This window comes from Eleutherodactylus coqui, chromosome 1 (genome assembly GCF_035609145.1).
Source record: "Eleutherodactylus coqui strain aEleCoq1 chromosome 1, aEleCoq1.hap1, whole genome shotgun sequence".
Lineage (NCBI taxonomy): Eukaryota > Metazoa > Chordata > Amphibia > Anura > Eleutherodactylidae > Eleutherodactylus > Eleutherodactylus coqui.
In genome coordinates, this window is record NC_089837.1 from 139899796 (window position 1) to 139964534 (window position 64739).

Sequence of the window (64739 nt, forward strand, 5' to 3'; positions counted from 1 at the left end):
GCACCCAGCTACGCTTTACTGCTGGCTTCGCCATTTGCTTTCCTTAATTGGGAAAAAAATACCTGCTCTCCAAGAGTTATAATAACTCTGCTACCCTCACGTTCTGTGACACATAAGCAGGGACACAGCACAGTTATTAAACTTCTCATGTTCATTGAATATACGCAGTGCTGCCTTTTGGTGGAAAAAAACTGAAAACAAATCTATTTGTCAAGCCTCTGTCCGTCCTAAGGGCGGTGGACACGTGTGAGCTGCGTGAACAACATTGCTAAATCAGACGCACCCAGCTACGCTTTACTGCTGGCTTCGCCATTTGCTTTCCTTAATTGGGAAAAAAATACCTGCTCTCCAAGAGTTATAATAACTCTGCTACCCTCACGTTCTGTGACACATAAGCAGGGACACAGCACAGTTATTAAACTTCTCATGTTCATTGAATATACGCAGTGCTGCCTTTTGGTGGAAAAAAACTGAAAACAAATCTATTTGTCCAGCCTCTGTCCGTCCTAAGGGCGGTGGACACGTGTGAGCTGCGTGAACAACATTGCTAAATCAGACGCACCCAGCTACGCTTTACTGCTGGCTTCGCCATTTGCTTTCCTTAATTGGGAAAAAAATACCTGCTCTCCAAGAGTTATAATAACTCTGCTACCCTCGCGTTCTGTGACACATAAGCAGGGACACAGCACAGTTATTAAACTTCTCATGTTCATTGAATATACGCAGTGCTGCCTTTTGGTGGAAAAAAACTGAAAACAAATCTATTTGTCCAGCCTCTGTCCGTCCTAAGGGCGGTGGACACGTGTGAGCTGCGTGAACAACATTGCTAAATCAGACGCACCCAGCTACGCTTTACTGCTGGCTTCGCCATTTGCTTTCCTTAATTGGGAAAAAAATACCTGCTCTCCAAGTGTTATAATAACTCTGCTACCTTCACGTTCTGTGACACATTAGCAGGGACACAGCACAGTTATTAAACTTAGATAATTCATTCACTAGAGGCAGTGGGGCCTTTCGTTTTCCAAAAAGGGCAAAAATTATATTTGGCCTGCAGTCTTGCGCCAATTTATTTCCTGCCTGTGAAATCAAATCACTGGTAATACAGCATGCTGAGGGGTAGGGGTAGGCCTAGAGGACGTGGACGCGGCCGAGGACGCGGAGGGCCAAGTCAGGGTGTGGGCACAGCCCGAGCTCCTGATCCCGGTGTGTCGCAGCCGACTGCTGCGCGATTAGGAGCGAGGCACGTTTCTGGCGTCCCCACATTCATCGCCCAATTAATGGGTCCACGCGGGAGACGGTTATTAGAAAATGAGCAGTGTGAGCAGGTCCTGTCCTGGATGGCAGAAAGTGCTTCGAGCAACCTATCGTCTACCCGCAGTTCTGCGCCGTCCACTGCTGCCAATCCGAATCCTCTGTCTGCTGCTCCTCCTTCCTCCCAGCCTCCTCACTCCACTACAATAAACACCTGCTCAGGAGCGAGAACACTCCCAGGAACTGTTCTCGGGCCCCTGCTTAGATTGGGCAGCAGCGGTTCCTCTCCCACCAGAGGAGTTTATCGTCACTGATGCCCAACCATTCGAAAGTTCCCGGGGTCCGGGGGAAGAGGCTGGGGACTTCCGCCAACTGTCTCAACAACTTTCTGTGGGTGAGGAGGACGATGACGATCAGACACAGTTGTCTTGCAGTGAGGTAGTAGTAAGGGCAGTAAGTCCGAGGGAGCAGCGCACAGAGGATTCGGAGGAAGAGCAGCAGGACGATGAGGTGACTGACCCCACCTGGTGTGCAACGCTTACTCAGGAGGACAGGTCTTCAGAGGGGGAGTCAAGGGCATCAGCAGGGCAGGTTGCAAGAGGCAGTGCGGTGGCCAGGGGTAGAGGCAGGGCCAGACCGAATAATCCACCAAGTGTTTCCCAAAGCGCCCCCTCGCGCCATGCCACCCTGCAGAGGCCGAGGTGCTCTAAGGTCTGGCAGTTTTTCACAGAGACGCCTGACGACCGACGAACAGTGGTGTGCAACCTTTGTTGCGCAAAGCTCAGCCGGGGAGCCAACACCCACAGCCTCACCACCACCACCATGCGCAGACATATGATGGCCAAGCACCCCACAAGGTGGGACGAAGGCCGTTCACCGCCTCCGGTTTGCACCCCTGCCTCTCCCCCTGTGCCCCAACCTGCCACTGAGATGCAACCCCCCTCTCAGGACACAGGCACTACCGCCTCATGGCCTGCACCCACACCCTCATCTCCGCTGTCTTCGGCCCCATCCAGCAGTGTAGTTCAGCGCACCGTTCAGCCGTCGCTTGCGCAAGTGTTCGAGCGCAAGCGCAAGTACGCCGCCACGCACCCGCACGCTCAAACGTTAACCGTCCGCATAGCAAAATTCATCAGCCTTGAGATGCTGCCGTATAGGGTTGTGGAAACTGAGTCCTTCAAAAGTATCATGGAGGCGGCGGCCCCGCGCTACTCAGTTCCCAGTCGTCACTACTTTTCCCGATGTGCCGTCCCAGCCCTGCACGACCACGTCTCCCGCAACATTGTGCGCGCCCTCACCAACGCGGTTACTGCCACGGTCCACTTAACTACGGACACGTGGACAAGCACAGGCGGGCAGGGCCACTACATCTCCCTGACGGCACATTGGGTGAATTTAGTGGAGGCTGGGACAGAGTCAGAGCCTGGGACCGCTCACGTCCTACCCACCCCCAGAATTGCGGGCCCCAGCTCGGTGCTGGTATCTGCGGAGGTGTATGCTTCCTCCACTAAAGCACCCTCCTCCTCCTCCTCCTCCTCCTCCTCCTCCTCCTCTGTCTCGCAATCAAGATGTGTTAGCAGCAGCATGTCGCCAGCAGTCGGTGTCGCGCGGTGTGGCAGCACAGCGGTGGGCAAGCGTCAGCAGGCCGTGCTGAAACTACTCAGCTTAGGCGATAAGAGGCACACGGCCCACGAACTGCTGCAGGGTCTGACAGAGCAGACCGACCGCTGGCTTGCGCCGCTGAGCCTCCAACCGGGCATGGTCGTGTGTGACAACGGGCGTAACCTGGTGGCGGCTCTGCAGCTCAGCAGCCTCACGCACGTGCCATGCCTGGCCCACGACTTTAATTTGGTGGTTCAGCGGTTTCTGAAAAGCTACCCACGCTTGTCAGACCTGCTCGTAAAGGCGCGCCGGCTCTGCGCACATTTCCGCAAGTCCCACACGGACGCTGCCACCCTGCGCACCCTGCAACATCACTTTAAGCTGCCAGTGCACCGACTGCTGTGCGACGTGCCCACACGGTGGAACTCTACGCTCCACATGTTGGGCAGGCTCTATGAACAACGTAGAGCTATAGTCGAATACCAACTCCAACATGGGCGGCGCAGTGGGAGTCAGCCTCCTCAATTCCTTTCAGAAGAGTGGGCCTGGTTGGCAGACATCTGCCATGTCCTTGGTAATTTTGAGGAGTCTACCCAGGTGGTGAGCGGCGATGCTACAATCATTAGCGTCACCATTCCTCTGCTATGCATCTTGAGAAATTCCCTGCAAACCATAAAGGCAGCTGCTTTGCGCTCGGAAACGGGGGCGGGGGAAGACAGTATGCCGCTGGATAGTCAGGGCACCCTCCTGTCTATTTCTCAGCGCGTACAGGAGGAGGAGGAGGAGCATGAGGAGGATGAGGAGGAGGGGGAAGAGACAGCTTGGCCCGCTGCTGACGGTACACCGGCTGATTGCCTGTCATCCTTTCAGCGTGTATGGCCTGAGGAGGAGGAGGAGGAGGATCCTGATAGTGATCTTCCTAGTGAAGACAGCCATGTGTTGCGTACAGGTACCCTGGCACACATGGCTGACTTCATGTTAGGATGCCTTTCTCGTGACCCTCGCGTTGCACGCATTCTGGCCACGACGGATTACTGGGTGTACACACTGCTCGATCCACGGTATAAGGAGAACCTGCCCACTCTGATTCCCGAAGAGGAAAGGGGTTCGAGAGTGTTGCTATACCACAGGACCCTTGCGGACAAGCTGATGGTAAAATTCCCAGCCGACAGCGCTAGTGGCAGAAGGCGCAGTACCGAGGGCAAGGTAGCAGGGGATGTGCGTAGATCGAGCAGCATGTACATCCCAGGCAGTGCAACAGTCTTTAAGGGCCTGGCCAGCTTTATGGCTCCCCACCAAGACTGTGTCACCGCTCCCCAGTCACGGCTGAGTCGGCGGAAGCACTGTAAAAGGATGGTGAGGGAGTACGTAGCGGATCGCACGACCATCCTTGGTGACGCCTCTGCCCCCTACAACTACTGGGTGTCGAAGCTGGACACGTGGCCTGAACTAGCGCTGTATACCCTGGAGGTGCTTGCTTGTCCTGCGGCTAGCGTGTTGTCGGAGAGGGTGTTTAGTGCGGCTGGGGGAATCATCACAGATAAGCGTAGCCGCTTGTCAACCGACAGTGCCGACAGGCTAACACTCATCAAGATGAACAAAGGCTGGATTTCCCCAGACTTCTGTTCTCCACCAGCGGACAGCAGCGATACGTAAGCAATACGTAGGCTGCACCCGCGGATGGAAGCTACGTTCTCTCTCACCATCCAAAACGGGGACATTTCTGCTTCATCAATCTGTGTCTAATATTCCTCCTCCTCCTCCTCCTGCTCCTCCTCCTGAAACCTCACGTAATCACGCTGAACGGGCAATTTTTCTTAGGGCCACAAGGCTCACTCAAATAATTTTTCAGAACAATTTTTATAAGTTTCAATGCGCTTAAAAGCATTGGAACTTTAACTTGAACCAATTTTTCGTTACACTGGGCTGCCTCCAGGCCTAGTTACCACTTAAGCCACATTAACCAAAGCGATTAATGGGTTTCACCTGCCCTCTTGGCTGGCCATGGCCAATTTTTTGGATGTACATTAGTACTGTTGATACAGCAATTTTTGTGGGCCCTCGCCTACAGTGTAATCAAATTAATTTTTAGCCCACCTGCATTCCAGCTGACGTTACCTCAGCTGTGTTGGGCAATGCAATGGGATATTTTTATGTACCGCCGGTGGGTTCCAGGGAGCCACCCATGCTGTAGGTGCACACTGAGTTTTTAATACATCTGTACACTTCTAAAGAACCCGTCTGACTGGGGCATGCAGTGTGGGCCGAAGCCCACCTGTATTACGCACGACATTACTACCTCAGCTGTGTTGGGCAATGCAATGGGATATTTCTATGTACCGCCGGTGGCTTCCTGGCACCCACCCAGGCAGTGGGTCCACAGGGAGTTTAACCTACATGTGTCCACTTGTAAAGAACCCCAGTCTGACTGGGGCATGCAGTGTGGGCCGAAGCCCACCTGCATTAACCCTTTCCAGTCCACTGTGTGACCTGTGAAGACATTAGGGTTTAAGGCTGTACAGCTCCGTTGTTGGTAGACGTCCGTCGGGGTTCTCTTACTGTATATTGCCAGCCTCTCTGCTGTCGGAGCCTATCCTACGTGTCAGCTCATGCAGTACTGGCTTTAGCCAGCATATAGCGCCGTTGTATAACAGCAGAAAAAGAGTAAGCCCCCTAGGAAAACCATATACAAATTGGATTGGAAAGGGTTAAGCACAACATTACTACCTCAGCTGTGTTGGGCAATGCAATGGGATATTTCTATGTACCGCCGGTGGCTTCCTGGCACCCACCCATGCTGTAGGTGCACACGGAGTTTTTACTACATCTGTACACTTATAAAGAACCCCTGTCAGACTGGGGCATGCAGTGTGGGCCGAAGCCCACCTGCATTAAGCACGACATTACTACCTCAGCTGTGTTGGGCAATGCAATGGGATATTTCTGTGTACCGCCGGTGGGTTCCAGGGAGCCACCCATGCTGTGGGTCGACAGGGACTTCACAATAGGGAGTTGTACCTGCCTGTGTCTATGAATTAAAAAGCCCGGTCTGACTGGGGCATGCAGACACCTTGACAGAATGAATAGTGTGTGGCACATAGGTTCCCCATTGCTATGCCGACGTGTGCAGCTCCTGATGGCGGTGGCACAGGATTCTATTTCTCATTGCTTCTGTACAGCATTGTGGGCTATCGCTCCGCCACTTTTAAAGAGGGTCGCTGCCTAGCCGTGCCAACCTCTGCAGTGTGTGCCTGCGGTCCCTCGTCATGGCAGACGCAATTCTAAATAGACATGAGCGTGGTGTGGCATGAGGGCAGCTGAAGGCTGCCCAGGGACACTTTGGTGTGCGCTGTGGGGGGGGAGGGGGGGCGGTTGGGCAGCATGTAACCCAGGAGAAGTGTCAGTGGAGTGTCATGCAGGCAGTGATTGTGCTTTGTTGGAGGTAGTGTGGTGCTTAGCAAAGGTATGCCATGCTAATGAGCGCTTTTCAGAAGTAAAAGTTGTTGGGAGGGGGGGGGGCCCACTCTTGCCGGTATTGTGGCTTAATAGTGGGACCTGGGAACTTGAGATGCAGCCCAACATGTAGCCCCTCGCCTGCCCTATCCGTTTCTGTGTCATTCCCATCACTTTGTTGAATTGCCCAGATTTTCACACATGAAAACCTTAGCGAGCATCGGCGAAATACAAAAATGCTCTGGTCGCCCATTGACTTCAATGGGGTTCGTTGTTCGAAACGAACCCTCGAGCATCCCGGGAAGTTCGTTTCGAATAACGAACACCCGAACATTTTGGTGTTCGCTCATCTCTAGTAATTATCATCTTTTTTTTTTAAACAAGAATTTTTATTGAAAAATTTCCATTATACAAAGAAATTGCAGTATGAAAAATTCTGTTGCCATATTGGCATATTATAAAAAAGCTATCACATAATATTTGATCTGGTTTGATAAACAATACCAAGTTTTAGTGTTCCAATGTAACCAGAGTTTTTTCTGCTGTATTTCAAGTAGTAGTAATTCACTGTTAACCATGGCCTGGCCAGGGCCAATGAAGGTCAGAGGGGAGGAGGGAGGGGGATTCTTCTCTTTCGGGGTGACGACCCAAAAGGGGTGGGGGAGCTGTAATACTATGTTTTGGACTTAGAGAGTTTGTTGGGCCAACTCCCGTTGCAGGGAGGGCATAATCTATCCATGGGGTCCAAATGTTCAGGAATCTATCATACTTGTCTTCTATTAACAATGCTAGTTTTTCATTAACTAGATACCAGTTCATACAGCGCTTAACCTCAGAGAAGTCCAGGGAAGCCTTACACCAAGATTTAGCAATAGCTTGCTTCGTGGCTAAAAAGAACTAGGTTAGTTTTCTGGAAGGGCTTCCCATGGGTTTTTTCTCAGGTTATGATAGGTTACCAAATAAATTTGAAAATATGTCCTAATCCAAAGTCTTTTGACTCGAGGGCAGGACCACCATATTTGGAATAAGTCTCCTGGGCAGGAGCACCCCCGGAAGCAATCTCTGGAGTAGCCTGGAATCGCATGTGCTATTCTAGTGGGAACTAAATACCAACGCAGTAGAATTTTATATGATGTTTCCAACATTAGTGTATTCCGAGCACCACAGTTGGCCGATCTCCGTATCTGGGAACACTCATCCTCCTCTAAAGTATTGCCTATATCTTGTTCCCATCTAGATACATAAGATAGTTGTGCGCGGTACAAGGTATGTACTAGCCTTAAGTAGATTTGTGAGATGAGGCCTTTGGCTCATGGGTATTTAAGACAGAATGTTTCAAAGGCGGTTATGATTAATGGGGAATTTGTATTTCGGAGGAGAGAGAGGATACAAAATTTTCAAGTTTTAGGTGATGAAATATTTTGGAAGGCGGTAGGCCGTATTTTTGTTGAAGAGTGGGGAATGTTACTATGCCGTTCAATGAGAGTAAGTGGTATATTTTGGAAATATTGTTTTTTGTCCAGATCTTAAAGGAAAGGGAGAGTCAAAACCTAGTGGAAATAGAGGGTTGCGCAAGAATGGTAGGAGTCCCAAACATTAAGGGAGTGCTTTATAATGGGATTAGAGATTGCGGGCCTATGTGTTGCTGGGATTCATAAGATCGAATCTACGGTGAGAAGATGTATCTCCATGGCTTCTAAAGCAAGCCATAGAGGGGCATTCGTTGTGGAGTGGAGGGAGGCTAGTTGGGCTACCTGGGCTGCTTGGTAGTATTTTAATAGGTTCGGCGCTCCCAATCCGCCTTGCAGTCTATGTCTAAACAAAGTGGAACGCGACATCCTAGGAATGGAGTTATTCCAGATAAAGCAAAGGGCCATCTGCTGAAGTGTCTTCACGATGTGTCCAGGTACATGTACTGGAAGAGCTCTAAAGAAGTAAAGGAGCTTTGGGAGAAACGTCATCTTTAGAGAATTCACTCTGCCAATCTATGAGATGTGGTATCGGTCCCAACTTTCAAGAAGTAGTCTGAGTTTGCAGAGAAGTGGGATGTAGTTTTGTGTGTATAACAAGGGATAGGAGTTTGTCAAGTTTACACCCAGGTAGTCCAACGACCCGGTCATCCATGTAAATGGGAAATTGGATTTAAGCAGGGAGACTGTGTGTGGGGGTAGTGTAAGGTTAAAGGCCTTCGACTTTCTGTTATTAATTGTCAGGCCTGAGAGTGACCCGAACCTGGACAGCTCCACCATAAGGTTGAGGATTGTAGTGTGGGGAGAGGTTATTATAGCAAGTACATCATCCGCAAACATACTAATTTTGTGGTGGATCAAAGCAAGTTCGATTCTCTTTATGTCCGGGTTATTCCAAATTTTTATTGCTAGTGCTTCTATGGCTAGGATAAAAAGGAGGGCAGACAGTGGTCATCCCTGCCTTGTTCCCCGCTGTATCGGAATGTTCTCCAAGCAGAAGCCCTTGTAGCGGACGAAGGCCATAAGGGAAGCGTATAAGATCCGTAGCCATGTCAGAAATTCAGCAGGGAACTTCCAGTGTTCCAACACTGAAAACAGGTACGACCAGCCTAGTGTGTTGAAAGCCTTGTTTAATATATAAAAATGCTGGCGGGACCATCGTAGTTTGCGCTCAATAATCTCCGTAATGCATAAATCTAGTTCTGTCCTTGCTTGAGACAGTACTCTCAAGTTTTCCCGTGACGGGTGTTTTTGAGCCTCTTTCTCCAACTGCAGGACTTTTTGTTCTAGTTCTAATTGCAGAGCAAGACGTTCTCTCTTGCGCCGGGCCGAAATTTGGATAAGGGCTCCACGGAGCACAACCTTATGTGCTTCCCACATAGGTAATTATTATCTTTAGTTATTGACAGAAACTCATTTCCTTCATGAGATCCTCAGGTTTCGGTTTCCCAGTTTATATCTCGATAGTTAAAGTCCCCCATAATTATTACTTTATTGTAATCAGACGCTGCATCTATTTGTCTTTGTATTTGTAACAGATTTTGGGCGGCTTCTGTTGTATTTGGTGGCCTATAGAAAACCTCTATGAGGATTTTATTATTTTTCTTTCCATAAAGCTCTACACATAGAGGCTCCACTTGTTCATTTTCCTCACATTCATTTTCACAAAGTGCAAGCTTTAGGCCTCATGTCCACGGGGAAAATCAGATCCGCTGCAGATTCTACATGTAGAATCTGCAGCGGGTCGCTCCTGCCCCGCGGACATGAGCGCTGAAAATAGCAATTTAAAAGCATTTACCTATCCGTAGTGGGCGGCGAAGCTCTGCTTTTCCTCACGGCCGGATCTTCATTTTCGGCCGGCGGATGAATTCCCGACGCCGGCGGCACGTCGCCGGCACGTCGTCAACGTGCCGCGCGCATGCGCCGGGCACATCCGTCGAGCCGAAGCAAGGGAGATGCGGCCGTGAGGAAGAGCAGAGCTTCGCGGCCCGCTGCGGGTGAGTAAATGCTTTAAATTCCTATTTTAGGTCTCCCGCCGTCCCCGCGGGAGACCCGCATGAAAATGGAGCATGGTCCAGATTTTTTCATGCTCCATTTTTTTTAAAATCCCTTTTATTGACGATCCGCGGGTATTTATCTACCCGCGGGTGGTCAATGCATCCCTATGGGGTGCGGATCCGCGCGCGGGAGATCCGCTGCGGATTTTAAATCTCATTTTGCCCGTGGACATGAGCCCTTAGGCAGGACAAACCCCTCTCCCTTTCAAATACTTTCGATCCCTTTTAAACATGGGTCATTCCATGACAACTGGACAAGTTTTAAAAATCGTCCCCACTCGACCATCTCCAATTTTGCTGAAAATTTACATGGATGTACATATATGTTTAAAACAAGGTTCTGTAAAGTTTTAGCTCCAGATATCATATACCTGGAGCACCACAGCACTTTGCGTGGAGGTCTCATCAACCACATGGAGTCAACAGCAAAGATTTTGCAAAGTTTGACATGTGGCCATTGCAGAACCATGGTAGCTGTGATGCTGCAATTCAACATACGAGCTCAACTTGTGCCTGTGAACACGAAAAATATACTATCAACACTCAAACAACAATATGGCTTCAAAATTATGTTGCCTAATGAGCAAGCCAATTTTCGACACTATACAACTCAAAAACAAGACCAGTTGGTAGGTTCTGCTTTCAGCAGTCCACTAACCACCTGCATGACAATATATTGCTGCAAAACCAGAACAAAGGCTTACATACTTGTGGAGATATTAACACACAGACATGGTGCAAAACGCTTAAAAGCCAAATCCAACCTCATTTCAAAGTCAAATATCTCATTGTGGAACCGCTCCAAATTTATTTTTTGTTCTACCACTGGAAAAAGCACAATTGTTTCTACAAGAATCCTCTTTTTCAATTTTGTTGTTTTTTGGTGTAAGGAAGAAAAATCCCTTTAATGTTGATTCTGTGGAAGAAATTGCATCATGTTCAATTACAGCATTTTTCAGCTATGGAGATTTTGCAAAGTTTGTCATGTAGCTATTGGGGTAAAACAGCTGTGATGCGGAAATTTAACATGCGAGCTCAAGTTGTGCCAGTGAACAAGAAAAGTTTACCATCAACATTTACACAATATGTGAATCACAATTTAAGCTCGAAGTGGCTTCAAAATTACATTGCGTAATGCGCCAACTAATATTCAATGCCATTCCTAACCATTGAAGCAGTGATTAACATGTTCATTTTATGTTAACAATCTTCTTATCCATTCCCAAAAACGTAATATATTGTAACTGTTGTATGTATTTCATTCATTATTCAATTTGTGGTAATGCCGGTTGTCAAATTTCAGCATAACAGCTACTGTTTTACAAGATGCCTCCTACAAAGGTGGCAGAATAGTTTTGTTTTTTTTTTAACATTTCACTCCACTTATAATTTATAAACATTTTTCATTAATAATCAATCAATTAATCTATCCATTTAGTGGTGTCTGACTCTTGGTGACCTTATAGGCAAACATTCTCCATGCTGTCAAGCACGAATTCTTTTAACTGCTTAATGCGCATATTGGTGCCATTTTAATGGTGTCGAGCCGGCGAGTTCTTTGTCGCCCCTTTCTTCTGGTTCCACTGGTCATTCCCAACATTGACTTCTCCAGCGAGTTTGTACGCAGTACATTATATGGTACATTAGATAGGACTATTGAAAAATACAAGCCCTCCCACATAAAACAAGCCCTCATACATCTACCAGGAGGGATAAATAAGAGTCATGATTTTTTTTTTTTTAAGTGGGCAGGAAAAACTGAAAATGGTAAAATGAGACGTATCCTTGAGGGGTTAAAGAGAGACTAAACATTTAGGAAACCGTCAAACGGGAGTCAAAATCGTGCAATTTACATGTGGGAGTGCTACAAATCGCATATATGTGGAGCTCATGCTTTCAGATTAGGGATGTTTTGTAGGCTGCTACATTGAGAGAAAAATAATCGCGGCATGCTCTATACAGCCGCAATTTGCTATGTTTTATAGCCTATGTTTCCCTATGGAGCCTTCCTTTGTGTTGCATCGCACAAAATCGTGGTTGCATTAAAAAATAAACCCAAACCAATATATTACCTAACAGGCGTTGTCCGCTCCGCTGCACCTCTCCTCCAACAGTTCCACGGCACTTGTTTGTAGTCTTTAGCCACCGCTTCCTGGTAAGAGGGTTCAAAAATCCTGCCTTCAGAAAGCTCAGGCTCTGATTGGTTCATCGAGCGCTGCAGTGATTGGCTGCGCTGTGGTGCTCGAGAACCAATCACAGCCATCGCATTGAACAAGGTTATATACATGAGTGGCATGTCCTATCTCTTTGCGTTCCTCGGGACGCATCACCCATTGATTTCTATGGTGCCTTTAATGCCTCGCATGCCGTGGGAGGTGCAAGGGAGTGCGATGTGAGGTTTCCCATTGAAGTCAATGGGAAACACTTTCGATCCTCTATTGCATGTGAAACTTGTGCGACAGGATCAGAATTTCACAGATGCGAAGCGTTTTTGCCTGAAAAACACCTTTCATCCGCGGGTAAATCGTACGTTCACCAGTGTGTGATATTAGGCCCGATATCGCGTTCGCCCGTGTGTAGGAAGCCTTACCCATTCTGTAGCTCTTTATATAAACTGGTTTATTATCTACTGATTTCCAGAGAAGTGCTCTCAGAAGAATGAAAGGATGCCTTTGTAAACACAGCTTAAGAACGGCAATCATGTTTCAGGCACTTACCTCTTACCGTAAAGCCAAATTTCTCAATCAGCTTTCACTGGAAATGAAGAAAGTTAAATCCGTCAGGGGTTCATCCCTCAGGACCAACAAGGAGAGGGTTCTCCAGAATACGCCTGCAGTCACTAAATGCCATCACTGTGCCCGAGGCCGGAGCTTCATGAACAGGTTTCTGTAGGCTCTTGTTAGTGTAACAAATACTAGCTTCACATCCACCGTATCCCACTGCGGCCGGGCTCACACAAGCGTATTTGAATTGTGTTTTACGTGCGCAATGTACGTGCGTACAATACATGGTACACCGCAGCAATTCAAATACATTGATTTTTGCTGCTCCATTCACAGCGGCGTATATTTATTGTGTATAATACGCGAGTAAAAAAAAAACAAAACACAGCATGTTTTATTTTACAGTGCATTACGCATGATAGAGCCGCATTGCTCTCTATGGGTGCGCACTAAAGACTGTACATATACAATATAATTGCTCATGTGTGGCGTTTATACGCATCATCGCTAGGCAACAGAGCAGGAAATAAAATAAAAAAATTTAAAAATGAAACCAGGAAGACTGCATGACAGTGTGCGAAATACGCTGTCAAGTGCAGTCAAAAATCGCTAGCATACGCAGCAATCAACGGCTCACACCATGGTAAAAGCATTTTACCACACGTTCGTGTGACCCAGGCCTAAGTTAAGGGGGTTGTTCAGGAGCAGATCATACAATATTATTACAGCAGCGTCTCATCATGTTGGTGGAGAAGACTTATTCCTCCTGGCACTGGATGAATAAACTGACAACTGGGTGTCTCCATTTTATCTTGTCATATCGTTACACACTGACACGGTGGCAACAATTCGAGGCAGGTCTGATTGTGGATTTTTGCAGTAGGGAGGGGGGGGGGGTTGGGGATAGCAGTCAGAAATACCCACACCCGTCGGGAATGCAGTGGGTTCCTGAGCCAACCTCAAACACATCCCTGTAACGTGCGTGCGTGCATGCCACAGAGGGGGACCAGGTTAAAAAAAAAATACCAATGTTCTTTTGCAATTACGCTGTGCCCAGTTGTGAATGCTTCCCTTAATTTTTTATGCAGGTTTTTTTTTTTTTTCCAATAAGGCTGTAAATTTTGTGCGCGCAAATACAGTCGTGTGAATCCGACTTGGAAAAACTGCCAACTCTAGAGTAGGTGGCATCTGGAAAAATAAAAAAAATTTTCTTCACCCCACAGAAAACAAACAAAAAAATGTTACCACTAAAACCTCCCTTGCAGAGTCTTGGAGTTTTCAGAAGTAGACGGACAGTGTTATACTTGTATAGTAGCAGCGGGGCAGCGGAGACTCAGCATTGGATCCGGGAGCCTACAGTCTATTATTTGGAAGAATTGAACAAGGACTGACAAAACGTATTGAGAAGTGACATTAGAGCCTCCTGCTCACTTCACGTATAGACTACATACTGTCTGCATAGGCTGGAAGGGGTTGTCATGCCAGTCCCAGGGGAAATGCCCTGGCTTGCTTTATCAGTTTTACTTCTGCTTGTACAGGGATCAATTTACACAATGACATTACAGGAAATGCCTGATAAAGCTGAAGCTACTTTGCATCAAGGTTGAGATTTGTACAGGAGGAACTATTCCGGGTGCACAGAAGGGTCCATATAATCTCACATTTGTCTCCTGGCCTTCAACATCTGGGGGGGGGGGGGCTTATCACTTATCTCGGTTTTGTCATTTTTATTTTTCCACCCCCAAAAGATTTGTTTGTTTTTCAGCAGAATTGTAGAGCTAACGGGTCACAGTAAAGGTGGAAATAAATCTGAAATTATTCAAATTTGTCGAATTTTCTTTAACATGACAATAACCTGGCATTTTAAGGGCTCCTGCACACTTGCGTATTTCTTGCACGTTTTTTTTTCACGCAATGGTCAATGGGACTTTCTAATGTTAAAAACGCATCGCAAGTTGGTGCTGTGCAATTTTTGTGCGATGTGTTTTTAACATTAGAAAGTCCCATTGACAAACGCGTGAAAAAAAACACGCAAGAAAAACACAAGTGTGCAGAAGCCCTAACAGGGGTGTGTAAACTTTTTACATCCACTGTCAAAGTACTAACGCCCACTTGTCCGTGAGTGACTGAATTACATGCTCCGCCCCATATCACGACAGTGACATCAGCACACGTTCTTCACCCCAGCCATGATTTCACCTCAGCGAGAAGCTGAATTACCGGAGCTCTGAGCTCCGCCCCGGATAACATGATGGTGACGTCATCACAAGTCCTTCAGTGAGTTATATAGGATGAGGTCATTCACTATATTATAAATGGCACATTGCACCACCAGAAGCACTGATACTATAAATACTAATAACCAGTATCTATACAACAATTGGTGTGATCTCAGTCCACTTTTATTACGCAATTCTTTCTAAAGGGATTGTAGGTCCATCAGACAAAGCAGAGTCTGTTCCTATATCTCCTCACCCCACACCTGAGCTAGTTGGTATAGGGATGGACACAGTGGGGCTTACTTACTATTCAGAATTCAGCAGTTTCCTGGAGCAAATTAGGTCAGAAAGCCCTCTTACATGCTCACGCCACATTTATCATGGGTTTTTAGACAGACACTTTCTGATTTGTCCATAAAAGGGCCATGACCAAAATTTGTGTTGCATTGAGTCAATTTCAGTGTAATTTTTAGAGTAAACTAAACTTAAATTTGCACTTTCAGGCTTATTTACTAATACTAATGTCTAAAACCTAGTGTTCTCTGATGGACCTACAACCACGTTCAAAAGAATGGCACAATAAAAGTGGACTGAATTCCCACAGATCAACTGGTATATTTATGGTTTCCCTATGTCAGGTAGGGTGTTACCCTACAGACTGCCTGTATGGAGTTTACTGTGGATGATGGTAAGGCTTGAAACAGGTTGTGTCTCCATGCAGTGGTCGCTGCCCCCAGCTACATTTACACATGCCCCCTTTTCTAATACTGTGTATACATATTGAACACAAATGAAGAGTTGTATACATGGAAGCATTAACCCCTTTCTGAGTTTTAGAGTTTAAGAAAAATAAATAAAATCCAGTCGTCTTTCCTTTTGGCAAGCAGCTTTGTGCCATGAATGGCCTATGTGATTCCTATACTAGCCCTATACATTAGGACTCACAAGAACAAAGTGACTTACTGAAGATACCGGTCCTGAGTCCTCATGATGCTCCATGACTCATTTTAGTCTAGACAATGTAGATGTAAACATAGTAAATATAGGTTGTGTAATGTTAAGGCCGCTTTCTCACCGGCGTTAGGGCTCAGTTCAGGGTTTCGATCTTTCTACTCCATTTTTGGAGGAGAGAAACAGATATAAAAATGGGAAAAAAACACTGATCTGTTTTTTTACCCCCCATTGATTTCAATGAAAAAAAAAACACAGACAAAAAACATGAAAAGCAAATAGAAAGGCTTCCATTTTGTCAGGTTTTAATTTTTTGAGGTGTAGGGAAAATGTGTTCTATTTCTGTCGAAAAAAGGAGACCTGATGGAATGGAAGCAAACTGAAGCCTGTTTGCTTTCCATTTTGCTGGAACCCCATTGAAATCAATTGGGGTTGGGGGGGGGGGCACAAAAAAACAAAAAACAAAACCATGATTCAGTTTTTCTTCCTCCAAAAACACAGCAAAGAGACAAGCCCTGTAATGAATCCTAGCCCAGGTGTGAAAGCATCCTAACTTGTAAACTACAAAAGTCAACAATATAGCAGCGATGTCCCAAAATTACATAATTGTAATAAGCCAATCTCACATTTTTTCAGAGCCTTACAAAAGAGCTTGAAAAATACAAAAACAAAAAAGAAAACGCGATAAAATAAAATTGTTAATGTTTTTAAGAAATACTTTTTACAAGTGTAAACTGTCCAGCTATTTAAAGGGTCCATCTTCTGGCAGAGAGCAGTGTTAGGACTCTTACCCACTTGGTTTTTTTTTTAAACGCTGCAATATTGCTGCATTTTTTTAATGCAAATTGTCAATGGGACTTTCTAATGTTAAAAACGCATCGCAAGTTTGTGCTTTGCGATTTTTATGCAGTGTTTTTAACATTAGAAAGTCCCATTGACAATCGCGTTAATAAAAAAAAATAAAAAAAGCAGCAATATTGCAGTGTTTAAAAAAAAATAAATAAAAAAATCTGCAGCATTTCTGCATCAAAATTTATACCATTGGTGCAGATTTTGGAAAACCTGAGAAAGCGCCCCGCTCCTGTCCGTGAGTTGTGGGTGGTATTGCAGCTCAGCTCCATTCACTTCAACAATTCTGAGCTGCAAAACCTGACACAAACATGGACAGGGGAGGTGAGGTTTCTGGAAGGCGGCAGCCATATTTTACTACTGCTGGACAACCCTTTAAGCCTCCCAAATATTGGCAAGTATAGATTATAAAAAAGGCATGGATGTGTGATTAAGGGCTCATTCTCATGGGTGTACTGTCACCATGTATTACTCATGTGAATTTCCCTGCGTGAAATGTGGTGAATGGAGGCAACAAAAGTCTATGGACTTTCATTCCTCCATTTAAACCTGCGTTGGAACTGCGAGGAGACACTGTATAAACCACAGGAGAAATAAACTGCAGCATGCTCTATTTCTCTGCGATTCATACGAAGACCTTGAAGGGCTTGAAGGGCTGCATATTGAGCCCCACTCTGCACAGAGGGGGGGTGGAATTTGAAAAAAGAAAAAAAAAGTCACACTGCACATGTCCGTGACATCAGAATCCTGGCCATGCGCATACGTGGTCTCTGCCGTCTCAGCATAGGGATTGCGAGACTCACAGTGTTGTATTCAAAAGCTCATGTGAATGAGCCCTAAGCCCTTATAGACTGGATCACTGGAGGTGCGCACAACACTGGCCTTACCAGAGGGTATCCATTGCCTCCTCTCCCCAATTCCACCTGTTTGAAACATTAAGGCTGGGGTCACACGGGACTGAAATCCTGTGGAGGTTTCGTGGAATAACTGGACAGAAAAACCGCAAGATTTCCGTAAGAAAAAAAATGCAGCTTCAAAACCCGCGGCCTTCCGCCGCGGATTTTGGAGCGGCTTCGCCACCTGCATTTTGCTGCGGCCATCTCTCCCCACAGAGGAGAGAGGCTGCCGCAGTAGCAGGGAGAGAATTGACATGCCGTGGCTTTGAATTCCATGCGGCATGTCAATTTCAGCGCGGCTTGGCCACAGAGTGTGGACGAGATTTTTGCAAATCTCGTCCACTTTGCTGGCTATCCCGGGATAAAAAGCTGCGGAGCGGAATGTCTGTGCAGAAAGTCGGCACGAACATTCCGCAGCAATTATGCCCTGCGTGAACCCAGCCTCACAGTACAATAATCCAGAAAGAATTAAAAAGGATTCTACAATTCTGAAATCTCTTCACATTCAGTTTATTTTTTGTTTACAATATAGGAATATCCATAAAACGTATGTGATCATGGACAGTACAATACGGCAATTATTATAGGAGTCATTATATAAACAGCAGTGTAAGGGTGGCTTCACATCTGCACTGCTCGGTTTCATCATAAGACAGACCCGTTTGCCCAGTGGACTCCTCTCCTGCTCGGCGAATGAAGCAGGAAAACGGACCCCCCTTCCCGACGCAGATGTGAAAGCAGCCTTACTACATTGTAGACATAACTGCTATATATATATATATATATATATATATATATATATATATATATATATATATATATATATATATAGTGAAAGGTCACATTTTCCTGCTGTAACTAGTGGTTTAGGAGGTTGTCTACACCTTGCCGGAAGAGAGCCATTACCCAGGCTATTGCTACAATGGTTTTAGGAGTTCATAGTGACTTGACAGAAGCCATTCTTCTGTAGAACGTGTTGGCCATTACCCGTGTAGACAAGCAGAGTAGTCTAAACATTGTTGTGCAACAAAAGCAAACACGTACAAACACAAACAGTCTTCTGTTATGGTGCTACATCAACGGGCATCTAAGATTACAGGTTTTTTTTTAAATAAAACCAGGAGTAGATTATAAAGGAAAAATGAAGCAAGATTTCCCCATAATTATACGCTGCCCACATCCAGACACAGATTTGCGTGCGGGTAATATGCAGCATATAATAAAGTAACAACATGGATTAGATTTGCAGGAGTATCATCCAAGTAAGTTCCTGGTATAAATGATAGTGAACCTGCTGAACTGTGGGAGCCCCCACTTCTCTTGTAAGCCCCATCCGCTTTGGAAAAGTGGCAGAAAAAAAAGTTGTAATTTTTTATGCAAATCTGGCATTAAAAGTGTGCAACTTTATTAATGCCAGAAAACTGCACAAAATCACTCGCTAAATTTCCTCCAAGGTGGATTAGGAAGCTGCAGAACGTTGCATTATGCAATAGTTAAACAACCACTGCAATATGAGTGCAAGTCAGTCAGCATCTACTGCAGGGAATGCAGTATGACATAGCGACCGGTCCAATGAATGGAACAGCTGTCCATGTAATACATAGATGAACCAAGTCCGCCAGTGCTGCTGATAGTCCCTTAGGCTCAATGTCCACAGGCGGATTATATTTATTGAATCTGCGCAGGTCTCCCACGTGGGAGATCTGCAACTCTAGCCGGCCATAGAGAAGCATGGGGCATCCATACTTCATTTAGGTCCAGCGGATTTGATTTTAAAGGATTAGTGGATGCCACGCGCGGATAATAAATCCCACCATGCTCCATTTACCTCTGTGGGAGCTTAGGATCCGCAAATACATTTAAACGCATTTGCGGATCCGCTGCAGATTTAAAGGTTGGAAGCAATTAGGGCTCATGTCCACGGGCAAAAGAAGAATTAAAATCCGCAGCGGATTTTAACTCTTCTCCCGCGCGCGGATCCGCACCCCATAGGGATGCATTGACCACCCGCGGGTAGATAAATACCCGCGGATGGTCAATAAAAGTGATTTTTTTAAAAATGGAGCATGAAAAAATCTGGACCATGCTCCATTTTCATGCGGGTCTCCCGCGGGCTTCTATTGAAGCCTATGGAAGCCGTCCGGATCCGCGGGAGACCTAAAATAGGAATTTAAAAGAATTTACCCATCCGGAGCGGACCGGGAAGGTCTTCTCTTCCTCACGGCCGCATCTTTCTTGCTTCGGCTCGGCGGATGTGACGAGTTCATCCGCCGGCCGAAAAAGAAGATCCGGCCGTGAGGAAGAGAAGACTTTCCCGAACCGCTCCAGATGGGTAAATTCTTTTAAATTCCTATTTTCAGCGCTCATGTCCGCGGGGCAGGAGGGACCCGCTGCAGATTCTCCATGTAGAATCCGAAGCGGGCCTGATTTTCCCTGTGGACATGAGGCCTTAGGGAGGCAGTGCATCCGCGTACATCCATGTGGAAAAAATCTGCAATCTCGTGCAAGGAAAAAGAAATAAATCAATTTTAAGAAGACCTGCAGAGCATCTGCTGCGTAAATCCGCATGAAATATCCGCGCATGCCTGGGCATGAGGCCTTTCAGCTCTACCATCTGGCCCCTGTGAGGTCAATATACCCCAATGGGTGCCAAACTGGATCTCCACTTTGAATGCAATGAAGCAACCATGTGTTATATTGTTACTTATGTGTTGAGGTCGGCTTCTTCCATAAAAAAACTAATAGTAAAAGAATGAAGTAAAAGTGAAGAAATGCTACATGTCACATCTCTACAGATACCTTTGGATCTTATTTGAATGCAGCTGGAAAAAAAAAAAAAAAAAAACGACAAAGACTACATATAAACCCACATTCGTATCCATCCTAAAATACTACATAGTATTTCTACCAACATTTTAAGTCCTCTGAAACATAACCTAATTGCATTGATCTCCTTTCCAGGAAGTAACAAAACTTGCATAGAACTTAACAGAAAAAAACAAAAACAGGACACCCAAACCTGTGGAGCGAGACAAGGAGACCTCCTGGATACGGCCCGTCTCCTTTCACTATGATAACAATGAGGGTCAGTAGAGGTTAGGGCAAAGTACTGTATCTGCAGTGTTTTTAGACAAAATCATTACACTATATACTATTTTTTATAAAGTCTGTTATGCGGAACAGACTGAAGAATCTAAAGGCTCAACTAGCTAATGATTAAATAAAATATCTTGCATTGCATTCCATGGAGTGTTTGGTAAGGGCGAGAAGCATTGCAGGGCTTGTACCCTTAGGCCTCATTCACGTGGGCGACAAAGTCGTGTTGCTACAAATCGTATGCATGTGAAGCCCATGATTTCCTATGGGTTCCTTCACACGTACGAAGTTTTTTAGCATGCAACAACTCGACACAAAAACCTTACGGGACCGGTGATATGCCCGCGACTCGTGAGGTTTTGTAGCTCATGTTTACCTATAGAGCCTTCCTCTGTTGTATCACATGAAAACGCGATTTTCGTGCGGTGCAACGCAACTTTGACAGTAGGAAATCCTACTGTCCTACTTAGATTTGTCAAAGCCAAATCTAAGCCCTAGCTGCAGAAAAAAATATATATAAAATACAACCAGACATATACATCACCTTAGATTTTTCAATCGCCAGCCAGAAGATGAAGAGAAACAGTGCCGGGACCCGGGGAGAAGCTGCAGCGGCTCCCTGAACAGCGCGGAGAGGTGGTTTATACTCCCCCCCCCCCCCCCCCCCCCCATTTCTTTAGCTACAGCTTATTTTCAGGGTAGGGCTTACATTTCAAGCCCCCGAAAGTCCTCGCACGTGCTGCTACAAAGTCGCAGTGTCGCCCATGTGAAGGAGGCCTTACTCACTGGTGTGAATGTAGCCTGAAAATGTGAGTGCGATATCAGGCCGAGAAACACGGCCCAATATTGCGCTTGTCAACATGCGTTTTAGCCGCGGATGCAAGGCGTTTTCTCATGTAAAGATGCCTCACTTCACTTCTCTCAAGCTCTGATCCTTCGGCACTTTGTTTCACGTGCGTTGGAGCATCTGCAAGCGTTTCCCATTGACTTCAATGGGAAACATCACCTTGCTCAGCATGTGATGTGTGACTGCCCCATTGAAAAACAATTGGCGATGTGTTCCAAAATTAAAAAAAAAAAAAAAAAAAAAAGAAAAAAAAAACACACCACGACATGCAGCAATTTTTTTTACCTCACAGCAAGATACCGTGGAGTGGGGGATATAACATGGAGTCTAGGATAATGACTGTGCAAAACATCAGTTGTAAACACCTCCAAAGAATAACACTGGCTCCATAGGCCACTTTCAGACAGCGCATTATGGGAGCACTTGTATGCCCATATTACATCCTAGTATCACAGGTCTACAGCCCAAAACTCACAACATCATAGATCCTTACACTAGAAGTTTGGGTCAGCAAACCCAAGGTTGGGCCAAGACATTAGTCTATAATATGGCCCATAATACACTCGTCTGCAAGTGTCCATAGTATGCAACTTCTCAATATGAGAAGTATACTGAGTCACTCGCCGTTGGGAATGAGGCCTGAGGCTGACATACAATATTTCCAGTCTAATAAAAAGAATAACTACTAAAGCACCGATGAAGCTTGTAAGGGACTACATGGGATTATAATAAAAATTCCAGTTTACGCGAGTACATTCTTAAAATAAATACATAGAAGCCTTCTCCCTTCTAGTTGTAAAGGAGGAAGGTCTTTCAGAACTAAAAGGAACGTCTTACAAGATTTTTGGAGCTGGCTTATGGTTTGGTTTTGGTTTCAATTTTCAAAGGTTCTCCCTGAGCCATCTGATATAGCCATCTCTAGTCCTGACGCCAGCTGAAAAATAAGTAGGCCAGGTAGCAAAGAGCATGCAGCCATGAAAGCCATCTTCATAATGATCATGAGTGATGTCAACACCAACTTCCTCCAGCCGCTTCACGTACATGGTCCCATCATCCCTCAAGACATCATGTTCACAGGTTAAGATATAGGTCTTTGGAAGTTTCTGAAGGGTCTCCTTGTGTGCAATCAATGGAGAGACCCGGGGGTCAAATAAAGCAGGTACCTGTTGAACAATACTAGGGTTACCTATACTTTGTATCAGAGGCTTGTAGTTCTTTTTGAAGGACAGAGGCAACAACGAATTCCAGTTCAAAAGTTGGCGTAGTGCAATGGCTTCATTTACATCTAAAGATGTGTGATTGTTAACCAGCATGGCGTGGGCAAAAGAGTGGCTCCCGTTTAAGTAGTCTAGCCAGAACTTGATCATGACGTAGCGAGACAGTATTGGCATGTCCATATTCTGCTGGTAGGATGGTGTGTGGAAGTCTAGTGTCTGGAGGACTGGATAAATCAGTGCTTGCAACTTCACCTTGGTTGTTGCATTCTCATCTTGTGTAAGCTATGTAGAGAGCAAACAAAGGAAGAGTAACATAAGTTTCACATAGTATTAATAACCGGGACAGAGAACTCAAGGCAATATATAAAGAAGAAAAACTTGTGTTAGCTATCGTGTATATGAACATACAATCATTAGTTGTCTCATAATTCCGGAATTCCTGAAAAGAACATTGTTAACAGAGGTTATCTGGGACTCTAACACTGATGGCCTATTCTTAGGATAGGCCATCAACATCAGACTGGTAGCGTCCAATTAGTCCCAGGGACTGGGCAGCAATACCAAGGATAGCGACTACCAGAACACAGAGCCGTGGCTTGAAACATTGAAGGACACACAGAACATGGCCCCTTCAGTCAGTTGATCGGTGGGAGAGTTGGACACCAACCGATAAGATACGGATAGTACTGTGATATATTTAATCTTTATTCGTATACGGCGATTATTATTAACAAGAGATTTTTTATAAGTTTATTCATGTATAATAGATGAATGATGGTAGAGAAAGATGACTTTACTTTTATTTAAATCTGTAAGTTTTAACTGAATATCTATCTATCTATCATATTCCCCCCCCCCCCCATGATAGTTTGCGGAAACTTTGTCCTGCTAGACAAAGTGCAATAAAGCTTGGTTAAAATTTGGAACGCTACGTGCGCTCCATGCGACGTACGATTATGCAACACCTCCCACAGCGGGATTCCCCTCCCTCTGTGACATTGAAGAACCATTCATGGCGTCCTCTTGCAGCAAAATCACGTAGTATGTAAGTTATGTATACCTGTGTTGTTTTAATGTATGTATCTTTGAGCTTGAGAAAGGCTTTACTAGCCGAAACGTGTTGCTCATAGTTTCTAATAAAAAGATTGTGATCTACAAAGATATACCTAAAAGACTTAATACTACGATCTTATCCATACGAGCGCGGAAGCTTTTTTTCTCCATCCTGCATAACCACGTTTCTTCAAGCTCCACACCGGAATGCTTGAGCCTTCCTGCGTCTCTCCGTCCCGATGGATCACAGATTAAAGATCTTTCTACACACCGACCTGGACAACAGGTGCCAGTGGGGTTCTCCCATCCAGGGGTATCCCACTGAGCACCAGGTGAGTTAAGACTTATTATTAGCCAATTGGCATATATATCACTTGAATACACCTGGCACACTCCTGAAACATTCTATTAGCTTTTGAGGATTCGATTTGCACGAGACCTACATGTACACACAGATACCTCTCCATTAGAGATTACTGGCGTCTAAATCAATTCAAGGCCGCTTTCACACAGGCGTATTACAGACCTGACCGCAGGTCTACTAGGGAACCATGATGCTGGGAGTTTGGGTCAGCAGACCTGCGGTCAAGCCAGAACACTTCTTCATAATACAAGAACAGAGAAGCGACCGTAATACTCTCCTGTGAAAGTAACCAAAGGCTTCCTTGAAATAGATTTGAGAGTCTGATACATTATTAAAAAAAAAACACAACGACATTGATGCCATCCATCATTTTACAGCTATTTGGGTGTCTTGTAATTATATATATTTACAAGACACCCAAATAGCTGTAAAATGATGGATGACATCAATGATAGATATATATATATATATATACATACACACATACACACACATATACACACACACACACACGTCGAGTTTGCAAATGCAAAAAAATGCCATGGACACAATACAAGTAAGGAAAACAATTAACCAAAGGAGTTTAGTGCGTTTCATAACTTCACTTTGATCTACAGCTAAACAACTGGTTTCATACATAATGCTTCTAGGAAAAAATTCAGCTTTTTTCCCTGCAAAAAACAGCATGGCCAGGCAGTATCTGTAGGTCAATAGAGAAATACGAAATGCAAAAACAACTGAAACACCGAAAATGAATGTGCATGTATATATTAAAAACACAACTTGGTCAAGAAACACAAAAAAAAAAAAAAATAATAATAAAAAGTCTGGGCTTTTTAAATATGAATTTTCTACAATCCACATAAAATGTCCTAAAAGAAAATTACCGTATATACTCGAGTATTAGCCAACCCGAGTATAAGCAGAGTCAACAAGTTTTACCACAAAAAAACTGGGAAAACTTATTGACTCAAGTATAAGCCGAGCTATACTTGAGTATATACTGGGTAAAAAAAAACTCCATACTCTCCTCCCAGCCGGCATCTGTGCAGCAAGCTGCTTGAATTCTCCCTGCTGTCCTCTCTGCTCGGCCCTGTCATCTCTGTCAGCGCTGTGTAAGTAAGCGCTGTGATTGGATTGAGCATCAGTCAATCACAGCAAGCACTCACTCAAATCACAGCGCTTTCTTACACAGCGCTGACAGCGGGGGATTTGAAAGCAGAGCAGGGAGATGACAGCGGGGAGAATTCTAAAGCAGCTTGCGTGCGGCAAGCTGCTTTAAAATTCTCCCCGCTGTCATCTCCCTGCTTGACTTTCAAATCCCCCACCATCAGCGCAGTGTAAGTCAGCACTGTGATTGGATCGAGCGCCAGCCAATCACAGCCGGGCCTCAATCATTCACAGCCAATCAGTGAATGTCATTAATTGATTGGCTGTGAATGATTTAGCGCCAGCTGCGATTGCCTGGCACTCGATCCAATCACAGCGTTGACGGCAGAGAATGACAGAGCAGAGGGGACCCTGGCGAATGACAGCAGGGAGAATTCAAGCAGCTTGTCGCATTGCTGCCAGGAACACAGGAATTCAAGCTGCTTGACGCACCATCGCCGGGAACACAGACGCCGGCTGTGAGGTGAGTATAGAGTTTTTTTGCTTGTTTGTTTGTTTTAATCCTTCCCTGACTCGAGTATAAGCCGAGCTGGGCTTTTTCAGCACAAAAAAAAAAAAATGTGCTGAAAAACTAGGCTTATACTCGAGTATATAGGGATGGTATATATAATGGAAGCCTCTCTCCCCAGATACTTTGTTTTTCAGCCACACACTTTTGCCATGCCATTTTCTTTACCCAAGACTCTTTCTTCCCCTATAGGGAAGTGTGAAGGAGGAAAATGCCTGGAAATAAATAAATAAATATATATAATAACCCCCCCCCCCCCCCAAAAAAAAAAAACAAAAGTGAGGAAAAATACCACCCCCCAAAAAAGGGCCCAATGTCGCTTTCACACAGCCAAAAAAAGAGATTACATGAGATTTGTGCGTCGTGAGATAAGTGAATGAATGGAGTCATATACACGAAGAAAAATCGTGGTATGCTCTTGGCGTTCCTCGGAATGCATTGCCAATTGATTTCAATGGGAGCTTTAATGCATCGCGTGGATCTCACATGCCGTACGTTGCAAGGTTTTCCATTGAAATCAGTAGGAAACACGTCGGTTTCTCTAATCCCAAGTGAGTTTTCGCCTGAAAATTCCTCACATCCGCGGGTAAATCATACGCTGGCGAGCACAATATCGAGCAGAGTTTCACGTCCCAATATCGCGCTCATCCATGTGTAGGTAGCCTTAAACAAAATGTACTGCTTGTAGTGCGTTCCATAATTCCCTACTGACCTACAATTAATATCTGGCCCTGATTTTTTTTTCTCTGCAACTAACAAAAAACAAAGCAAAAAAAAAAAAAAAAAAAAAAGTGTATAAAAATGCTATGAGCTAAAGTGGTTTAGGAGCCACTAAGAAAATTTTTCTTAAGACCATAAGACACCTGCAGTATAGCATGAAGCATCTTATTTGAAGTTTTAGAATTATGAGAAGTTTGTGTCAAGAATTTGTATGAGCACAGCGTGTTCAGAGAAGCAACAGTGCCACTTAGTGGCCAGCAGTGGCATAGCCGCTTGCAACTTCTGAACATCTTAGTATGAATTGGTTTCCAGTGAAAATGATGCAAATATTAGTGAATGTGCGTCATGTCATCAAAAAAGAACCACATACAAGAATGTGATAAGAGTATAGTGACAAACAAATGCTCCTGTGGAGCATTATAAGGGCTCTTTCACACGAGCGTCCTTTTCATGCGATGTAGGCGCATGATTCCTATGGAAACATGTAGACAGAATAGAGGGGATTTCCCAAGAGAATCCCCCACAGCAGGGCGAGAGGGGGGACGGGGCACCCCTCTAGCCCTGCCCTCTCTTCCTGTTATGGGGCATTCCCTCAGGGAGTCCCCTCTAGCCCCGACCCCTCTCTCCCTGCTATGAGGGAATTCCCTTGGGGAGTCCTCGCTAGCCCCGCAGGTACTAACTGGAGTTATCAGCAGGAAGTTTAAAACTTGCTGTTCGGGACTTTGGGGTTGTCGCAATCTTTCTCTCGTTGACAAACAGCAGTGCTGTGAATGGGCGATTTTAGTGCTAATTAAGCTTGGGACTTGTATGTACAAAAATCGTCCATGCGTTTTTGTGCACAGTTAGCTGCATTTTATTTGCCACGTTGAATCTTGCTGAATTTGGGCACATGGAGGTCCCTCGTGTGAAAGAACCCTAAAGCAGCAGTGTGCTTGCTTGGTCGCCACTCCATGCAGCTCCTTCTCACCATGGATGTGCTGATCTGTAGGGTCCCAGCAATCTAAAGGCCCATTTACACTGGACGAATGTCGGGCAAACGATGCCCGACACTCGTCCCTGCATGGACTCGCTCCCATGCTGTTGCACAGGAGCTAGTATCGCTGGCTTGCTCACAGAATGGCCAGCAGGGTGCTGGGGCGCTGGAGGAGATTTTTTTCCTCGCTCTCCCCCGCCCCTCTCCATTGACATAACAGCAGCGGCTGTTCAGTACTGAACTCCGCCATGTATACTGAACGATCATAGTTCAGGATTTTAAACAATGATCATTCAGTGTAAACAGCAGCTGTTCAGTTCTGTATATGCAGGGACGAGTGTCGGGCATCATTTGCCCAACATTCGTACAGTGTAAATGGGCCTTAACACTTATTACCTATCCACAGGTAGAGATTAACTAGTTTTTTGGTTTTTTTTTTACCAACAAGTGTTTTTATTGTATTTTTTGCAAAAAAGGGAGATGGAATAATACCTCTGCAGCGCCACCTATTGGAAGGCAGTATTCCTGCAAGTCAATGTTAGACTCTTTATACAAGGATTGCATACAATCCAGAGGAGCATGAACGTCCTTATAAGTCTCCTCATTCACTCACCTTCTGGGTGCTCCCCCAAAGGAGAAAAGATACTGTTCCTGACCATTGTATTTTTTTTTTTTTTTAAAACATGGTTATGCTGGTTCCATCAATTATCTTGTGCAAATCGTGGGTTAGCATGGGCAGGAGTAATACTTTGGAGGATTTCCTTGCTTTCTGATTGCGCCAAATGTAAATTTCTTAGTAGGCTTTGTATTCGATTTAAGATAGGATGTCAGGGCTCGAATTTACGACCTCTTGCATTCCAGTCGGCAGTGCTCTCCGCTAGGCTATCCAGGACTGGGACAGTTTCTGTGTCTTGGCCCTGACCCCACCCCTGTTCTTGACTGCACTTACTATATAAGCCTAGCCCTGCCACTCCTTCAGTGCGTGATTATTGTGCTCCACCACCTTGATCAAGCTCCTCTTCCTCCTGTTCATCTGCAATTGTACCAACACCTCCTGCTGCTAACCGCTGGCTTCTATTTGACAACGCTTCAGTCTCATTCCATTATACTGCATACCGATACCTACTGCTGCTGACCTCTGGCTTCCATTTTACTACACTCCGTCTCATTCCATTATACTGCATACCGTGACTTCCCGATAACTACTCTCGGCTGTTTTGACTACTCTCCAGTGACCGGCACAGCTACTACACCTGGCCTTTAATCCAGCCCGGCAAGACTTTACATGATATTAGGTATAACCAGAGGAAGGTTGCGAAACAGATATTAGGCAATAGAAACATCTCAACAATGGCGAAATGGCCTATTTACAAGTTCCATAGGTTGGTGTAATTTTTTATTTCTTTTTTGAAGTTCATTAGTAAAGACTTAAAATAATGGGACCTAGTTGGCTGATGGGGTAGGTCAGGGTGACACCCAGATACTGGACCTGTCCGTTTGACCACTTATAGGGCTAGAGAGACAGTAATTTTGCTTGCTAGGTTTTAGGGATTCCTATGTTAAGGACAAGAGACTTGGTGACATTGAGTTTGTAATAGCTCACTTTGCTGAATTTTTTAATAATTCCACAAATTGTGCTAAGGGACATTTCTGGGGTTGTCAAGCTGAGGATGACGTCATCTGCAAAAAGGCCAATGCGGTGTCACTACTTCCTATGGTAATGTCATATATTTCCGGAGATGAACAGATCAATTGAGCAAATTGCTCCATCACCAATGCGAACATAGTCGGCGACAGCGGGCATCCCTGGTGGGTCCCATTTGAAATATTAATTGAGTGAGAGATAATACCAGAGACAAACACTTGTGCTGACAGAGAGGAGTACAAGACCATTATGGAGGGAAGTAGCTGCTCCCCCAAATGTAAATCTTATGAGTACACAATCAAATGCTTTCTCTGCATCCAAAGTGATGAGCAGGAAGGGCATTCTGTGGGTTGATGCTACAGAAATAAGCATCAACGCATACCGTCTGAAGTCAGACAATCCCTAATAAAGTCAACCTGATCCATTCCAATTAAGCTTGGCATGATTAGAGATAATCAGTTTGATACTATTTTAGCATATAATTTAATGTCCACATTTAAGAAGATAGGTCTAAGGTCAGAGAGGTAGTCTGGGGTTTTGCCCGGTTTGGGTAGGGCAATGATAAGTGCTTTTAGCATCTCTTGTGGTGTGTGTCTGTTTGTGGCGATTTCATTAAATACCCTGGTTAGGCTAGGGAGAATCTATAGGCTTTATAATACTCATTTGTAACACCATGAGGGTCAGGTGATTTGTTGGGTTTGAGGTTCTGGATAGCTGCATGGACTTCAACCAAGCTGAATGGCTGGGACATGGCATCCAGCTCAGTGGAAGATAAAGTGGGCAAATTTAAGATGTCCAAGAATTAAGTTATATTCTCATGTGTGGGTTGGATCGTAGATTTATCAGAACTTAGGTTGTAGAAAGACTTGTAATAGTTTGCTAAGACATCAACAATGCCTTGGGTGGCAAATATGTTGACATCCCTTGTATTGTGAATAAAGGGTATACGCGTTTTAGCTGTGCGAGTCTTTGCTTGATTTGCCAGGACGGCACCTGATTTATTACCATGCCAGTAATGTGTCACCTTTAGTTTTCTTAGAGCTAGATCATGCTCATAGATTTGGAGTTCTTGGAGCTGCAGGTGAAAGAGCCAAAAAAATTTCTGCCAATCTGTGACTTTGTTCAATCTATCCAATGCACATAGTTGTGTCTGTAAAGAGACCAGTAGAGCAGTTCTATACGCTTTGTCGTACGATGCTTGGCTTATAAAGTGGCCTCTCATAAGCGCTTTATGGGCACACCACAAAGTCAGAAATGTCACCGTTCTCATTGAGTTCAAAGTAGTCTAGTAGAGATTGTAATGAACAGGGAGCGTATTTTGGATGTTGTAGTATGTAGTTATTGAGGCGTTATTTTGGTGGGTGGGTGAATTTTCCTAAGAGACATTGCAAAAGGGTGTGGCCAGACCATGAGATTGAGCCAATTGTAGCAGATGAGACATTGTTTATAGGGTTTGAGTCTATCAATATAGGATCACCTCTACTATACACTTTGACGCTGTAAGCACCAAATATCGAATAATATATTATTGTTTACAGGTTGGTTTGCTTGAAGGCTTGGTAGCCGAGTCCAGAGGGTTTTATTAATGTCTCCAAATAATATTAAGGGTCTAACGTCACGTTGGTTTATAGTTTTTAGAATTTTTTTAATATAAGTGTCATCAGTAGAGATGAGCGAGCATACTCGCTAAGGGCAATTGCTCGATCGAGCATTGCCCTTCTGTGCGAGAAAACCGTAGAGAATGGAGCATGCTGTGGGTGTTTTCCCATGCGTCCGTTCTGCATGCCATCCGCAGGTATTTAATTACCTGCGGGTGCCCAATTATTCTCTATTGGCGCGAGAGACCCGCACAGATTTTTTTCAATCCATTTTCCCCGTGGACATGAGGCCTAAAAGTAAACATCTGACAGCTGTTGTTTTTTCCCTCTTGGCCATGACAATTTTGCAGTATGAACCTTTGCTGCTTCTGTATCCAGTGAAATTGAAAAAGCACTGCCCGTGCTTAACGTGGACTACTCCCAAACGTTTTTTATTGCGACGCGTTTCGACGTTTACATGCCTTTCTCAAGCAATAAATAAAATACACAAACAAAAGGTTTAAATACAATTTGTAGATCACTTACAGATGGGGCGTTCGTCTCCAGTACCGCTGGGTACTGTGTGACATCAATTGCGGGGAGGAACCTTCCCTCTGATGCGTCAATGAGCCACATGACCTGCGGTGTGGAACGCAACGTGCGTTCCATCATTGCAACGAGCTTTATTAGCCCTTATACCTCTCGGATAGAGTATCAACATTAAAGGTGTTCTTTGTAGTGGTTTTTAAGAGAAGAAAATCTTCATATTGATGAAATCTATACTGACAACCATAGACTAGAAGCAAAGGGATGAAACTGAAAGGCAGGAGACAGATTAGATATTAGAAAAAAAACAAAAAACTTTCTGACAGTGAGGATGATCAATGAGTGGAACAGGTTGCCACGGAGGTGGTGAGTTCTCCTTCAATGGAGGTCTTCAAACAAAGGCTGGACACATATCTGTCTGGGATGATTTAGTGAATCCTGCCCTGAGCAGGGGGTTGGACCAGATGACCCTGGAGGTCCCTTCCAACTCTACTAGTCTATAATTCTAGGTATTAGTGGTATTAGATATGACCAAATACAACACAATATGCTTTATATCATGAATTGGGTGGGAAACCTGCTTTTGGACATGCGATTTGTTCAGCTAAACATTCAATCATTTTTTTAAAACTAATTTAATATAAAGTTCACTGCGACAACCAAGGCTCTTGTAAGCTATTAGACTATTTCTCACTGAAAAAGGCCCGAAAATAAAATATAATCTTTATTAATTTAAAGGATAAAAAACCCCTCTAGATTCCGGGGGTAATTGAGACCCGAAACAGACACAAAAGAGACAAACACACAAAAAACCTATAGGAATTTAAGCAATTGGCTTAGATACATCAATTCATACCGACCTCATTGGTTTTAGAGGTAGGTAATACTGTGAGGGCGTAAAATGAATTAGTGAAAGCGGTGGCCGTTTACTATAAAAGGGGGCCAGAAAGATGGTCACTAAATAATTAGCTTATGGTTATTATCCACTGATGGAAACGTGCACGTTATGTTAAAGGGCCTCGTTCACACCAGGATGTATTGCCACTCCACAGTATTAAGTAAGGGGTGCTGATACTCAGCAATCCATTACACAAAAAAAAAATATTATTGTATTCATGTCCAATTGTGACAACAATGCCCTGTGTCCATATGTCACAATTGCTACAATTGCTATTCCGATAGGGGCAACGGTCCGTCAAGACCCAAGAATGTGATATAATCCCAACCTATGTTGGGTCTGACAGCGATCTAAATGTTTTAATAAAAAGCTGGACTAAAGTGGTGTTGACAATTCCTTATGCCAATTATATCAGAAGGAGTCAACAACGTTTATAGTATAAATAGTACACGACAGACATACACTTGATTCATGTGTGTGTCAAACGCTGTAGTCTAATAACGACTAAAGCCAACAGAAGTCGTCCGTAATCGTCGACGCGTTTCTGCAGCACGGGTAAAATAAATTTACCGCTGCTTCATCAGGACGAAATTGAGACAATTTATTAGATTATACTAGATTTGTTGTTGTTGATCAATCTGTGTAGTGAGCATCAAAACTGCACAGATCTGATTTTGTATGCTGATGCCTGATAGCTGATGCTCAATACACTTAAGACGCTGCTGCGAGGACTAGTTTAGTGTAGTATTGATGGACACACGGGCAAGCACATTATAATGCCGTCTGGGTAATAGCCGCTAAACTGAGTTGATATAGCTGAACAAATTCTGGCCTGCGACACTTATATTGAATGAGTGCGTTATTTGATAAGTGTCGCAGGCCAGAATTTGTTCAGCTATATCAACTCAGTTTAGCGGCTATTACCCAGACGGCATTATAATGTGCTTGCCCGTGTGTCCATCAATACTACACTAAACTAGTCCTCGCAGCAGCGTCTTAAGTGTATTGAGCATCAGCTATCAGGCATCAGCATACAAAATCAGATCTGTGCAGTTTTGATGCTCACTACACAGATTGATCAACAACAACAAATCTAGTATAATCTAATAAATTGTCTCAATTTCGTCCTGATGAAGCAGCGGTAAATTTATTTTACCCGTGCTGCAGAAACGCGTCGACGATTACGGAGGACTTCTGTTGGCTTTAGTCGTTATTAGACTACAGCGTTTGACACACATGAATCAAGTGTATGTCTGTCGTGTACTATTTATACTATAAACGTTGTTGACTCCTTCTGATATAATTGGCATAAGGAATTGTCAACACCACTTTAGTCCAGCTTTTTATTAAAACATTTAGATCGCTGTCAGACCCAACATAGGTTGGGATTATATCACATTTTTGGGTCTTGACGGACCGTTGCCCCTATCGGAATAGCAATTGTAGCAATTGTGACATATGGACACAGGGCATTGTTGTCACAATTGGACATGAATACAATAATATTTTTTTTTTGTGTAATGGATTGCTGAGTATCAGCACCCCTTACTTAATACTGTGGAGTGGCAATACATCCTGGTGTGAACGAGGCCCTTTAACATAACGTGCACGTTTCCATCAGTGGATAATAACCATAAGCTAATTATTTAGTGACTACCTTTCTGGCCCCCTTTCACAGGAAACGGCCACCGCTTTCACTAATTCATTTTACGCCCTCACAGTATTACCTACCTCTAAAACCAATGAGGTCGGTATGAATTGATGTATCTAAGCCAATTGCTTAAATTCCCATAGGTTTTTTGTGTGTTTGTCTCCTTGTGTCTGTTTCGGGTCTCAATTACCCCCGGAATCTAGAGGGGTTTTTTATCCTTTAAATTAATAAAGATTATATTTTATTTTCGGGCCTTTTTCAGTGAGAAATAATTTAATATAAAGTGGCTTTTTTTAAACCCCTTAGTGACCAAGCCTGTTTGGGCCTTATTAACCAGGGCAAACTTTGGAAATCTGACGTGTCACTTTAACATAGAATAACTCTGTAAAAGTTTTATATGTCCAAGTGATTCTGACACTGATTTGTCGCCACATATTGTACTTCATTTAGGTGGTAAAAATAGAACGATAGAATTTGTGTATTTAATAGAAGCACCACAATTGGGAAAATCTTGAAAAAAATTATTTTCACATTTTCAATCTCTCAAATATGTGCAAACATTCTGCTCAAATGTTTGCAAAATTATACACACACACACACACCTGTTTACATTATTCTGGAAGCACATTTGAAAAAAACGTTCAGTTTTTTTTAAACCATTTAGGAGGCATACAAATTTAACATTGATTATCAACATTTTGAGGAACACTTTGTTTTCCTACACCAAGCAAAGATTGCAAAGGCTCATAGGTGTCTGAATGATAAATATCCCCACAAATGACCCCATATTAAAAACTACACCCCTTAATGTATTCACTGAGGAATGGGGGGGGGGGGGGGGTCATGAGTATTTTGACCTCACAGTTTTTTTTCAGGAGTTAATGCAATTTAGAGGAGGAAAAAACAAACATATTTTTGCATATATGTCATATTAAAAGGTAGGTTTTTTCTATAGTGCAGATGAAAATGAGGATTTACACCCCAAAATGGATACCCCCGTTTGTCTTGTGTTGTTCAGAAACATACCCGTTGTGGCCCTAATCTTATGGCTGTATGCACAACGGGGCCCAAACTGAAAGGAGCAGCTGATGGCTTTCAGAACAGACATTTTGCTTGGAGGTGATTTAGGCCCAATTGCCCAAAACAATGAAGAACCCCCACAAATGACCTAATTTTGAAAACTAGACCCTTTAACGAATTTATCTAGTGGAATCCTGCATATTTGGACCCCATAGTTTTTGAAAGAATTTAAGCAAAGCAGAAGGAGAAAAAATATGATTTTCTTTTTTGGCAATTGTGTCAATTTAAAAAGTAATCCTCCTTACCCACCCCACAACCCCCCCCACTTTTTGGCGTTCCCTAAATCTTAGATAAAAGTAATAATGCAAACTGTGTGACAGGTGTTAAAACAGGGTAAATTACAGATGCCTGGTTGGGATGGGCACACGGGGCAATAAAATGCTTTTTTTTGGCAGGGGGTTGGGTGTTCTTGACCTCAGAGGCAGGAATGGAGTGTAGAAAGTGGCACTGTGTGAGGCTTCATAAGCTTGCTGAGGTTCGGCGCAGGTCTCACACAGAGAGAATCAGCTTGCAATGATGTGTACTCACAGCCCGAACACTATGTAATTGCATATGGGCTGCAGGTATATCCATGACCATGGAGTACAATGGGATCTATGTTGCAGATATCTGCGGTAAAATAGAACCTGCTGCGTTCTGTTTTCTGCAAGTGAATGCGTAATTCCGACCCACTAATGGGAGCAGAATTGTGTAATCTAATGCATTTGATTGATCCGCGTATTACTGCAGATTGAACGCATGCGGAATCCGCAATTTCTATTCAGTCTTTTGAGACCAGCCTAAGGTAGATCGCTACCTTTTTATCACGTGACCAGGGATCGCCCAATGAGGCCACTGGTCAGTGCTCCAGGTTCTTGGCTACCGTTGGTAGCCGGCAGCAAGGAGATTTTGAATTTCCCTTGCCCTCAGCGGCTCTTGCGCATGAGTCCGTTATTTTGCCGGAAACAAATTTTTTTTAAAAACTTTTTCGTGATCGCTGGTATCCATTGGATACCGATGATCACGGTCCCCGGTGATATCTCCTGCCTCCCGGCTACCTTCAGTACTCGGGAGCCAGGAGATTTGAAATTTCCCGTGCCTTCCGGCTTCTACGCATGCAGGTGACGTAATGACGCTCATGTGCAGAAGATCGGCATCAGGTCCTAGAAAAAGTTGTCGTTTGCATATTTGCCCGAGATGTAACTGCATGCCAAATATTTAGGGTTGGGGCTTGATCAGATGAACGGTCTTGCCACCTGGGGTCATCCCTCTCTCTCCCCCACAACCCCCCCACTCACCCCCGCCAGCCCCCGAATTTTCTCAGACGAGTATGCAGTTACTCGAAAAAAAGAGCAATGCTCGTTCGAGTAACTACCTTAACCGAGCATGCTCGATCATCTCTATCTCCTATAAATGATTTTCCAAGAGGAGAATCTTTCATATCATGGTTATTATATTTCAAGCGTATGCTACTTTAACCCCTTAAGGACACGGCCTATTTTGGCGTTGAGGACCAAACGATTTTTGGTATTTTTTCTTGTCTAATTTTCAAAAGCCATAACTTTATTTTTCCGTCGACGAGAACATATAAGGGCTTGTTTATTAGCTTGTAGTTTTTATTGATACCATTTTTGGTTACATAGACTACATTGTAAAACTTTTATTTTTTTTATGATCGTAGGGAGAGAAAACGCATCAATTCTGCCATAGATTTTTTTTTTTTTTTGCAGCATAAATGACCCACTACATTTTTTTTCTGTAGGCCGGTACGGTTACACTTTTTTTTTTTTTTTAGGTTTTTCCACAATAAAAACCCATTTTTTGGAAAATGTTTTCTAAACTCCTGCTTTTAAAGTGCTATAACTTTATTTTTCCATGGACAGAGCTCTCTGAGGGCATATTTTTGCGGGACAAGTTGCAGTTTTTATTGGTACCATTTTGGGGTACACACTTTTTTTAATCACTTTTATTGTTTTTTGGGAGGCAAAATGCAAAAAAGTAGCATTTTGCCTCAGTTTTTAAAACGCTTTTTGCCGTGCAGGATAAAAAGCGTGTTCAATTTATTATACACGTCGTTACGGACGCGCCAATACTAAATGTGGGATTTTTAATTTTTAATAAAATTTTTATGCTAATATGAGGAAAAAAAAAAAAAAAAAAAAAAAGGGTTTAACATTTTCTTTTTAAAATTTTTATTTTTTGTACTTTACTTTGATCCTATTTTTACACCATCTGTGTCCCTCTGAGGGACTTACACAGCAGGACTGCAGATCGCTACGATAAGGCATGGCAGGACTTCTCTCCTGCCATGCCTTATCGCTTATTACAGCTATCATCGGCAATACAGGCCGCCGGTATCTGGCGCCTTGTTGTCATAGCAACCAGCCGGGCTCTCGATGTTATTGTGAGAGCCTGCTGGAGCCACAGAGGGTGTATGCTCCCTCTGTGAACCCTTTCCCTGCCGCGATCTACTTAGATCGTGGCAGGGACAGGGTTAACAGCAAGGGGGGGGCTACTAGTGACAGTAGTAGCGGGATAGCGTGAGATCTGCTATGATCTCGCGCTATCCCTATGACGTAAGGGTACGTCATTTTGCGGGAAGTACCCCGCTCTTATGACGTACCCTTACTTCACGGGGCGGGAAGGGGTTAATGAACTGCAAAAAAATAAAAATAAATTATATGCACATAGAGGAGGTATAAAGAGAATTTCCTACAGATAAGCCTATGGAAAAACCACCAGGGGGGGGGGGGGGGGGGGGGGGGGAGAAAAAAAAAAAAACCTTTGTGGGTTATTTAAGCTTTTATTACATGACTTACAGCAAACATCTGGATGCAGGATTTTTTTTTTCACACAAAAAAATAAAAAATAAAATAAAAAACTACTGCGTCAAAGTGTAAAAAAAACAGATGTCACGCGTACCTGCCAGTATGAAACGGTTGACTTGCTTCTCTGCATAAAAAGGGTTAACAAGAAAAATAACTGACAGTTGAACATGCCGTTACCTGCTGGCACACTGCGGCTACCAGGTTCCCTCCAGCACTGTCTCCAGATATTGCAATCCTTTGTGGATCAACAGAATACTTGGCAAGAACCTCCGCTTGCAGGAAGTACTTGGTGGCTGCATACACATCATTTATTTGCTCTGGAAAGTGAACATTTGGTACCAGCCTGTACCTGCAGAGAAGACAGAAATATACCAGAAGTGAAGGACGACATTTAACACTGTAGTTGCCGTAAAAAAACAAGTATACTTACTGACAAACCACTTCAAAATATGTAGCTTTTTGCAGCGGTTTTTGGCGTGATCAGCACGCCGAGTTTACCCCATCAATGGGCAGAATCCATATACAGAATTCCGATGCGGAAACTAGCATTTCCCCGTCAAAAAGGGACATGCCGGTTCTTGACGCAGAAACCCTATTTTTCACATTGGAATTCCACACATTGGTTTTGCCCATTGACCGTGCAAATTCCGTATGAGGATCCATACCAAAAAAACACCAATTTTGATACTTTTTTTTATGTGGAATTCAAGCAGAAAATTTCATTCTGGATTCCACCGTGTGAAGATACCCTTAGTGATGTATTCTCAGCGATAGCGGATCATGCGAAGGACATGCTGATCAGCTTTTGGAGAAGCCGCTACCGAGGGCCGGACGAAACTGTAAAAACGCTGCCTGTACTGCAGTGGCCTGGTTTGGTATTGCAGTTCTTTCCCGTTAAAGTAAGAGTGAGAGCTGCATTACAAACTGTGTTCTGACCATCCAGTCGATCGGCTGATGCAATGCTGATCATTGAAGGTCCCAAGCGGTGGACCCTCATGAATTAGCCATCGCTGACCTATATTGAGGATAGATCACCAGTAGTTTTTTGTTGCAGACCTATAATTGTATACCCCATTACAAATGTAGTAGAGCTGCAGCCTGGTCATAGTCATCATTCCTATAAGCCCGCTAGTTCATATTACACTTGCCAATCCTCTTCATCCCCTCTCCTTTTAGTACATTCGTGCACAATGCAGAAAGAGAGACACTGCCTGCTGGAATCAGTGCCATGCTGCTGTAATCACAGGAATTTATCAGCTAGCAAGGTCCCTCTAACCAACACATAAAGCTTCCAACTTTCTGTTTCTCCTCCTCCTCTGCACAATAATGAAAGGAGTGTGCAGCTTACAAGTGAATGAAACTAATATTTGCATAAAATGTAAGGTATAGTGTGGTAATGCTTGCTTTGACAAAGAATATACGCTTGATAATAACTTTCATATCATATACTGAAAACGTAGTTATGTTGCAGAACAAAAAAAAAAAAAAAACTTGTATAATTACTATCATGTCAATGCCTTAATGGCAAATTTCTGTGAACTTCAACTGTTCTAGTAAGAGGATTAACCAAGCAAATTGCTCACTCAATTACTGTACAATTAGACAAACACCTGCAGGACTTTTTAATCCTCAACACCAAGTAAAATTATCTTTAACAGGTTTCTGAAACTGTCATTAGTATAACAGATCTACTAGAGTCATTTAACAGACCAGCGCTATTAAGCTTTCAAAGGCACGTACTCTCTGCCCTACTGGACCTTATTAACTCCACAGCAGATTACATGGCTACATATTACTGGACTGCACAGGAGATGCCAAATTATGCCTGACATTGCCAACTCTGCCAGCGGACACAGCAGGACTGGGTGAGTATGAAATGAGATTCCTTTGATTTCACGTCAACTCAACTACAAAAGCAGCCTAACTTACTTTACAGCGCTTATAGTTTATGACAGGTTCGCTTTAAAAAAAAAGGAAGGAAGGAAGGAAGGAAGGAAGGAAGGAAGGAAGGAAGGAAGGAAGGAAGGAAGGAAGGAAGGAAGGAAGGAAGGAAGGAAGGAAGGAAGGAAGGAAGGAAGGAAGGAAGGAAGGAAGGAAGGAAGGAAGGAAGGAAGGAAGGAAGGAAGGAAGGAAGGAAGGAAGGAAGGAAGGAAGGAAGGAAGGAAGGAAGGAAGGAAGGAAGACACACAACCCTCTTACTTCCCTAACTATGCCCCTTTGATCTGGTTCCAACTCCTTCTGGTCTATCACCTGTCTCTGTAGTCTCTTGCATCTAACCACATTGGCGTAGATTGTATTTTCAAAATACAACAGTTTTGTGGTGTTACGCGCTTTCTGGCACATTTACTAGGTTTAAAAAAAAAAAAAAACACAACAAACAAAAAACACACTTTCTGACTTGTCAGAGAAAGGGGACGTGGCCCAATTTGCACCAAAATTCTGGCATAAGCAAATCCAATTAACCCCTTGAGTGGCACGCCTGGAAATTTTCCGGGACGAGCTCCACTGCTCATAGCGACATAGCCCGGAAGATTTCCGGGCTATGTATCACTATGGGAGCTGCAGAGCACAATGCCACAAGCTGTGGCAGTGTGCTCTGCCTGCACAGACCCACACAGAGCAGTGCAAGGGCTTTGAAAAACCAGCAGAAGATATTGCCGAAATGCCGGCAATCTCCTGCTTTGTTTACAGGTTGCCATAGAGACAATCGGCTTGTCAGAAGCAAGCCGATGGTCTCTGTGGCAGGGAGAGCTTGGTGCTTGGCTGTCAGAGGACAGCTAGGTACTAGCTCTTACAGCCGAGATCAGAGAAAACCTCCGATCTCTGCTGTGTTAACCCTTTACATGCTGCAGTCTATGTGACTGCAGCATGTAAAGGGCTGTCACTGCAGCATGTAAAGGGCTGTCACCATCGGACCCCCGGAATGTGATCAGGGGTCCTGATGGGTCCCTGTGGAAGTCCCCTAAAGGGACAAAAAATTTAAAAAAATTAAAAAAAGTAAAAGAATTATAAAAAAAAAAATTATAAAAACACTTGTCTCCCTTTACTTTGTAAAAAAAAAAATCAAAAATACAATCACACATGTGGTATCCATGCGTCGTAATGACCCAGAGAAGGAAGTTAATGCATTATTTAACCCCTTAATGACATGGCCCCTTTTTTTCTTTTTTCCCCCATTTCTTTTTTTTCCTCCCCCCTGTTTAAAAAATCACAACTTGACCCGCAAAAAACAAGCCCTTATATAGCCATGTCAATGGAAAAATGAAAACGTTATGGCTCTTGAGACGCAACTGCAAAATTAGTTGAAACTCAATGATTAGACCATTTTAAAAAACCTGCCCGGGTGGGCACGACAGGGTGGTAGGAAACCGGCCACTCAAGGGGTTAATGGGTGGTATAAACTTACACTAGACAGTCTTTACCATGCAGCATGAGTTGCCGTGAGGAGTCTGGTGCATTTTTTAAGACCGCCTTAGTTTGCACTGTAACTTTTAGACAATATTAGTAAATGTGTTCCATTGACTGCTACAGCTACTTCTAACCATGCCAGAAACTGGCTGCAGCGGTAACATGGTCAGATGGAATGCAATTAGCTGCAGGGAGTACAGAGACTGGTGGGGGACAGGAAGTAGCTGGAACCGGATCGGAGATGGATCGGTAAGGGCGAGTAAATCTTTTATTTTATAACATTCCAAGCTGTAGTTTAAAAAATAAGTTAAAAAAGAAATAGTTGGCAACCCCTTAAGGGCCTACAGTGTACATATCACCCGGTATAAATGACCGCTCAGCCAATCACTGGCTTTAGTGGAGATCCTACTATAAAACGGCAAGAGAGTCCTTGCCTGTACAATTTTTTTTTCTTTATTACTGTCGGAAAACCCACTTTAAGCAACAACAAAAAACAAAGACACGACTAATTCTGGAGAACAAAGTGGCAAATCACATCACGCTCACATACATATTGTACTTCCTTCGCCACTGATCATTAACCAAGCATTTCATTATTTAACCCCTTAAGGACCAGGTTGTTTTGTACCTTAAGGACCAGACACTTTTTAGGGATTTTACCCATGTGGCGATTTTACTGCTCCATTTTTTTTCCTTTAGCTACCAAAATTATTTTTGCTGCGTTTTTTTTCCCGTGACATATTGGACTATTTTTTTAATATCTTTTTCACTGACTTTTTTTTCCGTTTTTTACTTTTATTGGGGGTAAAATGCTAAAAAAAAAGATTTTTTTAACATTTATAGTTTTTTTTAAAATTATTTTTATATTTACACTAAAATAAAGTAAGGAAATGGGTTCCTCTATTTATTTCGGACGTTTTGATATATAGTATGTATGGTTTTGGTTTACAGGGCGCATACGGCGACGGTTTTTGTTGGCGTCTGCTTTGTGTTATTCTCTTTCTTTTGTATGTATTGTTGTTTTATTCTGTTATTTTGTTTTACTGATGTATGTAATTGTGTTTTTTACTATCTGTGTCCCCCATGACGTCATATAAGACCTCTGGGGGACACTCACTTTTTTTTTTTTTAACTTTATTTGACATTTTCCCACTGTAGCTGGGCAAGTCCATAGGACCCTCAGTTACAGGGGAAAGCAACCCCTGTGGTGACATTAGTCACCTGCAGAGCTGCCAGGGTCTAAGTCTGACCCTCCAGCTCTGCAGTAGCAGGGAATCCCGGGAGGTCACATGACCCCCCGAGGCTCCCGTAGTGAAAGAACTTCTTACTTTCACTTTGCCCCGACAGTGCTCATTGAGCACTGTACATCGGGGAAGCAGAAGGCAGGAAGGGTTAAAAACCCCTCCTGCCTTCTGCTCCAGGGTATCAGCTGTCACTAACAGCTGATAACCCGTATCTGCCTCTGACTGATTGCAGAGGCAGGAGACTTAGAGCACCGCCGTATTTTTACAATCGGTGGTCCTCAAAGCCCAGCACCAGCCGCCGTATATATACAGTGGCTGGTCCTTAATGGGTTAAACACTCACCTAACAAGATAAGATCTGACACAGCTGAACACATTTCTGCAGTGGGTGTGAGCAAAAGTGCGGATATGAGTCATATCTGGACGGGTTTTATTAGTTCACAGATTTCTGTCAATGTGAATGGAAGCAGAAGATCATTGGTCAAACTTACTCAATGGAAACGACAACTGCATTGACATCTTCGGAAATCTTTCTACACAGGGAGTCATAGGATCTTGTTCCTGAAATATGCATGATAAGTAATATAATCAGTATGGAAAAAGGCAAAATGGACAAAGGGTGGACAAAAACATGGATACAAAAAGCATGCTTTCTGCCCAATGTCCACGGGCGGATCTGATTTGCGGAATCTGTGCGGGTGGCCTGCACGAAAGATCCGCAAATCAAGCCGCCCATAGGGAAGCATGGACGTCTGCACATGAATTAAACCATGCAGATTTGTTTTATGGACCTTTTGGTCCAGAAAACAAATTTCTGCATGCTCAATGTTAGTGTGGTTCCCGGAAGGACAGCTTCCATTGAAGTCAATGGAAGCCATACGATCTACGGCCTGTCCGTAATTCAATTGGGGATGGGCTGCGGATTCTGTGGGGAAGCAGAAGTTTAAAAGAAAAAAAAGAAAAAAAAAAAAAACTCCACATATTATAAAATCATATTTCAATAAGACATGCAAGACAGATTTTAAGTTGAGGTAATATGACACAGATGCTGCCGGGCTGCCAAGCAACAAGGGTCCATTGGTCAGGAGTTTGAGCCCCTCAGCTGCTGTTACCAGTTGGTAACCAAAAGCACCCAAAGCAGGGCAAGAGGTGAAGTAAACGCAAATTAGGCAGGAAAGCTCTTAGCCAAGCAGGAGGGATCCAAAGGGCAGTTCAGTGCTAATGATTAAAATCCCATGCATTTTGCACAGCGTTTCCATATTTTTGTCTACCTACTGTCTTAGGTAAGGCTGTAAGCAGATGTATATTTAGTTTATGAAAAATGTAGAAGTCACATTGTCAGACTGTTACACCCCGGGCTAGCTCCCGCTGGTAGTCTAACCGCCCAGCAGTTTAGGAAGAGCTCCGTTTGTTCTGCAGGAAAAGGACATTACAGTTTTGGACAAACAAAGGTCGTTCTAATTTAAGTGCCTGGAGCTGCAGTTCTATCAACACGCTTTCTTGGCTTTAAAAAACAAAAACAAAAACAAAAAAAAAAAACACATCGAAAGCATGCCTGCGTCCTTATAGAACTGGAGCTACAGCCGTTTGAAGTGGAGTCGGGAATACTGAATTTACAGATGTCATTTTTAGTCACTGCGCAAAGAAGGGAGGAGAGAGGGAGGGGAGATAAGCAGCAGCAGAGAAGATCTGTGATTCTTCTGTATAGCTCCCTGTCACAGGTATGGGTGACATGGATTTTTGTTCATGTTAACACCCCTACAAAGCATATTTGCTGTCTGATTGTCATACATGGGAGTGAAATTTGATGAGTTGCTCATCAAATCACTCCTCTACACCTTTTAACCCTGTATATGCTGCAGTCATTGCGGACCGTGGCATCTAAACATTTTTACAGAAAGAAAACCTTTTTCCCCCCCTTACGCAAGGCTTTAGATATTGAGAAAAACAAACAAAAAAACCCTACACGTAATTAGTAACGTCATATCTATAACAACTCATATTATAAAATATTACAATTACCCACATGGAAATTTAAAAAAAAAAAAAGGAAAATAACTAGAGATGAGCGAATCTACTCATTTCGAGTATTTACTCGATCGAGCACCGCGATTCGAGTACTTCAGTACTCGAGTGAAAAGATTCGGGGGGCGCCGGGGGAGGCGTGGCGGGTAGCAGCGGGGAACAGGGGGGAGCCCTCTCTCTCTCCCCCTCTCCCCCCACTCTCCACTGCAACCCCACTCACCCACGGCACCCCCGAATCTTTTCGCCCGAGTACGGAAGTAAAAACAAAAAACGTTTCGGCGCGGGACAACCCCTTTAATATTTACACCACACTGAGTGCTATAAAAATAAAATTGCGGGAAAAAAAAAAAATTTGCTTTTTTCCTATTGCCCCCAGCAAAGTTAGTTATTCAATAGACTATATGAACCAGAGACTGGTTCCTAATAAATTAGAACTCTTCCCGCAAAACACAACGTGACATACTTCTACAGTGACAAAAAAAAAAAAAAGTTCTGACCACTGGAACACAAAAGGGGATACAATTTACTGGCTCTTAAAGCTAAAATTAGTTATGTCACTAAGGAGTTAAAAAATCATTCTTGGCAACCAAGTTCTTGCTTAGTATTTGGCCTATAAACTTCAACCTTTATTACTGTACGGCAGTGGTCCTCATCACAAACTATCTGGGAGTCTCCTTAGTATATACTGCCTCTTGGCAATCCAGTGGCGGTGGTATATCCTGTGCAAACTACTACCTGGTTTGTTTGTTTTCATGTCAAAAAAGCTCTAAAAGTAAATCTAGACTTTTTTTTATTTTATTTCAACAGATGAATGTCGTTTATTTTAATCTAAAACGAAGACTATTTATTAAAGAACAAATCCTCTACTGTCAGACTATAACCGTACTTGCGCTTCCGAGGGCCCATCCTCCACCGTGGACATAGATGATGCCACTTTGTAATGAACCATCCAGCTCCACCTGGGGTTGAAAGATTCGGACCTCCACACCATCAAAAACAGTGTCTATTACGTGTAAATGGGCAGAGGATGATGGATCCGACTTGTCAAAGTAGTTGGACACAAAATTTAAGACTTTCAAGTGGTGACCGAGACCCAGATAATGGGCGAAGTTGCTCTGCAAAGACAAAAATAAGAAATATTCTAAATAAAAAAAGGTTCAATTTTACAGCATTTGTGTTAGATTTAAGTCAAAATGTGTTTTTTATTAGGGACGTTTACAAAACGTAACAAGGCTCACACAGCCTGGAAATTGTGCAACAGCGATACAAAAAGAACAATTCTGGCAGTAGGCTACACTCTAAGTAAACATTTCACTGAGGCCTCTAGGTTTTATGTAATTAAGTGTCAACTATACTTTAATGTATACAAACATTTGTGTCAACCTAAAGCCATTCTAATAACATAGCCGGCCCGGTCATATTCCATTCTGTTGGGTATTCTAAGAGATAAACACAGGCAGGTAATGAAGACTGCCATGAAATTAGAGCGGCCTCAGAGGAAACACTAATTCACTCACAAGACCCTAATGTGCTATAATGATACCAGCAAAATGGAGAAGTGATATGAATTTATACTGAATGTTTTTCAAGAGAATTTCCAAGTACAATAAAGAAAATGCTTGAAAATATAAATTCCCCAAGTAAAGTTGTTTATAGCGAGAAAAAAAATAAATAAAGTGTTTAATGAGACGTCTCATTAGTAATAAATAAAACCTTCTCTTGACAAAATTCCCTTAATCTGGCATCATTGGCACCTAAGTGTTGTGTTCTCAAGCGTTCTGGTTTATCGCATGGAACACAGAACAGCATATAAAAAGGAGTATTCCAGTCTGGTCACTTGATAGGTGATAAATTTGCTTTATCCGAGTATCGCTGTGCTCGGGTCTGAAGATTCGGGTGCCGCTGCGGCTGACAGGTGAGTCGCAGCGGGGAGCAGGGGAAAGCGGGCGGGAGAGAAGGAGAGAAAGATCTTACCTCCGTTCCTCCCCGCTCTCCCTTGCAGCTCCCCGCTCCGTTCCGGCACCCGAATCTTTAGCCCCGAGCACAGCGATACTCGGATAAAGCCAATTACTCGAGCGAGTAGTGCTTATCCGAGTACGCTCGCTCATCTCTAGTAAAGGGCATTCATTTTTTATTGCTTTTAAGCCCTTTTAACTCCCCCCCCCCCCCTTAAAGGGAGTTGTTCCATGAAATTAAGGTATCCCCTATCCACAGAATATAAGATAACTATCTGATTAGTGGGGGTCCGAGTAATGGGATACCCACTGATCACAAGAGCTAGAAGAAAGCACTTCAACACTGCTATGTCCAGCAGTCCCACTGAAATGAATGGCATGGTGGGGCACATACGCAACCACGACTCCATTCATTCAAGTATCTTTGCGACCCTCGTTTACGATCGGTGGGCATCTCAGCGGTCAGATCATCATTGATCAAATAGTTATCCCCTCACACGTGGATATTCTACAACTTCATTTTGTGGGACAATCCTTTTAATTGTAAGAGTGAAGAATCTGCTGGAAAACACGAAAACGCATTAATCACATAAAACAAGGTAACAGTAACGTATTTTATTATCAGGGGAGTCTTAGAACTAGTTCTCTTTGTGGTCATTGGCTGTACTGGTCCATCAGATGCCGGATTAAAGGAATTTTACCATACTTGCCTCTGAAAAGTTCCGTAATGCTGCACTAGCAGGATTATTCTTAGGACACTGATTACAATACAAAGGACTAGCAGGCTATTTTAGCTCAGGGTGACACTGGGCACACTACAAATGTCCTCATGTGCGAACGTCCTGTGACCACATTCAGCAGTTGGAGGACGCCAAGTGTAAGATATTTGGTGAGCATGAAGAAGTAGGGGAAAGGTCATTAGTACATAGCTGCAGGAGCTGGAAGCTGGTGAAAGTTGGGCATTGTTCTGCAGTGTTCGGAAACGACAGTCAAACTGTTTATTAGAGGGGCCATGACCTTGTAGTAAGGCTGGAGAGAAGGTCAGCTTATATTTTGGGATAAAGGACAAAAAGGCTTAAAGGGAACCTGTTAGCAACATTCTACTGTACAATCCCAGCTATGCACGCACTACGTAATATTGGTATAGGTGCCCCATCACCTGTTTTGAAGTGATGAGTCAAATTTTTCCTGCACAGATGTGCCAGGCTCGCCCCGCATTCTTAATGGGCAGGTATATCAAATTTCTTCCTTAACTGATAGTGGACTGCTGTTCCAAGCGTTAACCTTTACATGCTGTGACTCTCGGAGCCTGATGGGCATGCGCTTTGATAACCATTATGGCTCATTCACATAAACGTATTTGAATTGCGTACATCACATTTGCAAAAGTCGCAATACATCGCAGCAATTCAAGTACATTGATTTTCGCATGTCCCAATCATACTAGCGGTTTTTTTCTTGCGTATAATACATGCGTAAAAGAATAACGCAGCATGTTCTATTTTACCGTGCATTACGAGTGCACGGCCCTAATGTTTTCTATGGGTGTATATAAAACACTGCACATATGCAATACACTGCGTATGTGCAGCGTTTAATATGCATCGCTACTAATAGTGGGGAATAAAACAAAAAAAAAAAACACTAAACAACTCAGACTATGCACGACAGCGCGCATGAGATATGCCGTTATGCGCAGTGCACAATCGCAGCAATAGCGGCAAGATGCTGCGTAATACACTTAGTGTTTTATACATTTGGCCGTGTGAATGAGCCTGTACTGGTCGTCAAGGTGCACGCAGCTCCTGAAGTCACAGCAAGTACAGGAGAACGCTAGTGTGCGAGCGCAGACAGGTTTGCTACAACATATGCGTGCGATATCATCTACGGGAGGAAATTATACCTGTCCATCAAGAACGCGGGGCGCGCCTGGCGCGTCTGCAGGAAATATCTGACTCTTCAGCTCATTTTAATACAATACGGGAAAACGTTAAATGTTGATTGGAGAAGATCCCGGGACACGTATACCAATATTACATGGTGATATGGAAAGCTTATTACATGCACAGCTGCTGACAGGTTCCCTTTAACTGGAGCGTTGTGGAGTAACAAAAACCTGTTCTGTGTTGTAACAAGGATTGCAAAATCCAAGGCAATGCAAAACCGCAGCCGGCCAACACACAGATGAAGACATGCTGTGTCAGACTAGTGTGTGCAGAGTTTACTGGAAGGCAGAATAATGGGTGACAGCCAGCACCCGTGTGACGGGTCAACGACCCTCAGTAACGAGGACCAGAGCGGCGGTTTTCTTTCTAGATGCTTTCATACATTGCTGTGTACACAATGCATGTCCAAACCAGCGAGAAGACATCATCTGCAACATCATGGCATTTTATATTGATTGCTCCAAAGTATCGTTTAATGTTACCAAAAATGTATCATTTAATGTTGATACTATTCCACATGGTTTGTTCACTGTTTATGTGTTTCTACATCCGGACCACAGTATACCAGGAGCTTCACCATAAGCCTCCAGCACAATATTTGTCTGTTTTTTAATTGGACTCCACACAGACCCATATTATACAATGTAGCAACACATGACAAAAAGTTCCACCCACACACACTAATATATATATTTTTATTAAAAACACTCATAAAAATTGCAGTATTTACTGATGTAGGGAATGGCGTATGCCCGTGCACCGTTTTTGCCTACGAATGCCTGCGTATCAACAGCAGGTTTTGAACACGCCGTCATGCACTGGCAACATATGGAAAAAAAGGTGTATATACTTAATGTAATTGCGTATGTACTGTGTTCCAAATGAACATGTATAGCTGTACATGCGTAATAAGCAGTACAATAGAACATGCAGCGTCTTTTTATTTACATGTGTATTATAAGCAAGTGTGAATGGAACAATGAAAAAAAAAAAAAAAAAAACAACATCCCTTCGTTATCACCATTCGCCCCATAATACACGATTCCAGCCCTCTGGTGTGACCCCGGCCGTACAGACATGCATCAGCTTGGAGGCTACTTTACAGCTGGATGCAAAGTGTGGGCAGTGTTCAGACGCCGCGTACGGCTGCAGATTCTCCATATGGATCCACAAGTAGAGACTGGCAGCATATTACAGTACGACTCCTTGCACCGATTGGCACATGACTTGCCCCCTAGTGGGTAGAGCTCTGCACCAGCAGGCTGATGGCAGACTAGTAAGGCAGCTGCCCGGCCAGCACTCACCATGTCCTGCGCACATCTGAAGGTGGCGTCCAGCAGCATGAGCTTCCAGGGCTCGGCCAGGCTGCTGGGCAGCGGGCTGTACACGTAGTAAGCAGTGAGCGCGGAGAGGGCGGTGAGCAGGGCCGGCGCGGTCCTCATGCTGCCGGCTCTCCGTGCACGGACACTAGCCGCACAACTTTCTCTCTCGGTTTCATTGAAGACGCCCGGTCCGCCGCAGCCAATCACAGGGCGACTATTAGCGCAATGTCATGTCTAGTACGGGGAGCTCAGCAGCGCCACACTGCGGCTTCTCTGTATGCCTCTGTACAGCGTACTGTCAGTCTGGGGGCGTGGTTAGAAGAGGCGCCTCCCACTGGTCCGCCGGATAATAGGGAAGGACGCGGCAGGTGGCTGCAGTGTAATCCTCCGGTCACGTGGTGCTGCGGAGCGCAGGCCGTTATCCCTGCGGACGGCTCGTGAGACCCCCGGGCCGTGCGTTGCTAGTGGGCTGATGGAGGCAGCCAAGCGCTCCCAACAGCAATCGCCATAAAAGGGCTCATTCAAGTTACAAAGTGTCACCCCCTTACATGTGCATCCTAGCCCCTGATGTACGTGTACGTCACAGAAGGGAAGTGGTTTGCAGTCCCAATTGTCCCCAAGTCCCTCCTTGGCCCTTAGATGTCCCTCTCTTTGACCTTGGAAATAGATTTGCATTAATAAACCTACCTAATTGCTCTGTATGCCCCCTAACTGTATCTGAGCCCCCAAATGTTCATTGTTATTCCATCATATTGTACAATTTGGATAGTAAAATTGGCGATATTACGATGATTTTTGAGATAATATTTAAATTAAAAACATTCACATGTATTCATATGGATGGAAAAATAGATCTGCCACATGATGAAACATTAGTGACCCTCTTTGACCGTCCGAAAATGTTGAAGGCACACCTTTGTTTGGGTTGTAGATGGGGTGTTTTTCCCTTTGTGTGAATAGTGATATTTTTTGCATGAAGTTACATAATCTCGTTTTCATATTCATCTGGAAATCACATTTGTGACCGTTATTACCAAGTCCTTTGATCACATGTAGAGATGAACGAGCACCAAAATGCTCGGGTGCTCGTTACTCGGGACGAAATTATCGCGATGCTCGAGGGTTCGTTTCGAGTAACGAACCCCATTGAAGTCAATGGGCGACCCGAGCATTTTTGTATATCGTCGATGCTCGCTAAGGTTTTCATTTGTGAAAATCGGGGCAATTCAAGAAAGTGATGGGAACGACACAGCAACGGATAGGGCAGGCGAGGGGCTACGTGTTGGGCTGCATCTCAAGTTCCCAGGTCCCACTATTAAGCCACAATAGCGGCAAGAGTGCCCCCCCCCCCCCCAACAACTTTTACTTCTGAAAAGCCCTCATTAGCAATGCATACCTTAGCTAAGCACCATACTACCTCCAACAAAGCACAATCACTGCCTGCATGACACTCCGCTGCCACTTCTCCTGGGTTACATGCTGCCCAACCCCCCCCCCCCCACACGACGCAGTGTCCACAGCACACACCAAACTGTCCCTGCCCAGCCTTCAGCTGCCCTCATGCCACACGCTGGCCTCATGTCTATTTATAAGTGCGTCTGCCAGAGGAACCGCAGGCACACACTGCAGAGGGTTGGCACAGCTAGGCAGCGACCCTCTTTAAAAGGGGCGGGGCGATAGCCCACAATAATGAACAGAAGCAATGAGAACTCCAATCCTGTGCCACCTCCATCTGGAGCTGCACACATGGGCATAGCAATGGGGAACCTATGTGCCACACACTATTCATTCTGTCAAGGTGTCTGCATGCCCCAGTCAGACCGCGTTTTTTTATAAATAGTCACAGGCAGGTACAACTTCGCAATGGGAATTCCGTGTGCACCCACAGCATGGGTGGCTCCCTGGAATCCACCGGCTGTACATTAATGAATCCCATTTCAGTGCCCATCACAGCTGAGGTAACGTCCGATTAAATGCAGGTGGGCTTCGGCCCACACTGCATGCCCCAGTCAGACCGGGGTTTTTAATTCATAGACACAGGCAGGTACAACTCCCTATTGTGAAGTCCGTGTGGACCCACAGCATGGGTGGGTGCCAGGAAGCCACCGGCGGTACATAAATATATCCCATTGCATTGCCCATCACAGCTGAGGTAATGTCATGTTTAATGCAGGTGGGCTTCGGCCCACACTGCATGGCCCAGGCAGACTGGGGTTCTTTAGAAGTGGACACATGCAGTTACAACTCCCTGTGGACCCACAGCATGGGTGGCTCCCTGGAACCCACCGGCAGTACATAAATACTGTATACCCCATTGCAGTGCCCAGCACAGCTGATGTAACGTCAGCTGTAATGCAGGTGGGCAAAAAATTAATTGGATTACACTGTAGGCGAGGGCCCCAAAAAATTGGTGTACCAACAGTACTAATGTACCTGAGAAAAATTGCCCATGCCCAACCAAGAGGGCAGGTGAAACCCATTAATCGCTTTGGTTAATGTGGCTTAATTTGTAACTAGGCCTGGAGGCAGCCCAGTTAAAATAAAAATTGGTTCAGGTGGAAGTTTCAACGCTTTAATGAGCATTGAAAGGTATAAAAATTGTTTACAAAAATTATATGACTGAGCCTTGTGGGCCTAAGAAAAATTGCCCGTTCGGCGTGATTACGTCAGGTTTCAGGAGGAGGAGCAGGAGGAGGAGGATGAATAGAATACACAGATTGATGAAGCTAAAAGGTCCCCGTTTTTGATGGTGATAGAGAACGTAGCTTCCATCCACAGGTGCAGCCTACGTATTGTTTAGGTATCGCTGCTGTCCGCTGGTGGAGAAGAGAAGTCTGGGGAAATCCAGGCTTTGTTCATCTTGATGAGTGTAAACATGATGCAATGGTATCCAAGGAGGCGGCAGCATCAACGGTGTAGAGATTATAAAAAAGGGTTTTATTGCTCCATAAAATGGCGACGTTTCGACTTAATCTAAGTCTTTTTCAAGCCGGTTTGAAAAAGACTTAGATTAAGTCGAAACGTCGCCATTTTATGGAGCAATAAAACCCTTTTTTATAATCTCTACACCGTTGATGCTGCCGCCTCCTTGGATACCATTGCATTTATTTGGGGTTTGGTTCATGACCCCACAGGTGGCTTGGCATATACAGACTGGAACCTCTGCACTGAAGTGCATGTGTTAGGTGTGCTGCGGGACTTTCCTATTTCTGATGAGTGTAAACATGTCGGCACTGTCGGTTGACAGGCGGGTACGCTTATCTGTGATGATTCCCCCAGCCGCACTAAACACCCTCTCTGACAAGACGCTAGCCGCAGGACAAGCAAGCACCTCCAGGGCATACAGCGCGAGTTCAGGCCACGTGTCCAGCTTCGACACCCAGTAGTTGTAGGGGGCAGAGGCATCACGGAGGACGGTCGGCTACGTACTCCCTCACCATCCTTTTACAGTGCTCCCGCCGACTCAGCCTTGACTGGGGAGCGGTGACACAGTCTTGCTGGGGAGCCAGAAAGCTGTCAAAGGCCTTAGAGAGTGTTCCCCTGCCTGTGCTGTACATGCTGCCTGATCTCTGCGCCTCCCCTGCTACCTGGCCCTCGGAACTGCGCCTTCTGCCACTAGCGCTGTCGGATGGGAAGTTTACCATCAGTTTGTCCACCAGCGCCCTGTGGTATAGCATCATTCTCAAACCCCTTTCCTCTTCGGGAATGAGAGTGGAAAGGTTCTCCTTATACCGTGGGTCGAGCAGTGTGTACACCCAGTAATCCATAGTGGCCAGAATGCGTGTAACGCGAGGGTCACGAGAAAGGCATCCTAACATGAAGTCAGCCATGTGTGCCAGGGTACCTGTACGCAACACATGGCTGTCCTCACTAGGAAGATCACTTTCAGGATCCTCCTCCTCCTCCTCAGGCCATACACGCTGAAAGGATGACAGGCAAGCAGCATGGGTACCCTCAGCAGTGGGCCAAGCTGTCTCTTCCCCCTCCTCCTCATCCTCCACATGCTCCTCCTCCTCCTCCTCCTCCTCAACGCGTTGAGATATAGACAGGAGGGTGCTCTGACTATCCAGCGACATACTGTCTTCCCCCGCCTCTGTTTCCGAGCGCAAAGCGTCTGCCTTTATGCTTTGCAGGGAACTTCTCAAGAGGCATAGCAGAGGAATGGTGACGATAATGATTGCAGCATCCCCACTCACCATCTGGGTAGACTCCTCAAAGTTTCCAAGGACCTGGCAGATGTCTGCCAACCAGGCCCACTCTTCTGTAAAGAATTGAGGAGGCTGACTCCCACTGCGTCGCCCATGTTGGAGTTGGTATTCCACTATAGCTCTACGCTGCTCATAGAGCCTGGCCAACATGTGGAGCGTAGAGTTCCACCGTGTGGGCACGTCGCACAGCAGTCGGTGCACTGGCAGATGAAACCGATGTTGCAGGGTGCGCAGGGTGGCAGCGTCCGTGTGGGACTTGCGGAAATGTGCGCAGAGCCGGCGCACCTTTCCGAGCAGGTTTGACAAGCATGGGTAGCTTTTCAGAAAGCGCTGAACCACCAAATTAAAGACGTGGGCCAGGCATGGCACGTGCGTGAGGCTGCCGAGCTGCAGAGCCGCCACCAGGTTACGGCCGTTGTCACACACGACCATGCCCGGTTGGAGGCTCAACGGCGCAAGCCAGCAGTCGGTCTGCTCTGTCAGACCCTGCAGCAGTTCGTGGGCCGTGTGCCTCTTCTCTCCTAAGCTGAGTAGTTTCAGCACGGCCTGCTGACGCTTGCCCACCGCTGTGCTGCCACGCCGCGCGACACCGACTGCTGGCGACGTGCTGCTGCTGACACATCTTGATTGCGAGACAGAGGTTGCGTAGGAGGAGGAGGAGGAGGGTGGTTTAGTGGAGGAGGCATACACCGCCGCAGATACCACCACCGAGCTGGGGCCCGCAATTCTGGGGGTGGGTAGGACGTGAGCGGTCCCAGGCTCTGACTCTGTCCCAGCCTCCACTAAATTCACCCAATGTGCCGTCAGGGAGATATAGTGGCCCTGCCCGCCTGTGCTTGTCCACGTGTCTGTTGTTAAGTGGACCTTGGCAGTAACCGCGTTGGTGAGGGCGCGTACAATGTTGCGGGAGATGTGGTCGTGCAGGGCTGGGACGGCACATCGGGAAAAGTAGTGGCGACTGGGAACTGAGTAGCGCGGGGCCGCCGCCGCCATCATACCTTTGAAAGCCTCCGTTTCCACAACCCTATACGGCAGCATCTCCAGGCTGATAAATTTGGCTATGTGCACGTTCAACGCTTGAGCGTGCGGGTGCGTGGTGGCGTACTTGCGCTTGCGCTCCAACACTTGCGCTAGCGACGGCTGGACGGTGCGCTGAGAGACATTGGTGGATGGGGCCGAGCACAGCGGAGGTGAGGGTGTGGGTGCAGGCCAGAAGACGGTAGTGCCTGTGTCCTGAGAGGGGGGTTGGATCTCAGTGGCAGGTTGGGGCACAGGGGGAGAGGCAGGGGTGCAAACCGGAGGCGGTGAACGGCCTTCATCCCACCTTGTGGGTTGCTTGGCCATCATATGTCTGCGCATGCTGGTGGTGGTGGCTCCTCGGCTGATCTTGGCGCGACAAAGGTTGCACACCACTGTTGCACACCACGTCGGTCGTCTGCACTCTCAGTAAAAAACTGCCAGACCTTTGAGCACCTCGGCCTCTGCAGGGTGGCATGGCGCGAGGGGGCGCTTTGGGAAACAGTTGGTGGATTATTCGGTCTGGCCCTGCCTCTACCCCTGGCCACCGCACTGCCTCTTGCAACCTGCCCTGCTGCTGCACTTGCCTCCCCCTCTGAAGACCTGTCCTCAGTAGGCGTAGCAAACCAGGTGGGGTCAGTCACCTCATCGTCCTGCTGCTCTTCCTCCGAATCCTCTGTGCGCTCCTCCCTCGTACTTACTCCAATTACTACTACCTGAGTGATAGACAACTGTGTCTCATCGTCATCGTCCTCCTCACCCACTGAAAGGTCTTGAGACAGTTGGCGGAAGTCCCCAGCCTCATCCCCCGGACCCCGGGAACTTTCCAAAGGTTGGGCATCGGTCGCGACAAACTCCTCCAGTGGGAGAGGATTCGGAACCATTGCTGCCCATTCTGGGCAGGGGCCCGAGAACAGTTCCTGGGAGTTTGCCTGCTCCTCAGAATGTGTCATTGTAATGGAGTGAGGAGGCTGGGAGGAAGGAGGAGCAGCAGCCAGAGGATTCAGAGTTGCAGCAGTGGACGGCGTAGAACTCTGGGTGGTCGATAGATTGCTGGATGCACTTTCTGCCATCCACGACAGGACCTGCTCACACTGCTCATTTTCTAATAAAGGTCTACCGCGTGGACCCATTAATTGTGAGATGAATGTGGGGACGCCAGAAACGTGCCTCTCTCCTAATCCCGCAGCAGTCGGCTGCGATACACCTGGATCAGGAGCTTGGCCTGTGCCCACACCCTGACTTGGGCCTCCGCGTCCTCGCCCGCGTCCACGTCCTCTAGGCCTACCCCTACCCCTCAGCATGCTGTATTACCAGTAGTGCAGAAACAGAACGCTGTAATTAAATGTGCCGCTTATTGGCCTGTGGTTGGAGGCTGACTTCCCTTACGGAACGCACAGCAGAGCCAGGAAACAATTTTGCGCACGCCTGTAGTGAGACGTAGGTGCGTATGACTGAGCTAGTGGAATTTACAGCGCAAAAGCAGTCAAGTGGCCAAAGGCCAGTAGTAGGCCTTAAGTATTTTGCTTCTATTTTTTTAAAATGCTGAGCTGATACAGCAGACAGATACTGTAGGCAGCGTATAACATTATGTATACTGTTTCCCTCTGGCGGGATGACGGCGATCATGTAACAGAGACAGCAGATCCAGGAAACAATTTTGCGCAAGCCTGCTGTAACGCTTAGCTGCGTATTAATTACGACTACTACTCCCAGCAGATAGATACTGTAGGCAGCGTATAATATTATGTATACTCTTTCCCTCTGGCGGGATGACGGCGATCATGTAACAGAGACAGCAGATCCAGGAAACAATTTTGCGCAAGCCTGCTGTAACGCTTAGCTGCATATTAATTAGGACTACTACCCCCAGCAGATAGATACTGTAGGCAACGTATAATATTATGTATACTCTTTCCCTCTGGCGGGATGACGGCGATCATGTAACAGAGACAGCAGATCCAGGCAACAATTTTGCACAAGCCTGCTGTAACGCTTAGCTGCGTATAAATTACGACTACTACCCCCAGCAGATAGATACTGTAGGCAGCGTATAATATTATGTATACTGTTTCCCTCTGGCAGGATGACGGTGATCATGTAACAGAGACAGCAGATCCAGGAAACAATTTTGCGCAAGCCTGCTGTAACGCTTAGCTGCGTATTAATTACGACTACTACCCCCAGCAGATAGACACTGTAGGCAGCGTATAATATTATGTATACTCTTTCCCTCTGGCGGGATGACGGCGATCATGTAACAGAGACAGCAGATCCAGGAAACAATTTTGCGCAAGCCTGCTGTAACGCTTAACTGCGTATTAATTAGGACTACTACCCCCAGCAGATAGATACTGTAGGCAGCGTATAATATTATGTATACTGTTTCCCTCTGGCGGGATGACGGCGATCATGTAACAGAGACAGCAGATCCAGGAAACAATTTTGCGCAAGCCTGCTGTAACGCTTAGCTGCGTATTAATTAGGACTACTACCCCCAGCAGATAGATACTGTAGACAGCGTATAATATTATGTATACTCTTTCCCTCTGGCGGGACGACTGCACTGATGTAACAGAGACAGCAGATCCAGGAAACAATTTTGCGCAAGCCTGCTGTAACGCTTAGCTGCATATTAATTAGGACTACTACCCCCAGCAGACACGCAGTAAAGTTGGTCACAGGCAGCCCAAATATAGTATTTTTCCCCAATTTTTTGGAAAAAGCCCACTGCCTATATAGCCTGAATATCTCTTTCCCTGCCTCACCAGTACTGGCCCTATACTCTGTACAATGACTGCAGACTGCGGACGCAATGCTCTGCACGGCCGATGTTCAAAAAAAAAAATTGTGCAACACTGCTAAAAGCAGCCTCAACAGTACTGCACATGGTCAGATGTGGCCCTAAGAAGGACCGTTGGGGTTCTTGAAGCCTAAAATAACTCCTAACGCTCTCCCTATAGCAGCTCCGGCACCAGCAGCACTGTCCCTGATCTCTGTCAGAATGCATCTGTGGCGAGCCGCGGGAGGGGCCGATTTATATACTCGGGTGACACCTGATCTCGCCAGCCACTCACTGCAGGGGGGTGGTATAGGGCTTGAATGTCGCAGGGGGAAGTTGTAATGCCTTCCCTGTCTTTCTATTGGCCAGAAAAGCGCGCTAACGTCTCAGAGATGAAAGTGAAAGTAACTCGAACATCGCGTGGTACTCGCCTTTAGTAACGAGCATCTCGAACAGGCTAATACTCGAACGAGTATCAAGCTCGGACAAGTACGTTCGCTCATCTCTAATCACATGGTATTATGTTCTTTCCCCCTTTCCTGGCCGGCTAATTAGGTGTAGAGCCTAATAGGGCTTTTAAGGGACAGGTTCCCGTACGGGCCGGTGCTTCGCTCTGTTATTGGCCAGTTCAGGGTCTGATAGGGTTTGTGATGGAGGCTCCAATTTGTAATATGAATTAATAAAGGTTATATATTAGTAATATGCTTCAATGGACAGGTATATTCTGGAGGTACTATTACTGTGAGGGCACACAGAGCACACACTATAATGTAAAAAAAATAGTATATGGCCTAACATAAGAAAAATGTTCGGTGCGACTTGCTATACTGACCACAGGTCTCCGGATAACCTCTCAATCAAATAGAACCATATTAACATTTTCCAATCCACTGTCTGACGCCTAAAGACATTATGATTTAAGGCTGTACAGCTCCGATGTTGGAAGACATCCGTTGGGGTTCTCTTACTGCATATTGCCAGCCTCTTTGCTGTCGGAGCCTATCCAACGTGTCACCTCATGCAATACTGGCTTTAGCCAGCAGATAGCGCCGTTGTATAACGGCAGAAAAAGAGTAAGCCCCCTAGGAAAACCAGGATACAAATTGGATTGGAAAGGGTTAATGCCCCTATACAAATGCGGGGGCTCTTTCTGTTCCTCCATCTGCCTTTGATTTCATTTGGGGGAGTTTGTTCTCTGTCGGATTCTGTACATTTAGAGATTTTACTTCTAGGGAAGATCTCTGCACATACGGCAGTACAGGAAGGTTGTGGATCATGGGGAGCCGAGTGGTCTCTCTACATACGGCTCTGTAAAGACTTTCAGAAGTCACCTCAACAGATCTGTGAGTGAATGTGACTGCACCCGCTCTAATGACAGCATGAAGCTACATTAATGATTACTTAAAATGACTCATGCAAGTGAGATCCAATACACCCATATTGAGGGCAGCCTGAGAAGTGACCTATTTAGGGACCTTTCATACGGATCAGCATTGTCCATAAGATGTGGCGCAGATGTGGATTTTGTTGCATTTTGTTCTGTGGAATTTCTTGCATTTTTTTCTGCAAACTTTAATTGCTGAATTACATCTCCTTAAGGGCGCCTTCAGACGACTGTATATCGGCTGGGTTTTCACGCCCAGCCGATATACGGCGTCTCTCTCTGCAGGGGGAGGAGGCTGGAAGAGCCGGGAGCAGTGCTCTGAGCTCCCGCTCCCTCTCTACCCCCCTGCACTATTTTCAATGAGGAGAGGCAGGGCGGGGCTAATTCCTGAAATTTAGCCCCGCCCCTGTTCCACCTCCTCTCATTGCAAATAGTGCAGGGGGGTGGAGAGGAGGCAGAGAGGGGGTGGGAGCTCAGAGCACTGCTCCCGGCTCTTCCAGGCTCCTCCCCCTGCAGAGAGAGACGCCGTATATCAGCCGGGCATGAAAACCCAGCCGATATACGGTCGTGTGAATGCACCCTCAGGTTGGAAATCTGCAACAATTCCGCAAGATGTCCTTAAATCTACAGCAAAAAAGTAAATATGCGTGGACTTTACCAGGTGCAGAATTCAAGTCCCATAGGGATAATGTTGTGACACAAAAATGTCTGCGTAGACTAATTCTGTCCCGTGTGATAGGTCCCTTGCAGACACCAAGAGAAACTGAAATCTAAGAAACACCCACATTACTGACAGATTCGCTATAGTGTCCGGAAATGTCAAACCTTGCACATTTATTCATGAGCCTGTTTTGCTATTTTCACTTTTTATTATTTTTAGGGCTTATTTAGACGACGTATATCGGCTCGGTTTTCACGCCAAGCCGATATACGGTGTCCTTGTCTGCAGGGGGGGGAGGATGGATGAGCCAGCAGCAGGAGCAGGAACTGAGCTCCCGCCCCTTGCCACTATTTGCAATGGGAAGGGCGGGGGCAGAGCCAAGCGACCATACTTAGCTCCACCCCACCTATTGCAAATAGTGGAGAGGGGCGGAGAGGGGGCTGGAGCTCAGTTCCTGCTCCTGGCTCTTCCATCCTCCCCCCCTTGCAGACAAGGATACTGTATATCGGCTCAGCGTGAAAACCGAGCCGATATACGGTCATCTGAAATAGCCCTTACACTGAAATGTCCTCACGCTGCTGGTGACGGATCTCGAATTCTTATGATGTACATCCTGCTTTTTTAATACAAGTGGGCTATAACCATAGGGTACATCTTAGCTGTCAGCCACATGCTCATCTGGATGACAACTATTCCTCCTGACACCCCACATGTGTACACTCCGCTAGATTGGGGAGAAAGCTGCGGCCAGACAGCTCCGGTGATTAATTACAATCCCTGAAAAACAAAAGGTTAGAGCTTGCTTAACTCCAACTGTCTGATCCACCACAGGGGAGAGTCAGGACACCCCCATGCACATTAGATGGTTGTCTGTTCCTATCAAAGAAATAGATAAAGTGGTAGCTTGTAAAAAAAACAACGACCTAAAATGTATTTTGGTTCCAATAATGTGTTTTTATTATGCAAAAGTAGTAAAATGTTAAAAAACTAGCCATATTTAGTATCCTATATACAGTATTCGGTTTTGCAGCTACAGTACCAACCCATAAAATAAAGGTAATGTTATTTATACCGCACGGTGAATAACAAAATTTATAATGCAAAAGTATCAATGGCAGAATTGCTGTTTATACCCATTTTCCCCGAGAAATAATCTAATAAATTATGTGTACCCCTTGGGAAAACACAATTTGTCCCCCCAAAAACAAGCCTCACATGAAGATGGTACCAAAAGATAAGAAAGTTAGGGCTCTTGGAGTGTGACTAGAAAAAAAGTGTCCTGAGGCTGCATTCCCACGAACTTCTATCGGCTCGGTTTTCACGCCGAGCCGATATAAGTCATCCTCATCTGCAGGGGGGGGGGGGGGGGGGAGGATGGAAGAGCCAGGAGCAGGAACTGAGCTCCCGCCCCCTCTCTGCCTCCTCTCCACCCCTCTGCACTATTTTCAATGAAAGGAGGCGGGATGGGGCTAAGTTCCGATAATTAGCCCCGCCCCCGTTTCACCTCTCCCCATTGCAAATAGTGCAGAGGGGCGGAGAGGAGGCAGAGAGGGGGCGGGAGCTCTTCCATCCCCCCCCCCCCCCTGCAGAGAGAGACGACGTATATCGGCTCGGCGTGAAAACCCAGCCGATATACGTTTGTGTGAATGCACCCTGAGGGTGTTGTTGAGTTTTTGGTAAGGTGTATTGGATAATTTCTGATTACGTGTGGGATGAACAGGTCATTAGCATGGGAATGGAAAAGAATGCTGGTTGATTTGCCTAATTACACTGTATATAAGAGCAGTGAGCGCTCTGGTGAGGACATCCTACGTGCAGAGAGACAGAAGTGCGCAGTTGTAAAAAACGCAGGAGGCTACCTCCAGAGTTCTTCTCTTTACTGATTACTTTAAGGGTTGTTGGGTTGGTGCAGTGTACTACTTGTCTGGTTGGACCCCCTTGGATCTTGGTGTGTTGTCCGATATGTATGCGGAGGTCTGGTTTATATGGGGACGTTCCTCAGTTCGTCCTCTTCAGTCTGATGTTATTACAGCCGGTGAGCGCAGCCTGGAAATGGAAGCTTTTGGATTTGTTAGTCATGATGTTGGCAGATGGTCTAATAAGGAGTTGTACAAGAGAGATGGTTGGCCTCCATCACTTAGCAGTGGATTCACACGTGGCGTACTTTGCTACAAAAGTGATTCAGATTTAATTCTATTGCAAACTAAAGGGGGAACTGTAATGAGAACTGCTGTCATATTTTAACAAAGAGTACAGATACCGGAAAAACTAAGATCGTGGTGCGAATCACAGAAGGGAAGATCAGCTCAGAGGTAGTGTGAAATAAAAAACGTTATTTTTTTGCCAGTATATGACATTTTTCAAGCCACCTACTGCTCTATAGCTACCTACTGAAGGTTTCTCCCACTGACCACCAATAATGAAACCATGGACTGTCAAGCTACTGTTTAATGCTTCATCTGACATCTCTCCAGTGCTTCATTCCAGCTGTTTAAGAAGCTGCCTTGCCACGAAACGCGTTACGTGCAGGTAAAAAAAAAATAAAGTTTTTTCATTCATATTACCTCTGCGCTGACCTTCCCTCCTGCGCTTTGCACCAAGATCCTAGTTTTTCTGCATCTTCACTCCATGTAATCGGCACCAGCATAGCCCCCTGGCTTTACAGTGTCACTAGGACGGCAGCAACGTTTGTTTCCACCATATGTCTATGATCCCTCCACGCCTGAAGCTCTGCCCACCTCTTGTCTTTGGGTCTCATATTTTAACAGGCTGAGATTTCTCTTGAGCCTCAGGGGGGCATCTGAAATGGGGCACCAGGCCAATCGGCCTTAATTAGGGGAATGCACATCTCTGTTTGCGACAATGATTCTGTCCAGGAAGGATTCATGGTGCTCTTCACCTCCTGGGTGTGTAACAATGTAATAAGTCTCTTATGCCCGTTTTGAGTCATACTAAGTCTGGCTATGGTTGAGAATATATCTCTTTAAAGTAGGCACGGGGTAAAGTGTCCGTTCTCATTTGCTTTGGGTTGCTGCAGTAGGAATCAGACATTTTGGTGTCCCTTTAAACAAATCAACATTTTTAAACTAGTGTGCAATGAAATAATGATTCTCAAGACCATGTCCAGACTGATAACAAGTAATTAGAGATGAGCGAGCGTACTCGGAAAAGCACTACTCGCTCGAGTAATGTGCTTTATCCGAGTATCGCTGTGCTCGTCCCTGAAGATTCGGGTGCCGCTGCGGCTGACAGGTGAGTCGCAGCGGGGAGCAGGGGAGAGCGGGCGGGAGAGAAGGAGAGAAAGATCTCCCCTCCGTTCCTCCCCGCTCTCCCCTGCAGCTCCCCGCTCCGTGCCGGCACCCGAATCTTCAGGGACGAGCACAGCGATACTCGGATAAAGCAAATTACTCGAGCGAGTAGTGCTTTTCCGAGTACGCTCGCTCATCTCTACAAGTAATGTCCCGTACCCTAGCTGCAACAGCTTAAATGTCCTTTGTCCCATATACCGGGTTCGAAAGAATTAAAGTAGGCAAAAACTATTCACCGAGGAATATTACCACAGTCTGACCTTGTTTACAGTAGACTATCCGGCCCCAAGTACAATTCTATCTCTGCAGTAGTTGGCTTGTAGATCGTAGGCGAGAGGACACAGGACTGCAACAGATTTTCAAGTGTAGCTATGACTAAACCTGTAGGGTTTCTCTGTAGCAGCTCACAAAAACTTTCCACCCTTAGGGCGCCCACCCACTGGCGTTTTTTTTTTCCTGCGAAATTCGCAGCATTTTTTTTCTCCTGGGGTCTATGGGACTTGTAATGTTAAAATCGCGATCGCGATTTTAACATTACAAGTCCCATAGACCCCTGCAGAAAAAAAATGCTGTGAATTTCGCAGGGAAAAAAAAACGCCAGTGGGTGGGCGCCCTTAGGGTGACTACCCACCATCCTTTTTTTTTCTGCTGCAAATTCGCAGTTTTTTTCCAGTTGTCAGTGGGAGTTTCTAATGTTAAAAACGCAACGCGATTTGCGTTTTTGGTGCGTTGCGTTTTTAACATTAGAAAGTCCCATTGACAATTGGAAAAAAAAAACGCAGCAAATTCGCAGCGGGAAAAAAACGCTAGTGGGTAGTCGGTAACTGGACGTATTCAGTGCGATGCGAGAGTGCGAGCTCTCGCAGGAAAGTGCCACACATGTTGTTCTATGACAGCCTTTCCACTAGCGATATTTAAGGGCAAGCTGCGATACGAGGAATAAAAATCGCAGCAGGGGGATTGTTTCAGCATTTTGCATTTTCCTGTCGCCCATACAGTGCAATGGCAAAGCAGATTCTCGCATCGCAACGCAAAAGCTTGCCATTTTGCAGCGTTGCGATTTTCTCGCAGCGATTGTGGACAGGAGCCCTTCGAGTTCTGTTCTTTTACAGGACAAACTCAACCAGCTGCCCAGCTCACGGCTCTTCACTCAGAGAACTCCACACTCTTCCCGACTGCCAGTCCAAGGTTGCATGGGAATCTATGCATCCTGAGTGCTCTCCCCCTCTTAAAGTGACAAGGTCTCATATGACTAAACTTCAGCAGTAAACAAAACAACTTATGAACAAAGTAAAATCTGAAATACGAACCCCACCTTACAATATACCACATTTCCCCCAAAATAAGACCTACCACAAAAATAAGGAGGGGGATAGGCTTGAAATGTAAGCCCCCCCCCCCCTAAAATAAGCCCTTGCTACAGTACATGAGAAAAAAACAATACTCACCTAGTAGGCGGCGTCCGGACCCCTCGCGCTGGGCTGCTGAAAGAGCATTTCTTCCTCTGTCAGCAGGTTGAATACCCCGCCACCTGCAAGTGATTGCTCTGATTCGTTCATCGAGCGCCGTGTCAGCTGACTAGAGACAGCGTTTGATTAACCAATCACAGCCATTCAATGATGTCATTTAATGAATGGCTGTGATTGGTTCATTGAGCGCCGGCTCTGATTGGCTGACACGGCTCTTGATAAACCAATCAGAGCAATCGCTTGCTGGAAGCAGGGTATTAAAGCCCAGCTACCAATAAGAAATGCTCTGTTGGTGTTCAGGAGTACATGGAAGTCGGCAGCAGTGGTGAAGACCAACGCGAGGGACCTAAATGCTGGCTGCTAGGTGAGTATTAAGACACCCCCTTCTT

The 64739-nt window shown here is 45.2% G+C and overlaps 1 protein-coding gene across 1 annotated transcript; it reads right to left on the reverse strand.

The window, feature by feature from the left end:
* Positions 1 to 21680: 21680 nt before the first annotated feature.
* On the reverse strand, positions 21681 to 49757 carry NCEH1 (neutral cholesterol ester hydrolase 1). The gene is made up of 5 exons (XM_066601287.1): positions 49504 to 49757; positions 45185 to 45413; positions 42765 to 42834; positions 37800 to 37971; positions 21681 to 22912 (listed from the first exon to the last, which is right to left on the reverse strand). The coding sequence occupies exons 1-5, from the start codon at positions 49639 to 49641 to the stop codon at positions 22295 to 22297; spliced, it is 1227 nt and encodes a 408-aa protein (XP_066457384.1). The 5' UTR covers positions 49642 to 49757; the 3' UTR covers positions 21681 to 22294.
* Positions 49758 to 64739: the final 14982 nt, after the last annotated feature.

What these genes read in the sequence shown, in the direction of transcription:
- NCEH1 (XM_066601287.1), bottom strand. Translation starts at nt 49,641, where the DNA reads ATGAGGACCGCGCCGGCCCTGCTCACCGCCCTCTCCGCGCTCACTGCT. An exon ending in TCAGATGTGCGCAGGACATG is followed by an intron (nt 45,414 to 49,503) that starts GTGAGTGCTGGC and finishes TTGTCTTTGCAG; the next exon opens with AGCAACTTCGCCCATTATCT. An exon ending in TAGCCGCAGTGTGCCAGCAG is followed by an intron (nt 22,913 to 37,799) that starts GTAACGGCATGT and finishes CTCTCTACATAG; the next exon opens with CTTACACAAGATGAGAATGC.